Raw genomic sequence first — 72,089 nt, 5'->3', positions numbered from 1 at the left:
TGTTCGAAGATAGGACGGGCAAAACAAAAAGGCAAAAAAGAACACTGCAAGTGGGTGTGACATCTCCGGTTTCCAGCCCAAAACAATATAACTACAAACGCCTGTAATGGCTGAAATGTGACAGCGATATTTTAATAACATGCAAACCTCCACAGACATTCTTTGCTGTGACTGCGTGCCATCTTTTTTCTGCTTTTGAATAAATGTTTTACACTGGCAACAAGTTTTTCCTACATTTGCACCTCTTACCTTTCCACAGGAAAAGCAGAAGCACCGTCTTCCAGAGGCAACAAGCCACCGGCGCGCCTCCGCTTCTCCAGACCGTCTCCATCCCTCCTGCCGGTAAAAACCTCCGGGACTGTTCACAAAACGGACAAAAGGGGATCTTCTAATTTCTTTATTTCTCTCCTTTTCCCCAACAGACAGATTACTACCGCGTCGGTGCCATCAGTAATCTCAATTTGACCAAACTGCGCTCCCGCTGTACTTTACCTAAGACGTCGCGCCGATGAGGTTTGGAGTAAACTATAAATCCTTCTGGAGTCAGTAATAAAAAAAGAACAACCCGATGGGCAATTCCGGCGCAGACTGGCTTCTTTTTTTAATCCTCCCCTCAAAAAAAAAGTCTGCGTTGCGTCTCCTTCAAGCCAGAGCCGAGGAATGAACCAGTCTTCCCCCGTGGTGAGCTTTTCCACCGGTGCGCTCCTCCGCCTTATTTATCCAAACGGGACAGCTAGAGCTCACTGTCTCTCCCTCCTTTATCTCACTTCTCTGTCCTCAAAAGTTTAAAACAGACCAGCAGAGTTGACTGAGAACTCCTCCAGCGAATTAAAAAGTCCACTTCATAGGTGGTTTTGAAACGACAAAACCCAGGAAAACTGTCACTCAAAGCTCATATAGTAAATAAAATCCAAATTCCGCTCGCCCGGCAGCAGCTCCGTCCGCTCTCCTTCTTCCCCTTCCTCCCTGCGTCTATCCTTTGACTAACCTCCTCTTGCTGTGCGTGTTCTGTGTGTGTGTGTGTGTGTGTGCGTCTGGGCTCAACTTGAGAGGCTGTGTACACTCGTCCGCGGGATGGAAGGAGGAGAGGAGAGGAGAGGACTGAAGAGGAGGAGGTCTGACGCTTCCACCAGCCGGCAGAGGAGAGGGAGGGAGAGAGGAGGAAGAGGAGGAGGGCCAGCGGAGGCTGTGGGGTTGTGAGGATGGTGGGGGGTGGGGGGTGGCGGGGGGTGAGGGCGGGATTTAAGGACTTGAGTGACAGTTAAGCGGCCAATGGAGGGTGCAGGAATTTATTTAAGCTTTTGCCATTTCTTTTATGATTTATAGTTTCTTTGTATGGTTTATTTATGCATCTTAGAGAGGAGCGAGGGCATCCGTACCGCAGCCAGGGGGACTGCAAACATTTATTTCTGGATGAAAGTGAAAAAGTAAAATACGCAAAAATACAGACTTACATTGGCGTTAAAAGTCAATAACTGAAAACAGAAGAGCTGCAGATCAGTTTGTAGGAAACAGGTTACAGGATGTTAACGTTCACTGGAGCTTTTGGTGCTAAAAAAAAGACTTTAAAATATAAGGTGATGTCCCGTAAGGAGAGGCCGGTTTGTCTCTACCGTGTGTGTGTGAGTGTGTGTGTGTGTCATCTATGTGTGCGCGCGTCCACGTGCTGTTTATCCTTTCCAAGCCTCTCTCTGCATTATTCATACAAAGACACACGCTACACCTGTTCTCTCTGTAATCGATAGACGCCAACTTTGCGCGAGCGCTCACCTACACGCACGCACACACGCGCGCACACACACATACACACGCGCGCGCGCACACACACACACACACACACCACATCCGTTTCCAGTGGCGTGTGACAGCTTGTACAACTGCACAATGTGTTACACCAGGCACCTTGTAATAAAACTCATTCACTTTCTATTGATGGGACGGGGGAGTGTGTGTGTGTGTGTGTGTGTGTGTGTGTGTGTGTGTGTGTGTGTGTGTGTGTGTGTGTGTGTGTGTGTAAGGGGGGGGGGGGGGGGGGGGGGGGGGGGGGGGTGAACAAACCAGAAGAGAGGGAACATTAAGGTCTTCTGTGAGTCCGAGACGATATTTCATAAGGCAGCGTGCCTGGTTCCCTTTGTCAGCTAAATGTGTAAAAGCTAAAGAGATGACATTGTGACTTATTGAATTGCAAATCAGTCCGTCGGCGGAGGGATGGGAGGATTTCCGGAGATGGAGATACGTGAGCCTCGCTGGCTCTGTTGCCTGTCTGCCTGCGCGCCTGTCTGTCTGACTCCACAGCTTCAACATGAGGCTAAGAAGGAGCGACAGCCCCCCCTAGTGCCACATTTCAAGAAGAGACGCCAAGTGGAGGCACTCAGAGGGGAAGGCCCCCCTCTATACATGCTTCATCTGTCCTTAATTAGCAGTACATGAGATTAGCAATGCCCTGGCCTTGGTGCATTCATCTTTCATGCATTCCACATTATTCTTCTGTCACTTAACTCTTCCCTCTTCACTGTGATCCCATCGCGCGAACCCGACTGAGCCTGCATGCTCTTTTTCCACTTGTCCTGTTTCGTTGCTCCCTCACTTTTCTCCAAACACATTTTTCTGTCGAGCAGGCCACTGCTTCTATAACGCCTGGGCGGCCGCCGTCCCTCCACGTTATGGAGCAGAACCAAATCAGTGCATTTTTAAAATATTATTCTAATTTCCCCGAATGACTTTTCCGTCAGCCAGCCGCAGCGTTTCCTGTGACTTAAGCTTGAAAGATCTTTTTTTAACTGAACTATTCCTCTTGGGGCTGCAACCGAAGCAAGGCATTAGTTCAGCAAGCATGCGGTAAAAAGTAATATTTGTACAAATACTGTGTCTGTATACCAATGAGGCCCCACTGGCTGTTAGGAGGAAATTTGACACAGAATAAAAAGAATAGCGGATAATTCCCCATATATCCAGGGACAGAAGCACAAAGACTTGCATCTTTCAAAGTATGAGTAAAAAATTCTGCTGGTAAAAATATCGAAAGCTGGAGCTCATCTAGACATTTTTTCTTTCAGCTCAAGACCCCCCTCCCCTCCCCTCCGAAGAAACGATACCAGCGTCCAACCTTTTTACTCAAGACAAAAATGAATTGGGCAATTTGAAAGCAAACTATTCCTTTTCTTTCCCCCTTATAAGGTTATTTCACTTGTCACTGTTACAGGAAGCCTGCAGGCTGCAAATATTCATTATATCACAAAAAGGAAGGCATTCATCACAAAGATTGCATTGTCAGTAACTCTTCAAATGCAACCTGTAATAGATGTTATGTGATAAATGAAGAAAAATATGCTTGCTCTCGCTGTCACATGGCTGGTTACTGTGCTTATTCACTGCCAGGCTGACCACAGACACTGACCTGTTCTACTTTTTGCACTCCAGTCAGTATCAGTCCCATGCAGCTAAATTCCTTAATTATAGAAGTCCCACTTTTTAGTGCGTAGTTGCTGGACTTTTGCTGCACTTTGTATCCATTCCCAAGAGGAACTATTCAAAAGTGTTGCTCTCATTTCAAGGCCTGTGTAAAAGCTGGTTGACTGAGTTTCAGAAGAAGAAAACAAACATGGCATACAAGATGAAGGATGTCTTTTTTTTTTTTTTTTTTTTTTAAAGTAATAATAATTGGTGACTGGCTACTGCACTAGCGCACGTGAAGCAGACAGCAGCTCCAGAAAGGAGACTCAATTGCCACTGATTTTTCAATTTATCCATATAATGAGAAGAGTTGCTTGCAGACAAAGTCATGCTGAGTTGTTTCAGAGGAAGAGCTTCTACAGTCATGTTGCCATTATTAGTTCGAGCAAATAATCAGAGATATTGAAGAATTGAAGGAAAATGCAAACTTATATATTCTTATTTTTAGTTAATGCTAATCAATAAGAGCGGGTCAGGCAAGAGAAAGATAGACTGAGGAAGCGAAACAGCTTTTTACTCCTCATGTTGAACCATGCTGAGCTCTAGTCAGGTGCGCAGTAACACTTCAGACACGAGCAGAAAACACATCACAACAAGTGGAAGACGCCCTGTCTCCCATCACTGTCAGTCTGCTGCAGCGCTGCGCTCACCCTGAGGTCACCGTGGTCATCACTGCACCCGTCTCAGCTTCTCTCCCTATGGCCTCACAGTGGTGATATGACCTTTTGCACTGCAAGTCACTCCGCATCTTCTGTCGCAGGCTGAAAACTCATCTTTTATAGAAAACACTTCACATCACTCTTGTCCTGCTGAATCGCACGTCTCTCCGTCAACATGCACTGATGTATTTATTATTCCGTTTATTTCCCTAAACCTTCTAAATCCCAGGAAATAGGACTTTTTATAATTACTAACAATAAGAATCATGAATTTTTGTCTTTTTTTCTATTTAGAAAGACGGCCAGAACGACTGGGAACCACTTCTCTAATTCGACGGCTCTAAAAGTTTTTCAAACGCTCAAACTGTCTACGTTCTTCAAGAACAAATGTTAAAAACACAGACCTGATAGAAGTTCTTTGTCGCTGTCGTACTAAGAGACCCAGATCCAGTCAAGCTTATCCTTACTGATATCATATAAGGAGCCATCAGAAGCAGGCCTGCAAAGTGTAGTGTGAGGGGTCCAGACAGATAAGTAAGACATTTCCAATTTCACGGTCTTGTTTAACAAAACACACGAAGTTTCCCAGCTGTCAGCGTTAAACTTCCCTCTAATTGTAAAAACTAAATCCACTTTTGTTATTTTTTTTTTTTTTTACCTTTATTTAACCAGGAAGTCCCATTGAGATCAGAAATCTCTTTTACAATGGAGACCTAGCCAAGGTAGCAGCCATACAAAATCAAAAGCCAGATACATGATACACAAATACATGACACACAAATAGAAAATAAACAATAAAATGTTCTCTCAGCAATCACAGATTTGAATGATCTCAATGTTCATGGATTCTGCTGATTTAGAAAGCTTCTTATGAAAGCAGCTAAAATAATCGCACCCTTAATATGCACATGTGACACGAACAGAAGCCTATGTAATTTAGTCAAAGCCTAACTGTCCCTAGTTTCAGTACACAACTTCTGTTGTGTGCACAGGGCACCTCTTGTGTTTTTGAAGCAGGGCATTGCTGTAATAGTTGACACTCTTTCATTGTCCATTTGACCATCCAGACAGGAATGCTGCCGTCTCCTTTTATAAGACGGAAGCAGCATTAACACTAGGTGGTTCCTCAGCATGTGGACTATGTCCCTTAAACTCACTGAAAAACTAAATAAGAATTAAATGTGAAACTTTTCAGCTGAAATGCCATGCCTAAAATCACTGCACTGGATCTTTAAGATGCCTGACATTGCAGACTACTGCACTGTGCTGCCAAGTGGACAGTTCCATAGTGCTGAAAATGCTTACCAATGGAGATGAACAACTCAGCAGTTTTTCCCACATCATAAAAGCACATACACATTTTTTACAGACAGAAAAAACTGAAAGGTATTAATCTACACAGAGGTTCACCCGAGAGTGAAACTATAGCGCAGAAATGCCAAAGATATGTTGTTGACGCCACTGTATTTTTCTGTTCTCGACAGTAACACGTTTAACTGTCAAATGTAAAATATCCTGCTCAGTTTCTAATTCTTTAATAACCAAGTTTAAGGGAAAAGTTTATATGTTTTTGTAAAAAAAAAAAAAAAGAATAGAAGAACTGGTCCAACATTGATATCAGTTTCAATCTCAAAAATCCAATCTAGGGTTGAAAGCGTTTAACATTTAAATGTTTCTTATACATAAACATGCAAAACGTATTGTTGTGAGGGCATTTCTTACTCACCTCATTGTCTGAGTTCTGTTGAGGGCTGTTTATCAGTCCAGCATAGGTGGCTACAGCAGTGCAGTAACGCTACTCTACTCTACCTACAAGCTATTCAGTGTCCTTGTTGTAGGCATATAACATAAATGGATGGAAGCTAGGTAACTTTGGATAAAAGTATCTATAGTATAGTAGTATCTATTTCATAACTCTCTCAGTCCAAACCTTGTCAGCAGCGCATTAAGAGCATTAAATAAGTGATCACACAATGTAGGCTGTGTTATGATGAATATAAGCCAAGATTATAAATTGAATGTTTGCAGGATAACTTGTGTGCCTTTCTGTCCCGACAGTCCAAGCAAACATCATGATGTTGATGTTGCAGCTTGAATTATAGCTTCACCTAGGAAAGTATCTGTATTGCTTTATGATCAGTCATAGAAAGTCATAGTTGGCAGTACTCAGCCTTTTATGTACCACTCACCCAGAGTGTACATGCAGTACAGTCATTCAGAAGCACTCAGAAGAGCAAAGGGAAGTGGTGCGACAAGGAGAAGACACTCATATTGAGATCCTTAGATACTGATCTTAGGTCAGAACGGTTGTTTGTGTATGAGTGCATGAGAGAAAGAGGTTTTCACGCCGCAGCAGATACGACTTTCATCCTTAAATTCAAGTGCTGACAGAAAGACGATGAGACGAGAGAGGAGAGTGATACAGATAGTGCTCCTCTCAGTCAGGTCAAATGGCCCTGGTAGAAATCCTGTCGACAACTTCAGACAATACACTCCACTCACAGGCTGGAGGAAGATGACCGCCACTGACAAACCTGCCTATTTACTTCTAATTCACTCTCTCTCTCTTTCCCTTTTTATCTCTTTCTCTCCCATGCTCCCTCTGTCTCTCCCTCTCTTCTTCAGTTGGAAAACCATAGCCATCTCTTTGCTCAGTGGAGCAAACTGAATACATTAGAATCCAATTAAGGCTGGTGAAGAGAACTGCTCGGGCTTAGAGCGTGCAGCCGTGTGTGTGTGTGTGTGTTTGTAAGCTCATGCATGTTGATCATATGATAGCTTATGCCCAAGCAATGTTTGAGGAAGGGTGCCTGAGCGGGGCTGGGGGTGGTGGGAGGGTGGAGAGTGCAACTTGTGGTTCTATGTGCAGACTAAGTCAGTAACAGAGGACACCTTTCTGTCTTACTCCAACTGGTTTCTGTTACAATATTCACACACAGCAAGACCACTGCCAGGCTATGTCAGAGATATGTGTGTGTGTGTGTGTGTGGGAATCAATAACTCTGTGTTGCATTACACACTGCCCTTGTTCAGTTTGAAATTGGGGACCGACACAGAGCTGCACATGCACACGCGTACACTAATACACAAAAGTGCACACAAACGTACAAAAGTAAACATACTGAAACACACAAAGAAAGAAATGGACCATATCGGAAGACATCACCAATGAATACACAAAGCGAGAGGGATAAGACATTACTAAACATACACACAGACACACACTTTGCAAAGTCTGCATAGAAGATCATATTGTCATGCATCACCCATAAACACAAGCACATACTGTACACACACAGACTATAGGCTGTGGTTAGTCTCACTGTCAATTCAAACTGCTACACACACATATGCACATGCACTTGAACGCACTCAGGTGTACTTCACCATTTTCTTCTTGTATCCATTCTTCTACGTCCCTCTTCCTTTAATTCATTTTCCCCTTCACCTGCATCCTCTTCCCGTCTCCTCCCCCCCGTCTCCATCCTCTCATCTTTCTCTCAGCCAGTAATAGTCCCATAACTTGCCTCTTTGCTGGGCTTTATGGGGGGGGGTGTTTGGTAGGAAGGATTTTCACACAATGGACATAAAACCACATGCAGTTCCTTTGTAGTAAGTGTATCTTCAAAACAATCCATTCCTTGTGGAAATGTGAGAGTTTTAAGGGATTCACCACTGTTGATATGACATGTAGACGAAGTTGGCTGACTGCAGGACATTCCACAGCCATTACGTTTATATCTGTCCATATAACTGCTTGCTGCTTTTGTTTTGTGCAGAATGAAGGTCTTTTCCACACGTCTAGGTGGGAGTTGATTCTCTTTTGTGAATATTTAGAATACAAAAACAGTATGCGTGTGTGTGTTTGTCAGAAAGGCCCTGCTTTACATTCATAAGGTTAGGCATATTCACATGAAAGCCCAGTGCAATAGTCTTCTAGATGGCTACTGAGCACACTGCAGTGCACTGAAATAATTAGCACACCTCAGCAGTTATTGTTGAGAGAGAAAATGTAATTTCTTATTCATCTTACCTATCCCAATTTTGCAGACAACCTGAGAATTTGTACCCCTCCTCAAAAAAAAAAAAAACAGGCTGTAGAATTACTTCTAACCTCCTGGCTATCACGACCTCTTTGTGGACGCAGGGCTGCTGCCAGTTATAGTGTTTTTCTATCTAAAAGTATGAGGAAATGCTGTAAAAATGGTTCAACAGAACTGCGGTTTCCATCTGAATCTGTCCTGTCCACTGTGGGTCTTCATATTGTCCTGCAGCTCTTTCTAGACTGGTCACATTTTGAAACTTGAAAATTTTCTCTTTATCGAATTCAACTTCTTCTCTGATCATAATAATAATGATAATAATAGTAACTTCGATGGCTTCAGAGCTCCCCTGATCGCCCTTTGTCCAAGCACCTGCACCCAGCAGCCTTTTGAGCAAAAGGTTAGATTTAAGTGTTGCTGCCATGATGACAGCATGGTCCTCTTGTCTCTCCTGTACAGCTTCTGTCACCATGAACGCACACCAACGGCGGCCTGAGATCAATTACAGAGAAACCTCGAGCCCCTCCCCACTGCTCCTCTCCCTCTACAGATGCAATTTACTCACCCATCGTAAATCAATGGAGACAAGTGGGGCTAATTTAGACCATTTGATGTCAATTTGGCCTTGACCCCTCGCCGTCACACACACAAACTCACGCATGCACGCTCACGCACTAACTCGCACTCCATTTAATGACTAGCTGCCCTACAGTTTATTACACAGAGCACACAGAGAACCACCTCAGTCTCAATGGGGAACACGCAGACAAGCTCGCACTCATGAACATATCTGTGCCAAAGCCCTCCACTTCCTGTTTCATGCACGCACTAACGCACACACAAAACATAATCTCACACTCACACACACACACACACACACACACACACACACACACACACACACCATGATGCAAGCCATAACTCGTAGCGCCACTGCCTGAGATTTCCATATTGGTTCTGTCAGAGACAATTTTGTTTACAGGGCCCTTTGGATGAAATAACAGCACTGGGCGCTATCAATTACTGTGAGAGGGAGGGGAGGGCAGGAGAGGGAGACGGGACAGGAGGACTGGGGAAAGCGGGAGAGGGTGCAGAAGATTAAGAAATGATGAAGGGAGGCTAGGAAGGGAAGAGAAAGACAGAGTGGAAGAGGGGAAGTTGGGGGAGAAAAAGGAGGGAAAACAGAAGAAGAGAGCCAGAGAGAGAGATGGATTTATTTACTGTACACAAGTGGCCAAAACTGAGTCCAAGTTATCTCTGCACTGACCAAGGTCTGTGAACCAAGGTCGGGAAAGTGTTCAGGGAAACACAAAAGTTGCCAAAACAATCATTCTCACACTCACACATAAAAAAAAACTGTGCCTCATAAAAATAGACAATAAATTAGACAATAACTAAACCAAAGTAATCAATATTTGCTAATAGTCAAAATGACTGATATACGTAACCTTCCCCACGCTGCCCATCATGAGTTTAGCATCTAGGGTAACAATATACCAAAATATCTTAGACCCAAGTTTTTACAGTCCAGTTAGGTTACAGATTCACTTGGTTCTCAAACGTCATGCTTTTGTGTTGAACAAAATAAACCCCTGTATTTGCCCTTGACCAAGTAGTCACCCACACACTGCACAGGCAATCAAGATCAACCATCAGCGGAGTGGGACATAACAAAAGAGATCCTAATGACACACAATGGGAGTAATTTGGCGGCAGCATTAAAACACTTCTGCACTCGTTCCTAAACCCCTTCAATTTCAGTCAAAATCTACCTCTGAATCTTAATCTACTGCTAAATCTACCGTAGACTTATCTCACTTATATCTTGTGATATTTAGGCAACTAGATGTAGAATAAAACTAAAGTAGTTCATCTGACTAAAACCTCAAGTTTTAGTGTGTTTTTTTTTTTTTACAGTGAAAATTCACAGTAAAAATCAACACTAGCAGAAAAGCTGAAAGCATCTAAGAGCAGCAAAGACTATCACACAGCAGGAGAAGAAAAAGTGTGCAGACCACTTATTAGAGGTTTCATTGCCAATCACATTAGTATTCACATTTTAACCTGACCTTTATTATAAACATGTTTTTTTTTTTTTGTTATTTCAGTTTAAAACACACAGAGCCTGCTTTGCTTCACTGCAGCTCCACGTGCTGCACTTTACTTGGCTTCCACATCACAATTAGGCCGACAGAAGTTCATCAACCATTTTCAACAACCTTATTTACTTCACATCCCTCAAAACGTAAACAGTAGGTACACCCTGACTGGTTTGTTTTGCCAGATTTTTTTTAAGTGGAATGACACACAATTAATCATTGTTATTGCTAATCCGCTGACTGTAGAGTTAACTCACCGGGATAGTCCACGGAACTGGAAAGAAACTCCCCACGGAGTTCGTCCTGACGGTAACACTTTTTCGCGGGCAATTTTCTCTCCCTTGCCTGCTCCACCCAGTTTCTCTTCTTGGAAAGCTTACAGAAGTTTCATATGTCGTCCATTTTAAACCTACCGAGCGTCTGCAACATTGGCTACCTGCCTGAGCTGCACACCTGCAGCCTGCCTGCGAGGTGTTTAGGGAACATCGGTAAATTTGGCTACAGGAAATAACCCAGGGTCTGTTCAGGAGTGGAGTAATACGGGCCTGTGTTTTTGCTGTGCATTTGCAGACACCTTTGTCCAGTTTACAATAAGAGTACTGAAACTGTTCATGTCCTGCAAAAAAAAATCTCTCTCCCAAATAACTAACAGCGTTCCCAGTTTTGAAGTGTAAAAGAGGACCACATCCTTGCTGGGACCTCCTTCAGCTGTTGGTGCTGCAAGAAACAAACAGCGATCTCCTGTGTTACAGTCCAACATATTGTAAAGAAGAATCGATGTCATAATAACTACAGCCATAACAGGGCTTTGTTTGCTTGCAAATAAACTTCTTGTTTCGAGGAATTTTCCAGTTGTTTTTTTCGTAAGATGACAGTCTGGGAATTACATGAGATGAGCCAAACTGTATGTCATAATACAGCTATGGTCACAGTAGATTTTGCTCATCATTCATGTTAATGAGGAATGGGGCAAGACACATTCTGCTATAGACGCTGTGAGTGAATTGGTAACAAAAAAAAAAAACAACATAATATAAGGCTCCATCGAGTAATGTATATTTCAATCATACTTCGTCCGTGCACTCCCACTTAGAGCTGAGGAAAATCAATAAAAACACCTGTAAAGGTTCAACATGTGTGTAGGGCATTTTAAGTATCTAATGAGGGTTTATACTGATGTGATCATTCCCACTACTTGTCTGGACACCAAAGCTTTGACCTTTTTCATGGAGGTCTCAAACCTCCGGGCCGCCCCTCTGGCTTGAATGCCAGCACAGTTCACATGCACCGTGCTTTCTTTCTGTATTTTTGTTGTCAAGTTCTTACACCAGATTTTGACAGTACCGCAGAGAGGCAGAGCGGTGCACCGCTATGAAAAGCTTTTCTCCACTTCAATGAACAATCCCTCAAGATTCATGATATCGTTTTACAGATATTTTGTGCTTAAAGTCTTAGAAAATGCTCACAGGCCCTGCTGTCAGCAAATATTGATATTCACCATGAACCTTGTGGGTGTTTCATTTCAATCCACGTCTGTCTGCCTTTATACTACTCTGTCTGTCCAACTGTGTAACTATGGATGTGTGGGTGCATGTGAACCCCATGAAAGTGCCATTGTTGGACAGGAGATTGATTGCAGGTTGTGGGTAAAGTGATGATTAACATCTGTCATCCCACCTCTTCATATACTCACTTCTCCCTCTCTGTTTTTAGCATGTAATGTACGTGATCACAGACCACGCAGACATGCTGGCACTGACAGAGGGAGGGATATAAAGTAATATTCTCAATGTGTGTCCTCCTGAAGTTTGTTTATTGTTGGAATGGCAGACACACCACTCTCCACTACGGGATCTGTCATTGTAATGACGCCTTCCTCGTCTGCAAATATGCAAAACTTGTCATACTTGATAAAATATTCTTTTTTTCCAAATCACCAACATCTGCTTAACTTCTGCGTTGCTCTAATTCAACAAGTAGGACAAATTCATAGGTGTTTGCAGATGATTTTCAGACTGGTGACACAAGACGGGCGAGAGGAGGAGGAGGAGGAGGAGGAGGAAGACGAGACCTGAATGGAGGCGGCCTGGAGATGACAGTCCATTCGAATGCAGAGCAATCCACAGGAGGAGGACCAATCCACAGAAGAGCAACTGCAAGGCTCTATTAAAATACGAAGGAAGTGGACCACAAAGCTTATTTCATACCAACACAAAGCAAAGACCGTAACACCTGGTTAATGAGCTTCGGGAGTTTGGAGGTTGTGAGTCATGTGATCACCTAAATATTTGCTGGTTAATCACTATGTGTCTGAAAGACACATAGTGATATTCTAGTGATATTCTTGAGTGGGTATTTCTAGACCTACATTTTATAGTGAAAAGTCTGGCTATGCATGGATACGGAAGTCATAAGAATTATTAAGGCAAGTAACATGCACACTATAAAAATGCAGTTTGGCCTTGTTCTGTAGAACAGAAGACATGCAGCTATCGTAAAAATAATCGCAATAATGGTAGTTAATGATCAAAAACACACACAGTAAAAGAAAAACTACAAACAAATCGAATCACACATTTAAAAAGGGACTGCGGGACAGAGAGAATGAGTCTGAGAGAGCCATATCACACATTCAAACATATCACTGATACACACATTCAGCTGGATAGCTTTCACTTAAACACAAACACGCACACAAAGACACACACACGCATACACAAACACAGTGTCCTGAGCTGGATAGTGATTCAAACAAACATCCAATTTGCTGGACAGATTACCCAGGGGGCCTCGCTGTTTCCCACCTGAAAGGGGATGGGAGGTGACTCATCAGGAAGATGCTAATATCAATTTTTACACACACACACACGCACACGGCCAGCAAATATTAATTCTCCACAGAAGCCCGCCGCGACTGGCAACTTAATTACACTCATTTCACTGTGATTGTCCCCCGCAGGAGCACCAAAACACACTCTAACACACACACACGTACATGCACACACACACACATACTTGGCTAAGACAATTTGGCCCTAACACCCTGAATTAAGGATATTGTCATATTGGATCATTTCCCCTGTGTGCGCGCGCGTGTGTGTGTGTATGTATGTGTGTGTGTGTGTGTGTGTGTGTGACGGGCACCAAAAGCTGCAATTAGTAGCTGCAATAATAAAATGCTATTCTAACAGATATTTTTGCTTTCTGTTTGCAGTAATTCTTGTCACATTTTACACAAGTTATAATTTCCTCTACAGTGATGTACAGTGACACACTGCTACAGTGACAAGAGATGTATTAAACCTCTGCAGCAATCACAGAATGATAATATACTGTATGAGAAGGTGAAAAGAGAATGAAAAAGAGGTTGAGCAAACTCAGAAAGGTTTATTTGAAGTTGAAGTTTCACTTAAAGTTTTTCAACGCCCACATTAGGTATATTGGCAAAATGTACAAACTTTCAGCTATGAAATAGTTCAACACAACTATTATCACCAGTGGTTTCTCCAAATTCTACATAATATGCTACATGAATGCCCTGATAACACAAAACTGTTGAAATGGAGCAAAATGGTTATTGTTCAAATAAGCCTAGGCTGTTTGATGAAGAGGGCTCATAAGAAATAGTATCAGTGATGTTTCAGGTCAGTTTATGAATCTGTTTCTCACTTTACTTCTGAGATGCCACTCCTATTGGTTTGGCCAGTTATTCATAGTTTGTGGAGAGCACTGAGCCATCATAAGACAGAAAAGGATGGAGCTATAAAGTTTTGGTTCAGTGTTTTGGATGAAGTTGTTTTAGACTTTTTAGATCCAAGCAGAAAAAGATGGAAAACAAGGAAAGGGCAGATGGAGTTAGAAAGTGTGCAAACAATAAAAAGGTAAAGGGACAAGGAGAAAAAGTGAGATGGAGATATAGAGAGTGAGACAGAGACAGACAGGCAGATGGAGAGAAGAGCGAGCAAACAGGAGAGAGTCAGCAATGGATGGATGCTGTGATAGCTGTGAAAGCGAGCAGGACAGGAGTTGTTTTGAGCTGCTTGTTTGGACAGATGGCCGTCTGTGTGCTAATTAGAGACTGAGTGCTTGACACTGTGAACACAATCAAATAGGAAACTAGCTTTATTTGTTCAGCTTCACCCACACATAGGCACGCACACACAAAAAGAGACACTCACCAAACACCAATGAAAACAGTTTGCCAACGCTACAAAGAGGCACAAGCAAACAGACACAGAGACGCAGATTTATACACACTATGGGGCACAAAGAGGGACCTGCAAAAACACAACTCTCCATGTATGCACACTCTTATCAGAAATGCACAAAGCAAATGAATAGCCATGATTAGCACAAATGGTGGAGGACAACCAGATCACACAGACCTTGTCTTGTGTAATTTCTCCTGTGAAGACATCCTTCATGAACCTCTCAACTGTATTAAATCATCACAGTTCACTCATCTTATATCTACCTATCAATAAAGAGCCTACTATTAATACTATCTGACTAACTGGAAGTATTTGCTTTTATCTAACTTGTGTATTTCAGCACAGAGCTGAGTGAAAAGACAGGTTATATACACCACTCCACCTCCTGCACCTCCTGCACCTCCAACACAGAGAGTTCAAATCAAAACTCCATTGTCGATAATTGTTTGAGTCGTTTATGGAGCAACATCACAGCCATTTCCTCTCCTGCTCTTAAATGTGAGGACCTGCTTTCAATTGATCAATAATGGAGATATTCAATAGATTTGAACAACATTCAAAAAATGCCAATACCCATTAACATTCGAATACATAAACATGCATTGGCATTTATTCATTCAAATGGCTGCTGAGCTGGTCCCAGTTCTATTGGTGAGTTTTCTGGGGTTTCAGAAACAGGATGATATAGAGCCGGATGGAGATGATGCCCTTCTCTCCATACAGTCGTCCTTGCTGAAGCATGTGTAATGAGTGGATGGGTCCTGGAAGAGGACATCTGTTCAGTTTGGCCCGTTTAGATGTGCTGCTGGGTTTAATCACTGGTATAGTGTCTTGGTTTTGTAGTCTATGGAGCAAAACATGAATGTTTTTATTTTAATCTGCTGAACAAATGTCTCTATGATTTCATTTTCTATTGTGTTTTTGGTCAAAAAGTGAGTTCATAAATGCTGTAAGACATATCACTTGGGTGTGTATATGGTTAATGTTCCTTGCAGACCTCAAACATTTTTACTCTCCACTCAACCATATTACTGACTTCACCACAGCGAAAATCAAGGACACTTCTACCCCCTCATACCAAACCAAATGCCAAAAAGGGAATCCTGTGGGGCAGCGACCTTTCTAAGACACTTTGACTTATAGCAGAAAAAACACAGGTGTAACGAATAACATGAATGGCTCCTTTCCATAAAAACCTTCCAGCAGGTAAGTTAATTTCAGAAAAAAAAACAATGACAATAACCACAGCAATACAGTAATAATACAATAAAGGAGCACTTTATTCTCTTAAATTTGAAGCCCATTCCAAAGCACACTACTGATTGTATTATTTGTATATTCCCCTTTGGCCAATAAATAAAATGGATTACTTTAACACTGATATGAATTATGCATATATACATATTGTTGAGTAAAACCTCATCATCGCACTAAAATAATAAGTTGCACAAGCACCCATGGAACCATGAATGCTTGACCAACTGAGTCAGGCAAACGCACCCAAAGCAACCTCAGGGCCAATGTCCCTGAACCATGCCACTGAGCGCTGGAGTGCCATATTATGTATCTATTCAACAGCTGTGACCTTATAGGAAAGAAAAGGTAACAAGATCACACTCACTACCTTGAAGCTTACATCAGACAACGTATCCAACCACACATTCTGAGCTATAGCACGAAGACGAAGAACCATTGCCAACTGAACAGGCTGTGAAAATGACTGACAGCTCTTAGGGTCATATTTTTAATCTGGGAACTGTCTCCTCTCACTGAAAACTGGGTCCATCTTTGTTTATCTGAAGCTGTCACTCACACACGTGTTTTTCAGGTTAAAACTGAGTAGTTATAGGTTCAGTTATGCGTTAATGGAGAATTCGATATTCGTTCCACATAGCTAAACCTTGATAGTGTGTTGGAGGTTTAAAACAGGTCGAAAACAAATAGCAGTTTCGTCACCCTCTGTTTTTCGATCCGCCTACCTTTCTTCTCACTCTTCCCTCTACCTCTGTCTTGATCTCACTTCCTCCTGAACACTTGATCTCACTTCCTCCCCCTTTCTTATGCCTTCCTCTGTCCTCCTAAACCCGTGTGTAAGCTTGCAGCATTTGCAAACAACACGACACATCCCACACACCTCGATGGCTCAGTCAACTCCAAGCAGCCTTATTAGCACAAAACATAACGAGCAGGATGTTAACAAGCTTAATGACGGCCTAACGAGGTGTTGGTCTCTGTCGTTAACGTGGCGCCTGGTCACGCCACATCAGACAGTCATAGAAAACAAGGTGCCAGCCACCAGATGGTTTTGTTCACTGTGCTGTTTTTTAAGTTTGCTTTTTTTTTCCACCTGGAATTTAGATAATTGAAATTAAGGTTATTGAAAAAGTTGGTTAACTGTGAATTCATTTTTCATAAGTTGTTCTTTAAATTTTGTATGTGTTGATCAGACAATTAAGTATTGCTAAGTGGGTTACTCCACTCTCACAATACTGCTTGCGTAAGAGATTGAATTAACATGTCATCAGGAACTAGACAGCCATTGCCATTGCAGAATTGGATTGCAGAATTATGGCCATCAAGGATTCAAACCAGATTCAAGTGGTCAGATGTGACACAAATTTATAGTTTTGCAAGTAATTTCAATTCTTAGTAGGTAAAGGTTTGAATCAATTCAGCAAGTCCTGAATCCTAAATTTACTGTCCTAGGCAAATCATTTTGTACTTTTTAACATTTGTAGAGTATTTTCATATAAACCAAACACTGCTCAGTTTGAGAAGGATATCAGTCAAAAGTCAGAAGTCACTGGTGATTAGTCAAAGTTCTGCTAAGTTTATCTATGTGAATTATAAGGCGTTCTCTTTTTGCTAGCGCAGACAAGTGACAGAAATATATTTTGTGAGTGTCTGGAAAATGAGCGCCTCTGTCTCTTAGTTTTAAATAAGATTGTTTGGCTTGTGTGAGTGTGTGTGTGTGTGTGTGTGTTTAATGTATAGTGGTGTCTAGGCCCGTACCATCTGCCATCCTGTCCTTGGTGACACAACGGGGTCACATCAAATATATTCCTCTCTCTCTGGATCTCTCTGGGTCTGGATTTGGGGATCTAGGGCTAAAATTACTCAGCCATCATCAACATTATGGTGACCTGAGGACATTTGCTCTTTTCAGTGACCTGTATAAAACAGTCAGCTCACATAAGCACTTAAATGAATATGTATTATAGATCATGATGAATTATGTCATCAGGAGTGACATCATTAAGTCCATATGTTCAGTACTAACATATGCAGGCACCCACCCTTACATCATTGTGACCAGTTAATATGTTTTTTGTTCAAAATCATCCCTCTCTCAAGCCTCCTTCTTTTTCAGTTAGTGGTTGCTGCATTTGATGAATGGCTCAACATTAATAACTCGCATGTGGTTGTTTTTTTGCACTCAAAATTATTCAACCCCCATTGCAAATTAGGTCTGTTGGCAAAATTTACAAACTGTCAGCTGTGTTCAACAAGAACAATTGAAATAGCTCAAAACAACAACATTACAATTACAAATGGGTTCTCCAAATTCAACACAATATGCCACTTTAAATGACTACTGCAGACTCGAAATTATTCAACACCTCCTCAACAACTTTCTTTAGCACTCAGTAGAGCACCCTTTTGTTGTTATGATCTGCTGCAAAAGTGATGCATAGCCAGACACCAGGTTTTGACAGCGTTCATGAGGAATCTTGGCCCATTTCTCAAGGCCAATAGCCTCCAGCTCTCTAATATTCTTGGGTTTGCGTGCTGCAACTGCCCTCTTCATATCCCATCATAGACTTTCTACGGGATTGAATTCAGGTGACTGTGACGGCCACTGAAGCCAAGCCTTGGTGGAGTTTTAGGTATGCTTTGGATTGTTGTCCTGTTGGAAGGTCCAATGACACCGCAATGCTTCAGCGTCCTCACAGACGGCATAATGTTTTCTTCCAGGATTTCCTCATACTTGATTGAATCCATCTTGCCCTCCAAATGCTGCAGATTTCCAGTGCCAGAAGAAGCAAAGCAGCCTCAGAGCATCACTGAGCCACCGCCACCGCTTCACTGTAGGCAGAGTGTTCTTTTCAGCATACGCTCCATTCTTCCTCCTCCAGACATACCGCTGATCCATAGATCCGAAATGTTCCAGCTTTGTTTCGTCGCACAAACTGAATTGAACAGAATCCCAGAACTTCTGTAGCATGTTTATATGGTTTTGAGCATATTGGAGCCAACTTGTCTTGTGCTTTTGGGTCAATAGTGGTGTGTATCTTGGAGTTCGGGTATAAAGCCCTTTAGCATTTAGTATGTGTCTTATTGTAGAAACTGAAACCTCAGTGTCTGCTGCCACCAAGTCTTGCTGCAGGACTTTTCCAGTCACTCGAGGATTTTTGGCCACCTGCCTCCTCAGAGATCTGGTGACAGCCATTGATAGCTTCATCTTTCTGACACGTCCAGGTTGTGTAGCCAGTTTTCCTTTAGCTTTGAACTTATGAACTATCATTCCAACAAGATCTCTTTCCTTGTTTGTGCAAGGCAATTATCTTTTTACTTAACTTTCTTGGAATTTCTCTCGACTTACCCATATTTCTAACATGCAATCAAACTCTTATTAAGGATTTTATTCAGAGGGTTGAATAATTTTAAGACTGCAACAGTCATTAAAAGTAGCATTTTGTGTTTGTCAAAATAGTGAATGCGACTTTCGAGTGTTCCCTCTAAATGCAATACACGCTTTGTTAAAAGCAGCGATATTGGCTTCTTCATTTGCTTGTGTGTTGTCAATTTGCATATGTTTTATTAAGCTGTTGTTCAGCTTAAAACAACACTGCCAGTCTAGAAAGAAACCATTAATGTATTAAATGATTCATTCTTTCCAATCGTAGCCACATTGGAGATATCTGAGCATGAGGTCGGGAGTTCTGTGTTACACCAGTCAGTGTTTCTACAGTGGATATTCCTTTTGAGATACCATGAGTATCAATAAAGCAACAGATATTTACAAGTCCTCAATTTCTGCTTCCTTGATTTCTTTTATACAAGATGCCAAAGAAGCTGGTTAAGATATAACATTTCTGCAAACACATAAAGGAATGTATCTGTCTTTATTATTTGTTTTTGTCATTTCAGTGAATATCTACTTGAGTAAGACAGACCATCCTGTCATCTGCCTGCCGTCGCGACACACTCGCCACCGACAATGCCGCTAGCATGGCTCAGACTGAGCTGGTAATCCCCCAGTAAGAGCCACTAAACCACCACAGCTGCGGCAGGCAAGCTGCCACCTGAAGCCAACTGGACTGTCTCATGTCACACACATGGAAAGACACAAATATGCACACACACACTAAGATATATATCATATAGAAAGAAAAACAAATACACTGCACTTTGTCTCTCCCATTTTCCATCCCACCTCCTCTGCTTCTTACTGTAATGCATTTGCAGCTGTCATCTGTTGGCGCATACAGGATCAGCCACATATTTTGTTTGTGTGAGAGAGAGAGGCAGACAGAAAGAGAGAGAGAATGAAAAAAAAATAGAGCAGAACAGTTCATGGTTTGCTGTTTCACTTTTTTGTTGTGTTTTATGTGATGAAAACACCCATGATGGCACTCACTCTCTTTCCTAATTGTGTGTGAGTGTGTGCATATGTGTGTGTGTGTGTCTGAGTGAGTGTGCACATGCATGCGCGTGTGTTTAAAGAAAGAGAGAACAAAAGTAAAAAAATAAAATAAAGAGGTAGAGGGGTAGGATTAGAGGACTGAGCACTTACCTGTTCATTTATTCATTAATGTTTTACACACACACACACACACACACACACACACACACACACACACACACACACACACACACAAACACATGAACTCACATAGATTTGGACCCAGACCAGAAGTGCACCAGCTTGCTATGAATAATCAGTGGATGATATTGTGAGTGTGTGTGTGTGTGTGTGTGAGTGAGAGTGAGAGAGAGAGAGAGAGAGACAGAGAGAGAGAGAGAGAGAGAGATTCATATGGAGGAATGGTTACCGCCTTGTGTAATCCCACTCAACAGAAACACACACTCCTGGGACAGGACATTTTGTCTGCTGCATGTGTTGCTGTACATTAGTGTGTGTGCACTCCGTCCCGGTGAAGTGCCTTGGGGATGAAGAGGGTTCTGAGTTAGGAAAGAAATCAGCACAGCGAAACACAAAAGGTTAAGTTTAGCAGAGCACACACATACAAAACACAGAACCTCAGCTCTTGGCTCCTTTTATTTTCTATCTAAGCTGTTGTGCTGGCTCTGCATTGTTATAGTAATTACTGACTGCGTTGTATGTTTTGCTAAAAGCCACTTTTCACATAGGGAGCAATATTGGAAACAGTGAATCAAATTTAATATATTAAAAATAATTTGCCTACAAGGAACAAAAGCAGCTTACTGTGTTGACTGGCTTTACTGTAGTCACTTGTAAGGTCTATTTTCTATTTTCAAAATATCAACTGTAAATCATCTTGTTTGATCCCACTGTCAAAATGTCTTAGCATTGACAAGTGATGTGCCATGTGCCAACAAGCTGGTTGATGTCATCACCAGCATCTTCAACATATCCCTGTCACAGGAGTGTTCCCACCTGCTTCAAGACAGCCACCATTGTCCCTGTACATCAAAAGTCTCCAGTCTCTAGTCTGGACAACTACTGCCCTGTTGCACTTACCCCCATTCCAATGAAGTGTTTTGAGAAACAGGCTCTTCAGCTCCACAACAACATCCTCGCCAGTTTCCATTCAGAGCCAACAGATTCACAGAGGATGTCATCTCTACTGGCCTCCACTCAATTTTCACTCACCTTGAAGATAACAACAACTACAAAAGAATGCTGCTTGATAATTTCAACTCAATTTCAACATTTAACACAATCTCCCCCATGAAACTGGTTGGCAAACTAAGGAAACTAAACTCTGGTCTTAAGTGGTCTACTTCCTCACAAAACCACAACAGTGCGGATTGGCGGTCATACCTGCTTCATATTAATGCTCACCACTGGAGCCCCCCAGGGCCTTGTGCTCAGCCCCCCCCCCTGTTCACACTGTACACTCATGACTGCAACAATGCAACAATGAGACCTCAGAAATCAACAACCTTGCTGAGTAACAGAGAGAGCAGTGTACTGCTCAACCCCAGCAAAACCAAAGACCTGATCAATTAGAAAATAAGAAAAGGAGGTGAACACACCACTGTCTGCATAACTGGAGCTGACGTAGAGCAGGTGACCAGTTTTAAGTTCTTTGAAATCAGCACCAGAGAGAAACTGTCATGAACATTAAACATGTCTACCCTGGTAAAGAAAGTACAGAAATGGCTTAAGGAAACTTATGAAAGTATGAACTTATGAAATATCCACTCCAAGTTCTTGTCAACTTTTAAAGAGGATTAATGTAAAGCATCCTGACTGGAAACATCACAAATTGGTATGGGATGTGCACAGGACAAGAGGGCTCTGCAGGGGGTAATTAAAACAGCGAAATGCATCATGGCACCCATCTTCAGTGTCAGTGATAACAGTGAGGTGAGGTGGTTGCACAGAGCCCACAGGATACTAAAAGATAATACCCATCTCAGACAGGGTCGGGTCAACCTGCTGCCATCTAGAAAGAGATACAAAAGTATCCACTGTCATACAGCCAGCCTATAAATGTAATTATTTGCTAGTAGCAGAAATGGGAACTAGAAACTGAATCGTGTTGTGCAACCCTGTGTTGTAAATACACTTCTCTCACACATTATCTCGTATCTTGTAAAGTATTTCATTGGCCCTTAAATGCACCATGTTCTTGATTTTCAATTTAAATTGAAAAGAAAGACAATAAGTTACAACTAGTCTTTTGATGGGGATGCAATTAATTATTCCTAGAAATAATAGTAACAGGAAGTTCTACTCTTTTTTGAATGATATACATTTTGATTGATTGATTTTACCTGGTCCAAACAACAGAGAAATACAGACAGATATACTGAGACACTGTATGCATGTGTGTGGTTGTATGCATGCAAGCGTGCATCAGGAGATGAGGTGTTCATCAGTCTTTGTTAAGAAACTTCAGGTAGCATTTGTGTCTCTAATTAGATGTGCGTAGTTTCTGAGCTTGTTTGGAGCAGATAACAAATTAGTTGATTAATGAGCTGATGAGATGTAATTGGACAAACTGACGGCAAGACAACAAGTGATCATTTTATCAGCCTGCTAGTTAATCAGCTATATTATATGTTATTCAGTCAGTCATCCTGTCCAAGAACACAGACAGTTGATTAGTTAACTCTTTATTCAATCTTTTCTCGACAGAGGTTTACTGAGACAAACTGACATTAGTGGCTCAGATGTATGTTGATTTAAAGTGTACTTCAGGATGCTGTACTACTGTAGTTGCCTAAAGAATAAATACTTTTTTACTGGTGAGCATCTGTAGTTAACTTAATGATACAGTAAAGGCAGTAAAAACGGGCATGTTAAAGTTAAAATTTGTCATACTCAATTTTGACCTTGGCCTTTTAGTGAATTTGCATTTTGTAATTTCCTCTCTGTTTGGTAGGTTTAATTGTTATTGTTAGAGCCTACAGTTCACATGTGGTATTAAAATTGTGCATACATGCACAATGCATGTGCATGGAACATAAAAATAGAAGGCAATATTCAGTCATGGGTTCAATATTATCAATTTATCAAGTCAGCTTTCAACGTTGACTTTCTTCTTTAGTCCATTTCACTGATTTGATGAATCCTCACAGGACACAGTTTGTTTGGCTGCACTGATTCGCAAAGTGCTCTTCTAGTGTTACATTTCTGACAGAGTCGCTGCTCAAGGTGTGTTTTCTGTCTCTTGTTAATACTAAAAAGAAATAAAACTGCAAAATAAGAACTTCTGAATAAAAAATCTACAATTCATAAGATGAGTGTGCTTTAAATAAAAGTAAATATCACTTTTCAAATAGTAACGGAAATACTAATTGGTGACCTTGATAAATAATATATTAGTATATTAATAATGTGCATCTACATCCCTAATACTGCTAATGCACATAATTCATGACACCAGAGGCGCAAGAGAGACAGAGCCAACTGTTTCTCTCAGGCATGGAAACATCAGTGTTAAACATTAAAATCCTGGAAAACCCTTAAACCCTCCCTTCATGCTCCTCCTGCTTTCCTTGCTCCTCTAGATCCAGCCTAGTCTCCTTGGCTATTTCTGGGCCAATTAAAGCTGCTCCTCTGCCCAGTATTCGGATGGCCGAACGGAATGGATGGCCTTCAATATAATCCTTGAGAGAGGAGGGTAAGTATAAATTCACAGCAGGTCATCGAGGAAAAGAGGGGGAGATGTAGACTGTGAGAGATAGACAGTTTGAAAGCACTCAGACTGCATATACCTCTTTCACCAAGGCTGCACTCTTCAAAATGTGTTGTTTTGTAATAGAAACTATTTAGAGGTTTTGAATCTGCATCTTTGTGTGAGTTATTTCCATCAAGGTATGAATAACTTATTTAAAGACTTGAGTTTTTACAGATCTGAGGGCACTCTCTTGGAATCTGGTATGACTGGTTAAGTATGATAACAGCCGGCATATGCAGATGTTGCAGATGTGGTCCGTTGCAAAACTGTGGTCAGAGAAACTCTGCTCTGGTTCTCTGGAGTCCACCAACCTCTCCATTAAAAGGTGGATAAGACTTTTTTTTTGTCACATTGACGACATGATTTGAAACAGACTTGGGCATGGATAGTTTTTACTTTCCATGTTACTCCATGTTCGCCAAAATAGTAGCAGACAATGTGCCTGATGGCTGGTATGATATAAATCACACAGTTTGGAAATATTTTCACATGTGAAAAAAAGCAAAAAAATTTCCACTCACTGTCTACCATGGAGGTTTATGGCATCCAAAGGTTTTACCTGTTTCATGTAGAGGGAATATAGCCAAGATTGCTGTCTCATTCAGCATTTGCATGATATCAACATTGTGCCGGTTTTTGTTTTCATCTTGGTTTCAGAGAGAAAGTTTGTCCACTCTCAAGTTGCCCAAGTTGTTCAGAAGAACTGATTTCAACTTCAGATTTATTCAAATCAGGCTTGTCTGCGACACGGAAATCTTTGCTATAGAGTATAAAATTTAGTGGTGACAATGGTGCCATCACAGGGAAACAAAATCTGAATTGATACCAAAGCTGTCGTTAGCCAGCTGTTTGCCAAGTGTTTAATAAGTTTCTGTCAGCTGCACACTTATTAGCATGAGCAAGGATATTAGAGGTCTATAAAGATTTCCAGGTTCCCGGGAGCGACTGACTGAGACGGGAAAACACTCTCAGGTGATGATTCTTTAGCCCTCTTTAATATCTTAGATTGAGATGCAATCGATCCACATTCCCATTCGGAGTGCTGAGGTGAGGATCTTCCCACAGTGAGACCACAATGTGTTATATAAAGCGGATTAATATTGCAGCCATATTTAGACTTCCAATAATGATTTCTCAGCTTAATTTACAAAACCCTCAAGGCTGCACTAAATATGTTTGGTCGCAACAGGAAAATAAAGTTTATGGCTGTCTCTGTCTCAGGTGTTGTTTGATGTTTGATGACAGTTTGAGTCATGCCAAATATTTCTATACTTATACATATATATGTACGTATATAGTGAAAAAAAGTCAAACAATGATTGAAAAGCAGACTGACTGAAAAGGACAGATAACTAGTCAAACATATATTCACCACATGTACATTTTCATAAAAAAACACAAAGCACATGCTAATATGAATTCCATGCCTCACTGGGTAATATGTTGTTTTTTTTTTTGCCATATCTGCATTTTGCATGCTGGTTCAAGCAGAAGCAAGCCTGTGAAAAATCATGTTTCTCATTGGTGCTGATCCCTCCCCCTTCAATTTCATGCAAATATGCACATCCTGTTCAGCTCAGTATGTGACAAAACGGGGATGCAAACTCCCATGTGATGCAAACCTCACATACAGACAAAAGCATATGTAATGTATGGATATGCACATGAATTGTACGGCAGTAAATTTTGCTTTGAAGAAATGAGTAGTTTTGCTTTGCTGTCTGATATTGGTGCACACTAGCTATGTGACGTTAATTTGGCTCAAGCCAGCACTGTCTTATTGTGCATACCAAAGGAGCATCATTTTATTAAAGACAAAGTGAGCATGCTGAGGACGTATTATATTAGGTTATATTAAGCCATTCAGTGAAACATCTGCTGTAAATAACCCATAGTCACTTTGAGGTTGACAAGGTCAGAGCTAACCAGAACCAGGAAAGTAAAAGATACCAAAGAATAGAATAGAATAGAACTTGTGTACTTAAAGTATAAACTGGCCTGGGTCTATGGATAGTACACACTCTGTTCTATATGTGGGTATGTGTTTGTGTATGTATAAACAGTGTGAGCAAAAATTAAGTGTGTATGCGTGTGTGTTTAGTCAGTGGGTCAATATCAAGAGTCAAGCCTTATCCCTGTGTAATCCAGCTACCCTGATAAAGGTGTTTTCCTGTGTGTGTGTATGCATGTGAAAGTGTGTAGACACGTGTGTTGACGACACACACTTTATCCCTGTGTAATCCACTGACCCTGATGAACAGAAATGGAAAGTCATACCTCAAATAGGTTTGCGTGGGTTATGAATTCTTTTCTCTGTGTTTAATTTGCTTGCCCACTTACATCTCCTTGTGAATGTGATTACGCAATCAAGGACACAGATCGATGCCGATGTGAGCTAATTGACTAAACCATGGGAAAAATCAACGCGATTCTCTCCGTGCGCTTCACATTAATACATACATTTATGGATTTCTGTTGACTATTGAGCAGCACAATAAAACCCGTAGAAAGTGCAGGTCTTCAGGGCACATTTTTCCCCAGAACATTTATATTCAGAAATGATCTTGCATTTGTTTTCAGTTTAATTTTTTAAGTTAATACTTAGTACAGCATTACAAATTACACTCTACTATTGTTGGAAGTTGCATTACGTCAATCTAGAAAGTTAGTTACTGCATCTAAAGAGACATATACTACCAATATTGGCTGTTTTACCATTTACCTCAAATATTTAATTCATCACTATCACAAATTTGCTAAATTTGGCCTCTCTTTGTGGATTCAAATCATTGCTGCAGAAACCGATGTGTTAGTCACATTAAGTTAATGTTTTGATTGGCCTTAGTTACATTTGTGTTTTATGATTAAATCTTTATTGAGAAATGTTTCATCTCAGCAAGGCCTTCCTGGTTAAATAATAATATTTTATATTTTTTATTCCCTTTCTTTGTATGTGTGAACTGTATCTTGTATGTGTGAATCAGAACTGCTGCTGACTTGAAATTTCCCCATTGTGGGATAAATAAAGGAATATCTTATCTTATCTTATCTTATCTTAAAGGTTAAATGAAAATTTAAAACGGTTGGCATTTCTCACAAAGACAACTAAGCACAAAAGTATAGTATGAACATGTGAACGCAGCTCATCTTTATCCTCAGCCTACAATAGGAGGACACTGGTGTTTTAATCAGTAGTTGGTGGTTGTGGTTAAACTATACTGAAGTGTGCACAGTTGATATCATCCATTGGCAAACCACTAAATCTAGTTATGTAACTCGAAAAAAAAAAGATCTAATGTTCCAAATTTCAGTGATTTAAAAAAAAAAAAGGACAGTGAACTACTTTTTCAAGGTAACTCTTGTTAATAAAACTGTATTTCTCTCCAAGGAACTGTAGCTTTGCTGTAAGCAGCTCACAGCTTAGAAAGCTATAATTTTAAAGTTTCTTCTTCAACACTGCCTTCTCTCCTTCCTTCTTCTCCTGTGCCATTCATCCATTCATCCATTCATCCATCCATCCATCCATCCATCCATCCATCCATCCATCTGTCTGTCTGTCTGTTTCCATCTGTCTCCCTTGAATGGATCCAGCTGTCAATCAAATGTGAAATCTCAAAAGCCATTGATCTGATTTTGACAAAACTCGCAGGGCACCATTCGCTTGGGCTAAAATTCCAGGTGAAATTTATTCAAAACAGGTGGTGAGGTGGATACACACATCAGTGGATAAATAAACATACAGATTAATATTATATTTTATATAGTGATTGTACTGCAGTCTACATAAAACAGCTTTGTCAAATTAATCTGAGCACATGGATCAATGAAAATAATGGCTAATCACGGTAGTGGAAGGCAACTCAATGACTGAAAAGTATTTGTCTAAAGTACTCCGCAGATATTTTGATTTGACATTGTCTGACAGTGACTGGCTGACAGTTTTCTGTGGTGATCCAGGAGCGAAATCTACAGAATTTAACAGAGTGGATTTTGGCTTGTTACATGATATTAGTTTGAAATAATAATAATGTGTTTTGAGCAAATATGGGAACTTAAAAAAAGGGTGATATTTAACTTTCTCACTAACTATTCAGAACACTTACACAGCATATAATGTAAGGATACACTGCCACAGTGGCGTACTCAGGCTGTCTGAGCGTCAGAGGACAAAACGTGAAAAAGGGCAGCAGACCAGCTGCATGCAGGGGGCACCAGCGGTCAGGAAAAGTCGGAATTAATTTATGGTGAAACACTTCCAAACCCTGGTAAAGATAATAATTGTTCTTCTTTTTAATGCTTCATTATGTTACTCAGATTTAAATGTAACTATACACCTCAGGCACATAGAGGCCAAACTAGTCTACATATTCCTGTATGCAGAGCAGCCTGTATAGGACTGCATCATGTTTTCTCCACTGAAAGGGCACCATAGAGAGCAGTTTATCAGGTTCTAATCACCATTGGGGAACCCAAGAGTGTATTTTTGCTGTGTTTTTTGTCCAACTCTGAGTCCACTAGTTCACTGCCACTGAAATGCAAAGCTGAATGAGGAGCATATTGCTCAAAAATTGCTGTGAGTAACCAAGACACTACCAACAACAAGTGAGGGAGTCACAAATTATACATATGGGAGTACAAGTCCTTAAGAATACATCTGTCCTGCATCTATCCCGCATAATTGTACTGTACAAACACTGCACAGACACACAACTCACACATACTGATTTGAAGAGAATGAAGGTGTTATGCTTTCTTTGGCTAGTAAAACTGCCAAAACGTATTTTTGGCAAAACAATCATTGACTATTTTTCAAAGAACTAATCTCAATATGTGAGAAAAACCAGAAAAAAAACTGCATGACAACCTTTTCCAACACATTTGAACCAATCACTCTCCCACTTTAAACTAACACTCACATTCTGCTGTCACTTATGAGAGCCAGGATTTTTCAGGGAGTTAAACTGATGCACTGAGAAAGTCAATGATGTCTTCAGGAGCTGGAGAGGAGACCTGCTACATACACACACACACACACACACACAGTGCACTCATAGAGCACAAATCAAGCTGTGACAGAGAGAGAGAGTGAGCATCGGTTGTCTTGACAAAGCGGGGAGCCACCTACAGCTGAACAATCCCACAAAAAGCAAGGCAACAAGATTGACGGGTGGAATTGGAGAAAAATCTAAATGTTCATGGCGTTCAGCCGTCTGGCTTATATTTGTGACTTCAAATATGATTCATCTTTCTCTCTCATTTGCCTCCCTCTCCTTTACCTTCTCCCCATTTTAGTTCCCCTTATTGTTTCTCAACTGCGCCATCTTCCCTCACCTGTCTCCAACTGATTAGGCTTGCTTTCTTTCTTTCTCACATTGCTCCCCCCCACCCCCCATTTCTCCTGACTTTCTCTCTTTCCTTCCATGTCTCCTGCTCCTGTCGCCACTCTCTGTGGCAGTTTGATGAAAGCAGAAGGAGACATGGAGAAGGAGAATTAAGGATACATCAGATGGTGCTGTTTCCTTATGCTTGCTTGCTTTCAGCTGCAAAAGGATCATACTCTTTTGTCTAAAAGTGCAGAATTGTGACATCCAACCTCAACCAAAATATTCAAATCCAATCGCATGGGATTTATTTTAGAATCATTTCTAGACCTAAAACACCTAAATAGGAAATAAAGGTCTCCACAAAGACCTGAGCAGATGCGAGATTGTCAAGATTCTATTTTCCTTTAAGCTGTAAATCTGAACATTGTTTATTAGAATTTGGGTAAATCTACTGAACATTATTCCAACAGATGATGGTTAAGGTTGTTTCAATTTGGGAAGTAGGTCAGACTGACTCCAGTTTTTTCAGTTCTCACAGAGGTTTTCATACGGGCGAGCAAGTTGAAATGTGACTTATTTCATATCAGATCATCAAGCTGCAAAGAACTGCAAAGACACCAGAATCACAACAGTGTTCCACATGCAAAAAAGAAAGAGAAAAGAGAGGAGGGCTTTCTCTACTCATCGCATCTTACGAGAGCTGAACAGAAACTCTTGGTATCTGTGGTGAAACATCAGGAAGCCTGATTCCTCAGACAGTGTTCACTTGAGAGCTCTTATGGGGATACATTGATGTTTTGTTCTTAAATCGAGTACTTTTCTCTGTCTGGCACCTTGTCAGGTGACAGCGAGAAAAAGTTATTGCTCAGGTGCCCTAAAAATAGATGCTGAAGTTTCTATAATTGTCAAAAGGGCACTGCTGGACTCAAGTGAAGATGTATTTTCGTAATTCTCCAATTGCAGGACAATGAAGACGACAACGAAGCTGCATAAGATAAACAACTTGTAATGGCTCAGTAGAACAGGTTAAGCATGATTCAGAGGCAGACTGCAGAGTAAGCGCAAAATTTACTGGGGCGTCGATCAAAAGTGGGATTCTGTAAGAGGCAGGCAGCAGAACAGGTAACTTGAACAAAAAGGCAAGGGGCAAAGCAAGCAGGCAAAATGTTTTAAAGGTTTTTAAAGGTTCATAGACGGGTAGGCGGGAGTAAATAAGAGTCCTGCAATGCTGACACAAAAGACAACCTGGCAGGTTGACGAAAAGGGGGTAGGTCGTATGCCGATGGGCTCAGGAAGGAATTGATAACAGGTGGATGTGGAGGTCAAGTGGTGATGAGAGGCAGAAAGCACTGGTGACCGCAGGGCATAAGGGGAATAGAATTCAAAGTTGCCTGAATTTTGTATACAACTCTTCTTTTCTAAATTCCACAAAATACAAATCGAGTATTTAAACAATGACCGTGCACATGTTTAAACATGAAGATGTGTTTTAACCAAAATATGGCTGGGAGTTTGTGTTAGAATTTTTACATTAACTTAAAGACATATATCAAATTAACACATTATCAGAATCACAAGTGCTCCGTTGTATATTACAACACTTGATGTGTTACCATATTATTCATATTTACTCTTGATATGATCTTTCCTGGCAGTGGTGTGAGAAGTTGCACTCTGTCTGTTGCTCGCTGGTGTCCAGGGTTAGGGTCAGGCTTCTTCCTAACTTTTAACGCTAGCCCACACAGTAAACAAAAAAAACAATTCAGAAGGTTTTCACATGTTCAAGCAGCGCGCAGAGGTCCTTAACACATTCACAGATTAGTATTCTGTCTCAGCTATTTAAACTGTGTATTGGGAGGAAAAATCAACTACCCTTAAGGTTATCAGTTGTTGAGATTCTTGTTTGTAATTATTTATCAGTAAAATAATACTTCACACTTGTGGAATACTACTTTTCTTTCACCTTTACTGATATGGAAGGTTCAACTTTGACATTGGCAAAAAAACCAATCTAAAACTTACCTTGTTGTGGTGCAGATCTGATCTGATCTCCCATCTTGGTTGTCCAAACAGGGAGAAACATTTTCACGCTACGTTGTGCTACATACTAATGTATTGGTTGATGGAGATTGATGCATGGTGGTGACAGAGAGATGAAGTTACAGAATATTAGCAGCTTGAAATGACACACACAAACCTAGTGTATGCCACTTGAACTCTTTTCAATCAGCTGTTTCCCCATCCCCTCTGCTGTCATGTACAGAGGTTAAAGTTATTGATTTGTTGCATGTCTCAGGAATGTTCCACATGTGGCACTGATCCATCATGACGGCCGGACACAGCAGGTATCTCTCCATCAATATTTGGCATTTTCTGTCTGACATGCTTTTCATCTGCATCTTCCTCTTCTCTCGTCTTTTTAACCCGTTCTGTAATGTGCTGTAGGTTGAAGGAACAAGCCTCTGGCTGATGGGTCATGTCTGAAAACCTGCACCGGCTCAATTCTCCAATGCAGAAGACGGCATTTGCTCATTTATATGGCACAACTTTAATGTTTTATGAAGCCACAATTGCCATTCCAGAAGACACAAAAACGCTGTTTCCCTCTGAGGCGACAGACGAATCTGAAAATGTACGGGAGCAATTTGCACATCTGCTCGACTCAATTTGGGCCATACTACGCAGGCATGGGTCTCGGCGGAGACTCTTTCTCCATTTAGCTGCTTCTCGTGTCAAAACTCAATTGACTGACCACGTAAAACAAATTAAAATTCATTTGCTTGAAGGGAATATGAAAGAATTACTATTAGAGATACAAGAGTGGGGGAGGAAGAAAATAAAATAAAATAAATAATAAATAAAAGTCACGGTCAGTGTGTTCCCATGGGGATCAAACTGAATAGGAAACACAAAGTAGATTTGTAGTTGAAGACACATTATTTTGATCACTGATCTATTGAGCAGTTATATATGCATCCCCTCTCTCTCTCTTTCTGGTTATAATGACTCCCTCTGGCTTTTTTTTTTTTTTTTTCAATTACATATGACACCATACATAACATAATCAGCACATAGGCCCAAACATTATTCACATCACTGACTGTATAGTCCATTTAACACAATTTCTGAAGAGCAATGAACCTTTCAAAAAAAATTACAGTTTATTGTGAATTTTGTGAAAGTGAATTTCAAAGACATAAAAAAATGAACCTGGAGAGAAATTGTCTCCTGTCTGTCACTTACTGACTGCTGACCCCCTCCTGCACAGTCGATTCCTTCTGGATTACAGTTAAAGTATATAGAATAAATAGAGTTTTCCCTTTCTCCTCAACTCCCTAAGGTGATCCCGTTTCCTTTGACCAGACTAAAAAGGAAGCTTCTTTCCATTCGAGAGATTTAAATATTACAGCGAGTGGGTGACTTCCTTCATTTTCACATCAAGATTAAACAGTACTCTGCTACATTCCTGTCAGCAAGACGGCCGTACAGAAGAAGTAAAGCACATGGAGGCTCTTTACTGATGTTGTGATCAGCCTTTCAGGAGAGAGTCTCTGTGGGAACCAATTTAGATTGAACAAGTCTCCTATGGGGGTGAGGCGGGGGTATGGGCTTCAGTGACACCTGAGGATAATTGGGGACATGGAGGATAGCATACAGTAGGACAGTAAAATAACATATTCTGCAAATCTGGGAGGGAGGAAGATTTCCAACCTCAGAGATAGGAGGATAAATGAGAAACTGAATTCATCAGAGCTCCTATTGAGGAATTGTAATTTCCATTCACTCAGCACAAGGATGCTTTTTGGGATCTTTTGGTTGCATAGCCATTGAGGAACCAGATAAAATGTTTGTGATCCTAAAATTCAATGTGATCTCCCCAATACAAACTGAGTTTGTAAGGACATACCCAAGCATCATCAGCCATCAACCATGGGTTAAATGTTGAAGCCAACGCAGAGGTGTCTTCTGATGCAGTTCCTCTAATGGTTTTCAGAGGCTGTCTTAAATAAATAAATAAAGAAAGCAAGCGAGAAAGAAAGAAAGCAAGAAACAAACAAAACTTTGAGAGAGAAATAAGAGAGAGCCAGTATGAATTTAGGAATAATATTTAAAAAATAATAAAATCCCGCCATATGTAACATACAACTAAAATGCCACTATAACATGATGGGATAACAGCTGAATTATCACCATGACAAACGGACAACTCCACCTGCTGATGAAGGTTGCAAGAAGTGGCTGAAAACAGCGGCACATTTCCACAAATCCTATGTCAAACTCATTTGAAGGTTATTTGAAGATGTCACTTTGGGTTTTGGTGGATTGTGATTTACGTTTTCACTGCTGTCTAACATTTTATTAATTAACTGATCACGAAAAGAACATATATAACTCAATAATGACAATAACCATTAAATGCAGACCTGAAAGTAATGACTGGCTGCCTTCTACTTGTCCCCATTCAGCTGCATACAGTAACTCAAATTTTGATTTGATTTTCTTGCACTGTATTTTCAATTGCATAATAAAGGTGATATGTCACTTCCTAGTATTGCCTATACATACCTGTGGGGCATCAATCTCATTCCAATTCAGTCACTTTATATGTTTAATTTTTCTCAGTATAGAAGGAAAATATTACAACAGGTCTGTTTATAACAAAATAAGAATAAATCATTAGTGTGTGCAGCTTCAATTTACATTAAACTGATTAAACTGAGTGGATTAACCGGCAACCCTTGTAAGTACAGAGTGTACAATAAAGCCATTAACAAAGTAATTTTCTGGTTTGTGATGTGCTCTGTTATGAGACTACTGGGATAAATCACGGAACAACAGACAGCCTCTCTTGGGGACCGCATGGCGCTTACCATTCATGTTCATCAGATGGTTATTATTTGTGAATTTGGTAAACACTTCAGCTCTTCATTTGTCAACAGCTCTACATTCACCCCACACGGCTCATTTCTGCAGCCCTCCCTCCTCTCTTTTCACCCTTCTATCGCTTCTAAAAACTGACAGGATGCCAACAAAACAGTTTCTCATGTATGAATGACTGAAGGTAGGAATAAATAAAATGCTAGAACACTAGATTGGTGAGACTTTTTACACTCAGGAACTGGACTCTAACCAATTCGCACTTTTTCTATTTTTACATTTTCCTCTCCGTTATGTTTTGAAGTTTGTCTGACTGGCAGGTCTGAGCGCTCACACTAATAAAGGTTATGGGGAGTTTTTAAACTGCCAACTTTATTTCTAAAGTAGATGTCTGTCAAAATGACTGGCTCTTACACACTCTCCAAAATACACACAAAACAGAGAGACAATTACTCAGACACACACTCTTTTCTGTTATTCTACCAGTCTGACAGTTGTTTATTCTTCACCCTAAAGCAAAAGTTCACATGCTGAGGGGGTCAAGACATCACAAGCTGCTAGCTGTAGCACCAGTGCTGATTTAGTGATGTATGTTAATGGTGTTGAAACCCAAAAGGTCAAGCTATACACCACAGACAAAGAAGTAAGTAATGAATATTAGACAAAACAGTCTTGTTTTTAAGTAAATTGACTTTTGGCAACTTCTTTTGAGTTGCTGGCAGGTTTTGTTTCAGAACTCAGAAGTAAATATTTCAGAAAAGCTGGAAAACATCACTGTTGACTTAATATGTCCATAAAGGATGGGATAGAGGGTCTTCCAGTTTATCTTGGTAAAGCAATGTGGATGCACATACTGTAAATCTATAAAGGGTATAAAAGGCTGAAGTTTTGGAATACAAAATTGTTTGTTTGAGCTTTTACTCTCATACTGGCTTTACTTTATTGGGTAGCTGACAAGTTGTCAACCAGGAAATGCACTCGTGTTTGCAACAAAGTCTCCCTTGATACACGACTTTCAGTAAGCAGTTTCTAATACAAATATTCCCCTGAAAAACAAATGACAAGAGATCCCATCCAATCGTGGCTCTGTCAACTTCTAACATGAACTAAACCATGACCATCATCACCGTCATCATCATGTTGTCAGTAAGAGCAAACGTTCTATTGTAGAAAGGATTCAATAAGCTTTCTCAAAACACCAAAATAAGTAAAAATTACATCGTGGATTCACTGAAGGCGTACATGGAATAACCAAAAACACCCAACTTATTATTTACAAGTAACACACCCAGAATTATGATTGCACTCTCTTGGCCTCTTGTAAGAAACATTTGGTGCAGAATAAAAGCTGCATAACCTGCATGCACACTACAGAATGGAACTGTAAATCAGCCATGTATCACCAGATTTCACCATGAGCGATGCCACTTATACAGTACTAAAGTGCGAAGTGTACAGTTATCAAATCATGATCCCTGTCTCTATAACTGAGAACCTACGAGGCTTTAAAAGTTGCCCTGTGGAGTTTTCTTCTAAAAGAAAATGCATTTCTGTGTACATTTAATGTTTCTTATCAAAAAGCATTGTGTGTATCCTCCTTCATCCTTTGCTATTTTTTACATTTTACATTACTGCCACACTTTAATCAATGGAAAAATGTGACGCCATTACCAGGAATATGTATCCTGCACTATTAGTGATTTAAAAAAACACCACAGGGTACCTTTAATGAGGAAGTTTGTTTGAACTAAGCAATTAATATAACATTAAAGATGAACTGCAGAGTTTTACACTTGATTTGTTTACATTCATACCTTTAAACATGATTAAAACACCACAGAAAGTCCAATAAGGAAAGCGCTACCATTGGATTGGTATGAAATGCTTCCTCCAGCTTAATCTTTCTCCAAAGTTCGAATGCTTCTCTGACAATTCAATCTCATTTCTCCACAGTTCACATCCTGGTTAAATATCTATTTTTTTTCCCAACAAGAAATGAATAAAGTAATTGGTGATTTGTTGCTTAGTTGTTCTCCTTGTGAGCAAAACCACCGCAGTTCATCTTTACAAGTATTAATAAGCCTTCTGGCTTTGCCACACAGGATGAAAACATTTCCGATGTGCAAAGGAAAACCAGGCTGCACTGAAGACAACACATTTTTCTTAGAGTCATGGCAAACATGGAACATAGATATGGAACTAGACAGGGTTCAACATGGAACTAATAAATACAGGCTTTCTGCGGTGAAATGAACATTTGCTCACTTTAAGATCACACTCGGTGTTGATAAATGAGTGACTGTGACTAAGAAGCTTTTGCTTTAGGACAGCTTCATGTCACGCCTTCTTGTCTTGGGCGGAATGAAATGGAATTAAAGGTTACAAAGTCAAATGAAGGTTGGGATTTGAGCATGTAATAATCAATAACTCAATAACAGGTTGGGACAAAAGTTCAGTAAGTTTTGTTTATCTGGAATCTCTGGTTCATTTATTAAAACTACATCTCCTGACATGTTATGGACCTCTGAATCGGAGACTCGCTTTGGTTAACAGGAGTCACAATTTGTAATTATAATGTTAACGTAATTTCACAGTCCAAAAAATATATATTCATATATATATACATTTGACAAAGCAGTACACACCACATAACAATGATATGGTGATGTCAGGTGTTTGTGTGTGTTTATCTGCACACTTTTTCGGTCTGGGGCACACTCAGAACTAACATGAGGGTTAAAGCAGGTGACACAGAGAGATATGGTTCTTCACTTGCTGATGGCAATCAGACTGTGAAGCCCAAGCTAATTTTCACTCCTCATGCCATTGATGGTGGCTTCAGAGCGTGAGCTTATTCACAAGCGCTGCCGTGCACATTATATTACATCCAAAGCTGAATCCAGTTCAACATCTACATTTACTTGCACATCGTGGTAGACTGAGAGCAGCTGCTGGATCACGGGACTGAAAGCAAGCCAATGGAGTGGTACACCTCATGTTAAAGTCTCTCACATGCCTGATACCATAGAGTTATTATTATATACACATACTATTAGTACACCTTTTGTATTGTTTTGACAAACATATTTTTTCCTTTTTACGTACAAAGCTCGGGGTACCTTTGCACACTACCCCTGCAATGCACTTTGCATGTCTCCCTGCATCTGTAAATGTAAATAAAGTTAATTAAAAAAGTAAGCTGAACTCTTATCAGGTGGTTCTCTTTTGAAGGTCCTCTCTCCAGCCCTAATAGTTTTGCAGTTCGGGAATGTTCTTGTAGAGGTCCAGTGAATCGGGGTTGGAGAAAGCTCCTCTTTGCGTCACCTCGCGGCCGGCAATGACCTGTTTCACAGCCACCTCCACCTTCTTACCGCTGGTGGTATACTGCAGAGCAGAGAGATGAAGAAAAGAGCTGTCGGTCAATACAGAACTGATTTTTACAGTTGTAGCCATTATCACAGGAAAATCAGACAGTTTATTCCCATCTGATTCATATTCGTATGCGTCTTACAGGAATGTCGCTGGTCTCCAGCAGCACAGCAGGGACGTGTCGGGCAGACAGAGCTTTTCTGATGGCTCCTTTAATCTTTGCTACCAACTCCGGACAGAAGGGCTTACCGGGTGCCATCTTTAAGAACAAAATAACTCGCTCTTCTCCGTCTGCGTTGTACTGGGGAACGCAAAGACTGTCTGACACTTCCTCGAACGCCTCCACTACAAAGAGGAGAGGACGGATTAGAGGACAAGGAGACAACACGAAAAATGAGGAGAGCAGATGAGAGGCGAGGAGAGAAGAGGAGGTGAGAGGTGAAGAGAGTAAAGGAGCAAAGATTAGACGAACAGAGAAGAGAAGAGGAAAAGATAGATTGTTGGAAGAGTTTGAGGAAATGTGTGAGAACAGAGAAAAATGTTTCACCACTAACAACTGAACAGTGCATCCCTGTTGTCAATAATAAGAAGAAACTGTGTTTTTGCAGCATTCTGTTGTGACAAGTGAACAAGCCTAAAAAATGTATGATGGAATGGCAAAATATTTATTCCACCAACACCAAGAGGAACGTGACTCAATTTAAGCAGATAAATGCTTTTGTCTTTCCTCTCTTACACCCAAACCTTTCTCCACCTGTAACGTTCAAGACTCACCGATGTTGTAGATCTCTGAGCTGCCAAATCGTACTCCGTTGGGGTTCAATGTACCGTCACTGCAGAAATAACACAAGTTCAACATTTAAGCTCTAGTGTATGTAATTGGGAGGCTGTCTGTCCACATATCAAACAACACTTGGCGAAAAAGAGAAAAATCTACTGGCAAGTTCACGTTTGTCCAAGTTGCTGATTGTCACTTTATCCCTATATAATATGGAAATGACATTAGTATTTTCCATAGCAGTATTAGTCTGTGCTTTCAGTTCATCACAATTTACCCTGGAAGAGCTGAACCCTGCTTTAGTGTTTTTTGACACATGCCATAAAACAGCTGAAAAGCAAATACAGCCTGATGAGCATTCTGAACAATGTAATGTAGAACTAAGCCAAATCTCAGGCAAAAAAAGAGAGACATTTTAAGTTACTTTCACTCTTTTCAAACAGAAGACATTTGAAAACAATCTGCAACAATTATTTTGAAACCTGTCCACTTGCATAGCAATGCATACATAAATACATGAATCAGTTAAATTTGTATTGATAAAACTAATTTTCATTTCAGCATTAGTAGCCGTCCCCTGAGAAGAGTGCTTGATGGCTGACCTTCTGCCCAGCATGACAATGCCTCCTGTCTTTGGATTGATTTTACAGTAGTCTCCGTGGGCCCACACACCTGTTGAGAAAAAACACCATTAAGCTCAAGAAGAAGAATATAAAAAAAAGATATTTAGTGTTAAATGTTAGAATATTAAATGGAGTAGTAGAAAAAAGGGTTCGAGTTTAGCAATACTTAACAGGGTCCCTGTACGGCACTGCATTATATCACAGTGTTCTTTGTGTATATGTGTACTGTATGTTAGCTTGTATTAATACGCTCTTATGTACTGACCAGGAAATGAGGAAAAGTACGCTTTGTGGTATTTGCTTCCATTTTCGTCATTCCAGAAGTGTGTTGGCTGACAGGGGACTGGCTTCAAGCAGACAAGCTCCCCACTCTCTCTCCATACAGGCTTACCTGTACACACACACACACACACAAATAAAAAATGAAGTTAAAGGCCTTGGATATACTTTGCTACAACACACATATACCTTTGGGCACACGCTCATGAACACAAACACGCACTGGCACACATAGAAATCATTCTCAGATAATAATAAAAAATCACCTGCTAATGCATCCCACACTCTGAGAACCTGATAAACTTTAGTGTGTGGTTTCACACAGACCTCACCTTCTCCCTCAGGGCGGTGTTATAGGCTTAGAGACTGACTAAAATAATCCCAAACTCTTCCTACAAAACTGCTTTTAAATTATCCCTCAATCCACTCTTCTTTGAGGTGGTGGAGACACGCCAGTACTGCCTGCAGCAGGGATCGGGAGCTGGGGAACAAGGGACTAAAATCAATGAGAAAAACATACAGGGCTTTGAAGACTCCCAGCAAGTTAAGAATCACTCTCTTTTTTTGGATTGTTAATGAAAAAGCAGTGTTTCCCTGAAGATTTTTTTTTACCTGTATTTACCCAGGGAAAGTTCACTAATAACTCTCACAGATTTGTAATAATGGGTAGCTTCAAATGCATGCCAACGCTTATACGTATATCCACATATGGGAGCCACCAAGTATAACCACAGCCTCTGTTAGCTACCGAGTAGCTCCAGAAGCAGATGGGAAGTTGGCTGAAGGGCATCTCAGCAGTTTTTAAATGTGCTTGTGATTAATTTTACTAATTAATATTTTCCCGGTCCCTCCTAGGATTCAATCCAGTGGCTTCCTTACAACCTCAGCATGATCCCTAGACCATTTTGTCAATATACAGTAGATTGCTCAGTAAATCCCTTCACAGAGTTTTGGCTAAATAGAGAAAAAGCAAAAGTATTCCATTTCTAAGGAACTGGGCTGCTCTGTGCACTCACGCACGCTCTTACCGTCAGGGCTCCAGGCTTCGACAGCCATGCCGAGATTTCTTGTTTGGATCTCGCCGCGATACACTGGAACTGTTGGGTTCTGACCCATGAAACATGACACTATGTCTGTGCCGCCTGGGATGAGAGAGATGAGAGAAAAACGGACACAAAAGGAGAGATTTAGTTGGATGATGGTCTGAAATTAAACAAATAAGTTACCGTTTTGTTTCCACTTAATGCTCTCACTGACATATAAAACATATAATTCATCCTTCAAGCTCAAATTTTTTATAAAAGCATATAATGTGCAATAGAAATAAAAATGATGATGTATGATGTGCAAAACTCACAGTATCAACTTAAACTAATTCTGCAGCTTAACTGTCATTTATAGGCTGGATTTAAAGCATGTAAATTTAACGGTTGTGGTGATGATGGTTGAGTGTAACAGCTCACATGAACACTTTCACCAGCAGAAGCCGTTTTCAAAAAGGGTGTAGCTGCACTAAATTACAGGTAGACTAAGTTAACAACTGGCTGCTGGGAAGCAGTTAAAGAGTCAAGAGTCAGTGGAGACAAACCCATTAGACATAATGAGGCATATGGACTGTATTTATATAGCGCTTTTATCCAAAGTGCTTTACAATTTGTAGCTCATTCGCCCATTCACACTCATGGCAGTGACATAGTGACATCTGAGCAATTTGGGATTCAGAGCAGAAAATTGAACCATCAACCTTGCAATTGATAAATACGGTGTCCCTACAGGTGTAGGCAATTGATGGCTTTTGCTTCAAATTTGTTTTTTTTTTTTTCATGAATTATGTAAAATGTAAAAATATTAAAATCTGCCTGCCATAATTTCCCAAATCCCAAGATGTCTTCAAATTGCTTGATTTGTCCCACAATATACCAAAATATTCAATAATAATAATAAAGGCTGCAAAGCTTCACATTTTAAAGGCTATAACGGCCAAATGCTTGGCAAATTAGTTTGATAAATGACAACAATGATTAGTCTATCATCACGACTTGGGAATGCATAATTGTTTCAGCAGTAATGAGTTAATAAAATGTCATCATGTCTGTCTGGTTGCTGTTAAGCTTTCTGGCCTCTCGTGGCAAAAAAAAAAAAAAAAAAAATCATAAATGCAGCTTTAAGTTTAATAAAGCTGCATTTAAAGATCAATCAAGTTCCCAGATCAGTCCCAGATGAGAAACCTGTACTTTACAGTTTTCTAACTAAGCTATGGGATAAGGGATCTAAGCAAAACATATAATGACCACCAACATGAGACATGAATAAAGGTAGTACAGGTATCAATCTGGTATTTCAACAACTCAAACTGGCAGTGCCCTGCTCCACCTCCATTGACCTACATAGGAGTTCTATACTGTTGCAGCAAATTTCTAAAACTGTCATGCACACACACACGCACACACACACACACACACACAGCCGCACCAACCATTTGTCTCTTTCTACCTTCCAATCATCTACTATTTCTGACACGTTCTATTCATCTCCGTTCCCATTGTTCTATCTCTACCTCCCAGTTTCGTTCCCTCTCTGCATTATAGACTCTATCCATCCATCTTGTTCTGTTCCTCTCAACTGCTCTCTGCCCTTCTACCGTTCCTTCCTTCCATCTTGCTTTTCTTTCCATTCTTTACACTCGCTCCCTTTCTCTGTCTCTCTCTCTCTCTCTCTGCCAGGTTCTTTATTGAGCTTTAATTGGCTCCCAGGAGGAAGTGGAAACTTTGTCTTCTGATTAAACACACACACTTATAGTGGGAAGGCACGCAATTATTTTATTATTACCCTCACTTTAATGGGTGGATACACACACAAACACACATGCACACACACACACACACACCCACAGAAGTATATTTTAAGCAGAAAGCCACTGCTGCTTTCTTGGTATGCCTTCCATCATCAGCCATTTAGTGTGTGTACTGTGTGTACACAAGAGGGTAACTTGTCACACTGATCTGATCTTTTCTAACAGCACTGACTATTCTGAACAATGAAGAAAAATAGTTTTTGAACTCCCCAGTTTGTGTGTGTATATTTGTGTGCAAGTCTGCTTTCATTTGTGTAGGTGTGAGTGCTTTGAACATTGCCTTGCACAGTTTGAGACAAGAATGCATCCAGCTAACCTATGCATGCATTCACATGATAACAATGAATTATAACAACAGCGGGTCTCTGGTGCATGTGCCAAAAGTCACGTCATTGCGGCTCCTGCGGCGAGCACATTTGTCTGTTTGTTTTCTCTCACTTTATGGAATACAAACATTTAAACAGACATTTGCAGAACATGACTACCACAAATACTAACAAAAGCAAATGAATGAAATTAAATCATCAATTACATAATTTTTCACTAGTAATATATGTCAAAGATTTTAAAAAGCTGACTAAATCATTTTCAAAAGCTTCAACAACAGGAGATCTTAAAGATCATCTGAGTAAATAATATTTTGCCAGCAGAATCACTTGTACTGTGGGCCCTTCAAGCCCTACCCCTTGTAGCTCCATTCTTAAGTGCCACTACCCAGTTGAGGGCTCTCCAAACCTATGGCTACAGCCAATATGTGTGTGTGTGTGTGTGTGTGTGTGTGGGGGGGGGGGGGGGGGGGACATTGGGATTTAGCCGGAAAAAAAATTCAACCACACAGCAAAAAGGATAATGAAAACAAAAGATGAGAGGTTTTCATCTTTTTTTTCCTAACTGAGAAGAGAAGAGAAGAGAAGAGGAGAGAAGAGAAGGAGCAAAACATGGAGTAGAGGAGTGACATATGGGAAGTCAGACGGAGGTATATTAGGATGCAGGGAATCCAGCAGTGAAAGTGTTAAGATCCCCCTATGAGGAGCCACAGGGGTCTGACATCCCTGCTGACAGGATAACACACACACACACACACACTCACACGCGCCCTGAAATACACAAAATTGGAAAAATATCATTCATGCACTGTATAAAAAAAACTCAAGCACATACAGTATTTGTAGACATATTCACACTGAGACACACACAGAGTCACACAGGGTGAAATGGGCAAAGGGGCCCGTCACATATGCCACCATGACCACTAGTCAGTCACATATGCTGTGATAAATCTTGAGCACACACACACACATGCACCAAGTGTTGACCTCGGGGGTCAAGGTTAGGTCGGTTGGCAGCCAACAGGGTTGGAGCCTGCTGTTGCCCTTGGCGACAAAGAGGAAACTGGCTGGGGCAGGACCTGCTGTTGAAGCACACACACATACAGCGCATGAGCACACACACTCTCATATCCATGATCACACACACATACACACACAGATGTAATCCTTTCATTCAAAAAAAAAAACTAATCTTAAAAGATAATTTCTATTTATTACAACTTGGGTCTCAAATTTGTAGTTTTGCAGTTTAGCCTCATCACCTACACCACTTTATTTTGGGTAGGACCAAAAGTAAGCACCAGAAATTTGAGTAATAATCTATTTATCCTGTGTGCTTACAAATATAGTCAGTACAGTGGTACAATCAAATCTAAACCAGGAACTCAGTCTGTAAACTGTCATCAATGTTAACAACAGACAGTTTGTGTGATAATTTTATGGTTCATCTTTGGTTTTTTTCTTACAGTATCTCTTGTCCAATTTATACTGTATGAAAATCCTCTAGTTGAGTTCATAAAATCCCAGCAGCCATCTGAAGCAGAGACTGTATGTAAGAAGTTGACGTAGCCACCGTGAAGTCACCCACTGATTTATGGACTGCCCGCTTGAAGCCTGAAGTTTGGCTTTGTGGGCGTCGGCATGTTCGCGTTGATGTTCCTTATAATCTGACTTCATTTTGGAGCCAGAAAATTCGCTCTCTGCTGCAATGATACATCCACTTTATTTAAACAGACTACGGTCTGAGGGCAGCAGGAGAGATGTGTGGATAAATCTGCAGCCTCTGATTTGAGAGGTGTTGCGCCAGAGTGTAGTTCCATTATGTACACCCGCCCACTGTGTTTACCATGTGCAAATGGCTCAAGGCTGCTACAATATATCGACACACACATCAGACGGGTCAGTTATAACTCAGTATTCTACTGTTTATGAGGGAGACGTCAGACTGCCAGAGCAAATTAATACCATGTGTCGAGACCTCTTCTTCTTTGCAATTTTTCAGCAATTTATTTTGATGTATGTGTGGCTACATGCTATACCCATCAGGGTTGTCATTCACAGTGTGCACGTGGTGCTTGGATGCTGTTAGTCTGTGCATGTGTGACGTTCCAAGCTGCCACTCAATATGTGTGTGTGTGTGTGTGTGTGTGTGTGTGTGTGTGTGTGTGTGTGTGTGTGTGTGTGTGTGTGTGTGTGTGTGTGTGTGTGTGTGTGTGTGTGTGTGTGCGCGCGCGTGTGTCCGCAATACGTCAGTCACCCAGGCTGTGCTAAATGTTAAACGTTTCAGGATTCACAGAGAGAGACAGACAGCATTCTATTGCCCTGTCAATATAACAATGGGCTGAGAGGGCCTGCATTTGTGTGTGCGTGTGTGTGTGTGTTGTGGGTGGTTAGGAAAACATACAGTTCTATACAGTTTATTTTTACAAATTGTCCTCAAATGCGTCAGTACCAGATCCTTTGTTGATTTATTTTGCATTTTTTGTAGCTGTCTGTGTTAATGTGATAGACACCAAAGACATTTGGAATAACTGCCGCTACTTCGTTGTACCCTTCGTTGGAACCTAAAGTATTAGAAAAAAGAAAAAAAAAAAAAGCATCAGTGAGTCACCTGAGATGGAGCCCAGCAGCACGTTGCTCTTGATGCAGCGGTAGACGTAGTCGTAGCTCTGAGGTTTGAGAGGAGATCCAGTAGACAGGATGGTGTGGAGAGACTGGAGGTTGTGCGATTCCGCTAAGGGAGAAAGAGATAAAAGGAAAAGGGACAGAAGAGTAATTTTAAAAATGCAAACACATATGCTGTGCAGTATAACAAAATGGCCCTCAGCATCAAGTATGTCATCTATCAAAAACTGGCACTGAAAATGTTCAAATGTAACCTCATTACAATCAGCGACCATTTTCAAGTAAATTAAGAACCCACACAAACACACACACAAAAGCATGCACCTGTACACAGCTCCACCCCCCTTACATATTGTATTAATGCAGTTTGATGTGACACAGCATCCAGGTTTGCATGTTCTACCATAAACTCACACACAAACACACACACACACACCTTTAACATCAGTCACAGAGGTCCATGCATGCGTACGCTTTGTCATAAAAACACACACACAGACACACATCCAATCCACAAGCCAATAATATCCTGCAAACTAATAACCTTCAAGCAAACGACCCTCACCCATAAACACACACGTACACACACACACACACACACACACACACACACACACACACACACACAATGGGAACCCTTGCTACCTCCCACCGTGCCTCCAGGTGTCCAGTCCAAATGTCAGCCCAGAGAAAAGGGCCCCTCCGCTGGGGCAGCCAGTGAAGATGCTTCCCCTACCCTTCTCAGCCCACTGGAGGCATGCTTGCATGCTAACACACATACATATGCAAATACACAAGAACACACACATCTCCCTCTGCCGTGCTCTCTGTCTCTAATAAGCATCCAAACATATGCACACTCAGTGCTAAATGGATCAAGTGGCTGGCTGACTAAAGGCGATGGGGCAGGGGAAGAGACAGAAAGAGCAACAGTACATGGACATTTTGTTTTTCGTGTCTTCCTGTTTAGCCACAAAACTGTTTAGCTAAGTTACGCAGACACACACACACGCAGACAGACACACACACACACACACACAAAGCAGGTGCCATGAATAAAGATTTGTGGTGATTATAACAGTGCACTGGGAATTGAGACACACAGCAACTGTTTATGCAATAAACATTGGTTACAAGTGCTAATTTAACATGACGAGAGGAGAGGAGAGGAGAGGAGAGTGAAAGAGAATGGGGAGGGGAAGGAAGGAAGGAAGGAAACAGCTAAGCCCTTTGCATTAGTTAGAAGTGGTAACTGACATGATGATGGACAGTCGGAGAGTTTAGATGAGGGGATGAAGGGGAGGACATAAAGAAAATGACAAATAAATAGCAAAAGCTTTTATATATAGTTATGTAAACCAAACGCTATCTTACATAACTAATTTAGCAAGTACTCCTTTGTCATTTCCCCACCAAAAGAACTGCACTGCCATTAGTGTGACGCACATATGAAAGTTGAAATATCATCAAAATAATCACTGCTTGATGGATTGAATTTACACCAAATCGAGGATTGGAGCCAAGCAATTTGAAGAATTGCCTCGTGTTTTGTTCTCGTACAATCCGGTATGTACCTTTGCGAAAGAGCTCAGCGCAGCAGCAATCATTTTAGCATGCATTTCTAAACTGACGTTTTTTTTTTTGGTTTTTTTTTGTCGCACAAATAGCAGAGAGAGAGAAGAGCATCGATGAAGGTTAGCAGGAGGGCGCATAAACACTGGCACAGTTCTGATTATGTGTAGAGATCTGGTTCTGTCTCTAGAGAGCTGTGACACTAAAAGCAATTAGTTGGGCCTATCCATGACTCATGAATTATCATAACAGCAATTTTATCCATTCGATTTAGTGTCAAACACCAGAGCACAGGGCAAACTACTGATTCACACGGTAAATGGCATAAAGAAAACATTTAGAGTCAAACAGCATCATTATAATAATCATTATTGTTTTCATCTGCTCTTATCATTCTATTCTCAGAGAACAGCTGTGTGTGTGCGTGTGTGCGTGTGTGTGTGTGTGCGTGCATATGGGTGAATGCATTTCTCTGACTTTCTGCTCGTTATTTGTGTGCGTCCACGCATGTCTCTGGGTGTCCGTGTGCATGCTCATGTGGGTGTGCGCACGTTTGTGCCCGTGACCACAACTCACCGGGTTTCAGGTTCCTCTCCTGCAGCACAGACAGCCACTTGGCCCCGGTACCAAAGATAGTGATGCTGGAGAAGAGAAAAACATGGGAATTCATTTTTTAAGCATACCAATATAAAGGATCAGTGGGGCATTCTTTTTTTTTTTTTTTTACAAAAAAGAAAAAAAAAATTATTTAACTTCCCATAAGCGGAAGTTATTTTGGGAAACAACAGAATTTGCGTCAGTGTTGCCAACAATGACAGTCGCTGCAAAAGCCCTCCTACATATGTGTACTGTATTCTGCATTGTGACAGCAGAAACTTTAAACAACAGAACCAAATTAGCAGATGATATGAATCATCCGCTGGGGCGGTAGGAATATTGTCGCCAAATTTCATTGCAATCTGGTTGCTCATTTACAACACATTTTGCCTCAAGGCCAAAGTGTTGGACAGATAATTGGATGGACAGACAGCTGACAAACTGTGTGACACCATGATCATTTACTACCATTTGCACTAGGAATGCTAGACTGTGTCCTTCAAAATCAAACAAGTGGCATGACTCTTCTCACTATCATAATAAGAAAAATGCAAGCAAATACAGTGGAAGCATTTAAAAAGGGCCCCCACCCTGCTGTGAAATTCTATGCCACACTTTGCGACCATATAATGTGTTACAGTATCAGTATCAGTCATCAGGAGGCACTAAGCTTACACAGCTTTCCAGTCAGCTTTACGTCAATGAGATTTAAGTTAAGTTAAGTCGTGACGGTAAGGTCTGGCTCCTCTGTTATTATAGCAAGCGAGCCGCAATGTTTTAGAGCCTACTCCTAGCTGTGAAATCTTTGGAAAAATCCAAATGGTCAGTGGGCAGAAAAGTTAAATTAAGTTGGAGACAATTGTAGAAACTGACCATTTATAGCCGATGGTTACACTGTTAAATTTGGCAGAAAAATCTTATTTTCAGTAGTAATTAACATGATAATTTAACATCTAGTTATTTACAGCATGAAAATGTTCTGTATAAATAGTGATGAAATAATATGAAATTGAACGAAAACAAAACTGGAGCAGGAGAGAAATTCTGGTGCTGAAGGTCCAGGTATATCAGAGACATAATAAAATAAGGAGATTTAGAGCCATGCTGACAAGCGCAGACAATGAAGATGTATGGAAAGTGATTGCAAACCAAATCAGTGCCTGCTTTAATTTTGCTGCTTTGCATCCCTGACAAATACAAAAGAAAAAAGTTGGATAACATCCTATTAAATGTTCAAATCAAATGGGAATAACACAATCAAAACTAGCAGATTCTAAATGATGTATATTGCTCATTAGAATGTAGACCGTTACAAACGACTTATGCGTCTGTGGTGTTTGATTGGCTGTTACTGTTTAGATGGTAGTGATGCAGATGATGAGTGAGGCACGGATGGCGAAGCATGAACGAAGGAGCTAAAGCAAGAATGACTTCATCGCTCAGCCTGAACTGACCACGCTCCATTTGTTGCCCTGAATGTGTACGTGACAAGGCATGATTTCAATGTCTGTGTGCTGAATGTAAAAATATTTTTAAAAAGAAGTCGCAACAGTTACTGAACAGCCTTTGCCCTTAATCCCATACGCTCCAGTGGAGCCGCTCAGTAGCTTGGTTGTACTAGGAAGCTCCCAGGAGAGGAGAGCGTGTCATTGGGTAAATGTAAAGCAAGGAAATGCTGACTTTTGACTGAAACAAACAAATAAAAAGAATCGAACACAATAATGGTCTGCCTTCCATAAGAGGACAAAATGTCTCCTTTGTAAATGTTCCGCAAGGAAGTAGTTCAGAAAAGAGAATATTGACGGGATGTTTGCACACAGCGATCCTGAAATGAAATGACTTCGGAAGGTGGCTTTCCTCTGTGTGAATGGAAGCCACCCTGACAGCTGACAACAGCTGGATAACATGTGGAAGGCAAGAAGTGACAGAACGTCACTTCTATGTGTTCCCCTGCAGTGTTAGTTTTAAAACAAAGGGCCTTTTAAAGTCTGCCTCCGTGGATGCGTGCGTTCGCGTCTCAGTCTGTGTCTTCCCGTCTTTTCAAGTTATTTTTGTTGACATCAAATCAATCAAATGGCCTCCAATACATCGCTATGGTAACCGCATCTGTCAATCAAAAAAGATCAAAAAGAATCTGTCTCTTGGACGAGAAACAACTGTCCGATGCTTGATTGGTAAATAACCAGGAATTGGTTTGGGGTGAAAGATGTGATTTGCTCTCAGAGGTTAAAATCGATCGGTGGTAATAGAGGTTGTTGATAGGGCGAGGAAAGCAGTGAGGGGTCAGATGGGGGGAAAAGGGCAAAGGTCCCAAGAAGTAATATCTCAGATGGAATGAAGTGAATGATACGTGCAGGGCCTTATGCATGTGTACACCTACACACACCTCTGCCTAGCCCCCCCTTTGTGCCCACGATCTTGAAATCATATATGATAGAATGAGTCATTTTAAAACCATGATATAATCTTCACTGTAAATCTAAATCTCAATTCATTACTGTTTAAAAGACACTGATTCAACCAACCAGACTTGAATGTCTGCTTTTGGCAAATCATCAATTAGTTATATGCTCATATTGTCCACCCTTTGATCTATGAGGGTTAAACAGTTTGGAGAGATTACTAGAATACAGCACATTGTAATGCTGATTTACTTTACTTTTACTCCTTTCTTTTGTCTACATTAATCTGATTAAAATGCATTTTATATTTTCTGTGCTTTATTGCAAAAGTTTGCAAGTTAAAGTGGAGGCAGAGAACTTTTCCCTCCAGGAAGGTGGCTTGGGCAAGTTATTGATAGGTAGAAAGAATCCATTCTGCTAACACTACTGCTAAGTCAGAATCTCCATCCGAACTGGAAACCTTGAACTCAGTGCAACGACTCAGACAGAGTAAAACATCCAGTTGTATTAATAAGTAAACATGTTATTGACTGATTAAGTGCAAAAAATGCCATCTGAATGGTGATATTGTTGCACAATGGTGGATGCATTTCCTTTGTGCTGTAAATCGAGTTTTCATTTTTCCTGCTGGAATCCAGCCCAGTGGCTGCAGAATTGCATAGTGCAAGCAAAGCTTACAGGGAACCAATCTAAACACCAGCACTGTCACTATTCTATAGCCATTACACTGTATAATCAACATTTCCTTCATAATGATAAGTTAAAGCAAAGAGGTTGTCTGCTTCCACTTTAATTTACATTGGCTTGCACAGCACGGTTATTTGCTTTCCTGCAATATCAAATCTATTTTTGCTTTAGTAAAGGAGAAGAGAAAGGATGGAGAATATTGTTACATACGAAAAAGGGTACTCAGTATGCTTAAATAGTAACAAAAATTAAATTAATGGAATAATTAAGTTAATATAATGACCAAATTTTCAATTTGGTTGATCATCTATATTAATTCAAAATTTGTATCAGTAATTCCTACATCTGCCTCATTATATACCCTTCTATGCACTTTAACAGTGGGCATAATATGTACAGTTTTTACTCTATATTACAATTTAAGATTAAGGAATTTTATTCTTTGCATTTCTAAAATTCAATTTCCTGTTAGCTTGCAGTTTTCAAATCAAGATCTAATTTCCATATTCTTTAAAGGTGACACAGTACAAAACTTCATCTTAAAAATAAAAATTTGATTCTACTGTGCTTACAAACATTCATTTAAGTAACAGAATTGCGAGCATATGGTCTATAGTTAATGGCATATGGTCTACAGATAACACACATAAATTCAAACAGAAAAACATGCATGCACATAGTCACTTTATTCTATCCATCATCTCTGACCCCCCCATATGAATCTGGATTTGTCCCTTGCTGGCTACCGTGGCAATGATCACTATATTCTGATTGGAGGCAGGTGGCCAGGTGTGGCTGCTAACTGGGTGTTTAGGATGGAGGCAGGAAGAGAAGCTGCGAGTGTGTTTGTAAAGCTGTGTGCCAGCATGTGTAAATGTACCTGTGTGTCAGTTTCAAGGGAGGCATGTTATTGGAAGCTACTGAGTCAATAAAAGACACTTGAAGCCAATCAGACACAAGAGCACCTCTGAGCAGTTATTACATTAATGCGTCTCTATGCGTGTCATGATGTAGCAATTGAAGTCCCACTTGTCAGGGCATGTTTTCGAAACTACTCTGGCACTCATCGTCCACCCCAGGAAGAATTGCAATATAAAAATGGGCCATCTCTTCTCAGGTGTCTGGGGCTAAAAGAAGCAGTTTCAAACAATTGTTTGATGGTGTAATTGTTAACAGAATTGCAAATTTTAAAAGTATGAAGCGCTTCATCATTTTTTCAAGTCAAATTAGGGTACCTTAGTGTTATTGCCACATATATAAAAAAAAAAAATTCTAAAATGATAAACAGCATCCATGTAATTCCTGCACTATTTTAGTGCAACTATTACATTTTCTAAAAACATGGTTGCTTCCTCTCAATTCTGATCCTCAGCCCTGCTCCGTGGAAAGCAATTGTTATGTCTCATGCTTTACCGAGAAGACCGACATGTAAAAAAAATGATTTTTCCATCAGCACTTCACTCTTTCTGTCATTCAGTATTTCTCTATTTTGTGCTGTAAAGTGTTCTGCTTTTGTGCTACACTCTAACCCTGTGGCAGACAATCAAAGGCAGAGTGGAGGTTGACATGGATGAAAATTAATGTGGCGATGTTTTTGTTTTTTTCTTTTGCAATAAATCATTACGCTGCATTTAACACTTCAAACAAGTGCAGGTGTTGTTTCCAGTCACCTCTGGAGACGATTTGTTGAAGACGTGAGCCACCAGTTGACAACATTTATATGCAGCTTGAAGACAAGAGGATATTTTACATTGTTATGCCCACATGTCTAACACTGTAACTAAGCTGGCAAGATGCAATCTGTTAAAGCATATCTGTAATCTTTTCCTCCAAAAAGGATAACTGAGAATTGTGCTTGGTACTGGAAAAAAAGAAACATTCCCACAGTTGGCACAAATGTATAGCAGGGAGCTTTTGTGACATATCAGCTCAACACATAATGGACAAAAGATGGAAGAGACAAGGGGATCCTCAGAGAAAACAGAGGAGTCCAGAGTCCTGTGGAATACATGGCACCTGTCACAAGTCTAAATGTTGTAACCTTTTGCTTCCTTTACTCAGAATTGCTGCTGCTTTTGTTTTCCCTATGGCCTTGGTGGAGACTATGACATCCTTTTGTAATACATTTTGTGACTGATTTTCTTTCTGGAAGGGTTTTAGCTGCTTAGCAAGGCCAAATATTGTCTAATACAACATTGAATAGAGGTTTCTACTTTTTGAGGTCTCTAAGCTTATAACATGCTACAAAATTATATTTCACTATTACTATATCACATGCAAGAGGATTAAATGAATAAAGACACCCCAATCAAAGCCCCATTCTAACAGTTCTTGAATTTTAAATACGTACACATACAGTAGGCTATTTCATGCAATATTATGCTATAATTTAGTTATACTCAAAGATCTTCTACAGAGGCTCAAACTAGTTGACAGGCTCTCTCAAGCAGGTACTCAATATCTTGTGAAGCACAGAAAACTAGTGGTCATCTAAAAATAAATCAAAAATAAGTCTTCCGTCTTGTCTCCCCTCACCTTTCATTTTTCTCAAAGAAGCAACCCTGCTATAACCCATTTCAGCAAATAGAAAGTTTGTTCTATAAAACTGCCACCACTTTCCAGTGATTAAAAATGCCATCTTTAAAAAAAAAAAAAAATCTATAAAAGGCAGTAAACTGTAAATGTCAATTGTTAAACATGATGTGGCAGTTGGCAAATTCAACTGCAAAGTAGTTATGACAATTCCACAACTACCCGACAAAATTCAAGGCAATGGTGGAAGCCTCGATGTAAGTTTAAGACTCTCCAAGACTCTGACAGATTTAGCCCCAATTAAAACGTCCAACCTCAAATCAGGAAGAGGGTGTAAAAAAATTTGCTGTCAGCCTCTCCCAGAGGGTTCTTCCACACAGTGCTGGGATCTGGAAAATGTGTCTGAGGTGGCAACATCAGCACTTAATTGGTTCAAAAATCTTCTCATACTTTAAAAGCTTCTATCCATCTTTCTGTCATACTGGCAGCCCTCCATTGAATTACTTTATGTGGGTAATTTTGCAAACAGTTTTCTAACCTTTTTAAACTATATATCAATTTAATTCTTTTTTTAGTTAGCAGTGCGGATGAAAAAAATTATTTATGTCATCAAAAAGCTACTACAAACCAAACTAATACTGTCGATGTTAACACACAGCTGAAGACATTGATACAATTCCTAGCAGCTAATTTACCAGGGAACCAATCATCAGTTGACAGTCCTAATATATTTGGTAAAACTGGGAAAGGGGCTCATTAGCTTTGGGATCCACGATCACATCCTGTCCTGAGTACAGGCAGTAGAAGTACTGAGAATTCTTGGCACTTTGCTCTGTGGCTACCGCTTCTCCCCATCTGTGTCAAATCTTTCTCCCCATTACTCCCTTCCTTGCTGAGGGCAATATGCCATCTCTACTGCACTGAAGACTGTGGTAGCACTGTCTTTAAGGGATTTACTTCTGCTGACCACAGTGCATTTTTCATAATTTTTCATAACCATAGGTTGACTGGGTGCACTCACTTATGCACACTCACACCCAGTAGCTGCCTCATACTGTATGACTAGGCTGTCATATGGCTGAAGGGTGCATCAGGAGTGTTTTTGGTGGGGTTTAGGGTTTAGAGAATTCCTCACTGATTTCCTCCACCCATTTATTAAATAGTATTTGTAAAATGTCAAATTTGTTTGCAGATGACACAAATGTATTTTGTTACAGTTATGTTTTTGAAATATTGATGAACACTGTAAAGTAAAGGCTAAACTTATAAGCTGAACTAAATTTATGTTTTCGGTAACCAAAAAATAGGATGATTTAGCTTATATTGAGTATTTGAAAGAAATTTTGAACAAAGCACAGAACACACTATATTTCACTTGGTCTCCACCGTCTCTGATAACTGTTATTGATCCGTGTGTGTGCTTGTGTTCAGCTCAACCTCTGACTGATCTTGTCTCTGTATGTTTATCAGGTAGATTCATAGAGCAGAGGGATTTTTTTCTCTCAAGTTGAAACATTTTCAACTCATGGGGACGCTCCTTTGCATCGATTTGTTCTGTTACAAGCCACCTGTGTCTCGTAGTACTGTTGTCTTTCCACTGACTTCGTATGCAATCATGTCGCTTCAAAAATCCCCCTTGTGTTCTGTTTAAAGACAGCCAGACTTGTTTTCTCCCTGCTATTTTGGTAATGAAATATAAATAAGTTAGATGTATATTTTCTGTGAAATGTTGTTGTGGAATCATATGAAATGAACAACATTAATGACTGAGTGAGTGAATTGAAGGTTAAATAGAATATTCCATAGCGGCTTCATTTAAAATAAATACAAAAAGGGAAACTATTTGACTTAATTCTCTAAACTCTAAAAGCAGAGCTCCCGCACTCTCATAACTTTTTCAGAGATACAGATAAAGCAAACAATGGAACACATGGAAAATATATATGCTCACAATTTTCCCTCCTATTGTCTCCAAATTAACTGCCTGCCTGCACACATACACTCACACGCTATTATCCTTGACCATTTCCTCTTTTTTCTTGCTGTCTTCAAAAGACAATAGAAGATCAATACTGGCTTTAGTAGCTGCTTTTTATGGTGGTGATAGTGGTGGGGGTGGCGGGAGAAGGTATCAGGACATTTATCAAGTGTAACTGCTGTAAATATCCTCTGTGCTGCTTTGATTGTGAGCCTGCAGTGTTTCAAAAATACTTCAAATATAAATATTTCTTGAATGATAAAAAGGAAACAGGTCAAAAGGTATATAGAGTGCAGTAGGTAGGTGTGGCTTTACAGTGTAAACTTTACACACTGTCTAAAACTGGTGTCACAGGACCAAACGGTCCTCCAAATCTTTTCACGATATTGATCAAACCCATTGTTTGTCCCTGAAATTGTGTCACTTCAAAATCAGATGATACGTAATCCCCCCAGCTTTCTATGTGATGTTCATATTGCACCATCATATAGTGTAAACAGCCTCTGAAATAGGTGGTAAACTTTAGGTTTCAGCTTTGTTGTTTTGTAGTTTGAATTGGATTTGGTTGATCCAAATGTACATTACCATCACTCTCAATAACAACAGGCTTAGGGGTTGGCTGACTTAGAATAGCCTTTTCAGCTGAGTCCGACTCAGTGCACTTTCCAAATAACAGCAGGGCAGCTCATCTGTGGCAATCAATATGGAGGTTTGGAGTCTTTTGTATGCTTAAACATTAAGACTGATTTTATTTTAAATTCATCATTAATAAAGTTGTTAAACTTCATCTACAATTAAATTTTCTCCTAATCTCAATACATTTATTAGATACTGTAGAACTCGTATTTTGGCAATTTCAAAAAAGCCTGTTCCTATATTCCATTAGGTTTTTCCAACTATACACCAAATAATAGCTTTTCCTATCTATGGAATAAAGAAATGAAGCAAATTATTATCTCCATTACCCACTCTATACTCCAGTTCCCCAGTTTTTCCTTTTCGTCTCCTTTTCTGACAAAGTCATCCGTTTTAACTCCTCTTCCCTTCTCTCCTCCCGTTTAAATAAGGAGTAATAAATTAGTGGGTAAATAATAAATGCTTATCATATAATCAGTTGCTGAGAGTCACTGTTTTCGATGCACATTATAACTAGCAGAAATCTTTATTCATGGCTTTACTCTTGTGTGTGCAAGTTGTCAATTAGGTAAACACATTATCTATTCTGTGGGTACCAACAAAATCTCCAAGGAAAACCTTACCCTTTGCTAGTCCTTTCTTTCTTATTCTCTGTCTATATATCCAACGCCCTCTTTTTTCCTTTCACTCCCTGGTTTGTGTCTGTCTGTCTGTCTGTCTGTCTGTCAACTCTTCACCTCCCTAACATTACATTAAAAAAGAAAAATCCTCTCTTGCTCTTATTGCAGTCTGACGTCAGTTGCACCATTTGTTTTCAAATGCAACGTGGCTTGGTAGAAACTGCACTCAATTAGGCTTACAATAGGTATTGTAAATCTGTAGAGAAAAAGGTATTCTGCGCTCGTGGGGTGGATTTAATCTTTAAGCAATTGTGGCAATTACATTTCTGAAGCTTTAACACAAACATGATGATGACTGTTAATGATTTTTATCTTTTATTTTTTGTTAGTATAGCCAATTATTACTATGAAAGAGGTATGCTAATGTGGAGTCCCATTTGTATATTACTCCTTTATGTCTTTGTTGAGAAATTGCATAGATGATCGCTATGATCCAAATATTAATATAATGATAACAAAGGTATGTTTTCAATGGCCAATTTTAATTTTGGGTTTAAAATAAAAAACAATCTACTTCCAACAGAAAGCAATAAACACCCTGATTCAGTCATTGTCATTCATTTCTTTTGTCAGCCTCTCCCTTTTGTGTGTGTGCGTGTGTGTGTGTTTGTTTGTGCATTTGTGTGAGGCTAACTCACCCCAGCTGGTCTGTCAGGTTCCACAGTACATTGGGTGTGGGCATTAGTGGTGATCCGTCATATAAAACCACAGAGGCTCCCACTGCCAGAGCGGACACCAGCCAGTTCCACATCATCCAACCGGTCTAAGGACAGCACACACACACACACACACACACACACACACACACACACCACACACACCACACACACCACACACACCACACACACCACACACACCACACACACCACACAGTGGTCAGTTTATCTGGTATAAACACTCCTTTCTCATCTACATGGATAAATGGGTAGCTAAATGGACAACTCTTGCAGACTGTGAGTTTGTCTGAGAACTATGTTTCTCTTTTTACTGCATTCAGAGCTACTGCTTTGGCATCAGCCTCCATATACACGCAAACTGAAGTGACTGTATGCGTATATACTGTATAAGGTACTTCTAAAATTCCAATTAGCAGTAAAATCAAATATTCTGATAAATAATTTATCATTGAGGTCAAAAATCCATGTGGAAACACACAAGCACACACACACACCATGCCAGACAAACATTATAGCTTTAATCAACATGAAATGATGCTCCTCCGTGTTTATCATCAAAAGGAGCTTGAATCTTCTAGGAACAACTAAAAATTATGCTCATGACCTTCAGAGCTCAGTGTTGCTCATTAGACAAGATCTGTTTGTGTACACGTGTCTTTGTGACCAGACTTGTGATTAAAAATATCCCAGAATACTTAACATTCTACCCCTGCTGGTAACTGAGGGGAGACAACAAGAGCGCGGTGGAGAGTTCCCCAGGTCTTGAAAATAATGGTACAGTGAAGATGTCATTTGTACTGTGAACATACCGTGGTGTAGTAAATGATGACGTCACTGCTGTTCATATTGCCATGGAGAATGTGTTCTTTCAAGTGTTGGATCAGTGTCCCCTTCAGAGACAGAGAGACATAATGAACAGTTTAATTGGTTTAAGGTTTTTGTTAACACCTTCATGCATGACATTGACATTTGTTGATTGTAACCTCTGTCTGGGTTGTTGCCTTTGTTGATAAATGAACTATAATTTAAACGCCATCTTTATTATGATCTATTTTCAATAACATTTATAAACTCCATTTTCAGTTGTGCTAAAAAAAATGCCTCTGACTCAAACTACTACACACAGCACACACAAGCACTTCTTTTGACAAAAAGGGCAATTTGTGTTAAGTGTGAATTCTCCCACAGTCACCAACCCATCACAGCTGGCTAGGTTATTATCGCTGGTGGTGGGTATGAACCATACAAATGTGTGTGTCTATGTGTGCTTTAGTTTTGAGCCTATGTGTACGTTCCTGTTCGTATAAACAGGTGCTCCGTGTGTAATGTGCGTGCGTGTGTGCATTTGTGCATATAATCTTTGGCAGGACTCAGCTGCCATACCGGTCCTTTGGTGCGTGCCATCTTGCTACTGACAGCATGTTAACAGAGCCATAACAAAGCAGAAAGCACAACAGTGCTGGGGCTAATTGGTGGAGCCAGAGAGGACTGCCAGCATCGCAATACGAAATGTTTTCACCAACGCATTACTGTCCAATTATCGGCAGCATGGAGAGACAGGGTGGGGGGGGGAGTAGAGACAGAGAGGAAGAGAATAAGGGGAGTTAGAGGAAAGCCGACGTAAAGCAGGGGGAAAAAAATCTAAGAAGAGTCTGAAAATGGGGAGACAAAGTGGAAAAAGATTATGTGAAAGATAGTGGGAGGGAACAGGCGAGGCAAGAAACAGAGGAAAATTGAGAAAAGAAACAACAGGTGTGTGTCAGAGACGGGGAGGACAACTGTTTTATGAAAATGTGTGAATGCATTTGTGAGCGCGTGTCAACCCATTTTGAATGTTGGCTGTTTCAGCCTTCTAAGTGCACTGGTCTTTTTGAAATCATGCATTCATCTGACACTCTCCCTCACTCAGATGTGGTATACAGCAGGAAAAAAAAAAAAAAATCACTCTTACACTCTCTTGAGAGTGAATAACCTTTCAAAGATCTGCTGATGGAGGTTTGCTGCCATCTAGTGGTGGAAGATCCAATATAAACCCAAATGACTGGGATAACAGTTACTACTCCTGTCAAGACTGATTTAACATTTGGTATGATTTGATGAGATTAATTAGATAATCAGAGTCCTTTTTCTTAAGAAAAACAAATAACTAAAATAAAGTATGATAGAATCTGGATAAAGACATGAAAAAGGACTCCCACAATGGCTGTCCTTGAATCACTGACACATTTTCAAAACAGTGGTTTTGCTTTGAATGTGTCTTTAATGTGTCTAGTGTGTGTGTACCATAACTCGACCTCTTTAACAGCTGTAGTACTGAAATAATGGAAGCATTCATTACCTTAGAATTTAAGATCATATTCCCATGACCAAAAGCTCCAGAAAAGCTACAAAATTGACCTTATGTTTTTTTTTTAAACTGCTTTTTACAAATACAGAACTGTATATAGAACTGTACATGTGGGCCAACCCAGGAGAGCATTGCAAACAGATGTGACAAGCACAAGTGTGTGTGTGTGTGTGTGTGTGTGAGAGTGTGTGTGAGAGAGAGCGTGTTTGTGTGTGTGAGTGAATGAGTGAGTGAGTGAGTGAGTGAGTGAGTGTGTGTGAGTGAATGAGAGAGAGACAGCTGAGGTCTATCTAACTCATGTGGCAAAAGAAACAGTAACAAGAGCGTTGCTGTTTTGAACTGTAAATGTGTTCCTTATTGCATTTTTTAACAATAAAAAAATGAATATTCATCAGGGATTGATGATATTATATGTTGCTGTATAAGTGCAAACAAGAACAGCGGACAATCAGGACAAATGGGTCAGTCGTTGTGATGCAATATTCCTCCCATTATTTCGAAATCTATCAGCACTGTTTGTGGGACACTGTGTTTGTGCCAGCTCAGTTAACAAAGAGGAGAGTGATCAATGATTCTGTTTTTGGGCTATTGGGAGGCCACGATGTTTCTCACCCCGGCAGAATGGACCATACATTTAGGAGCTCCTGTGGTGCCGGAGGAGTACATGATGAACAGAGGATGACTGAATGGAAGCTGCTCAAACTCCAGCTGAGGGAACTGGTCGAGCTCACCGCGCCCTGATGCCAAGAAATCATCTATAAATACACTGCAGAGAAAAATTTAATTAAGAAAATTAGGTTAATACAATATATAGGGAGGATATCTCTGACCTGCTCTGTGCCATATGAGAAATATCTGTTTTAACACTTTAGTGTGGTTGTATCTACAGACACACACCTGTTGGGGATCTTGGAGAGGTCAGTCTCGTGTTTGGAGCGAGCGTACGGAATCACTACTACTTTCTTAAGGTCAGGCAGACCTATTGAGAGAAAGAGAGAGAGGGAGAGAGAGAGAGAGAAAGAAAGAGAGGAAGAAACTTATGATAAATGTCAGAGGGTTCCCCAGGAATCCCAGTTTTATTTCCATTAAAATGTAACATATTTTACTTTACATAGCTAAGAAATACTTGGTAACTCTTGGTAATAGCAGATGAATAGATCCTACTTCATGCTTTCCATCTATCCAGCGTCTGTTGTGCATTAATTGTTTTGACACTTTGAATTTGAACACTAGTAAGACCCAGTGGAGCGACTTCACTCCCCTCTACTGGTCTTACCCTTAATTTGTCTTTATACGTTCCTTCTAAGTTCTTGGCTAATTGCTGTAAAGGGACCAAAACATCTTTAACGATATCAAGAAATTGTTGGCACAGGATGAGTTCACACACTCCAGTCACTTCAGCAGGCTTTACCCTCCCCATTGGTTGAAGAAACCAACTGTATTTATTATTACTCTATAATGAATGGATTGTAATCTTAGAATTAGAGCAGAATCTTGAAACCGAAGAAAATGTATGGTCAGATAGATTATGCGGGTGCCAACCTTTGACAACACTGATGAGCTTTTCCATGTGGTCGTGTGTTTTGCCGTTGTAAACCACAGCAGAAACAGAGAAGATCAGCTTGGGCTGGATTTGAGAGAACCTGTCGAGGACACCCTGAGATAAAAAAAAAAGAGAGCGAGAGAGAAAGACAGGGTTAAAACAGATAATAAAAATGTTGTGTAAGAGCAAGTAATTAGAACCACAGAAAACCCTCCAGTCTGCACAAACTGCACAGGAAATGACAGGAAATGAATAAATCTGATGGTCATGTGGCATAGAAAGGAATCGTGTCCTCCTTTTTTAACCAAAACGGAGGACATTTAAGTTGACAGGAAAAGCACAGCAAAATAAAATCTATCATTTAATGCAGATCATGAAAGCAGCGCTGACTGAGCATAATATGTTTCAGAGGGAGAAGATGAGCTCAAAAGAGTCTGCACAATATACCTTTACCTCTGTAACCATGTGAACGTTACTACTTAAAGTGCAAACTAGGAAGACATTGTCAAATAACTTCCTGCAAAAACATTGTTTTTGCTCCAAGTGTAGTTCTCTGATCTGCCAGATGAGGCAGTAGCACATCAGAAAAAGGAAGCAGAGACCAGGATGACAAAAAGACCATTGAGGGAATAGTTGCTGGAGGAGGAAGATAATTACACTCACACATGATACTGACAGACCTCATTCCCCCTTTACTCTTTACTTTGTTTGATGCGTGAATCTGTTTTGTTCCAAATCATTAATCTCTTATAAGAATTGATAAAAGAGAATTGATTCAATATGACTCATCACTGAAGATGGGGGCTCTGCCAGGATGAACAGATAAATTGCTTTTCTGACACTAATACTGAAAATATAAATGCTATGACTAAACCAGATTAAGAAGTTTTGGTTTTGTTTATTTGTACTTGCAAAGTAAACTTGAGATTAAGGGTCTCAAAGCCCCCGTGCATGGGAAACTGTTTCTTTATAGGCTAGTTTGAATGACAATGAAGACACAATGAGACAAAGAAGTGTTTCACCTTCAACCAATGTGGAACAAAAAAAAAAACTAGAACTCAAACATAGGTTAATAAAGAAACACAAGCCACAAACAGCACTGTGCTGTCCTTACATTGACACCAAAGTCAACAGACGTGGAGCTCCAAATGGCTCCGATGCTGGCTGCTGCTAACATGGCCTCCACTGCATGGATACCATTGGGAAGGTAGCCTAAAGTGGGAGAGTAGAGAAACAGAGAAGGAGGACATTAAGTTCACGTGACAATCCACTTGATTCGTTTAATTGTAAATGATTAAAGATGTGTGTAGAGTTTAAAAATTAAGGACTATGACGGCTTTTGATAAACATATAGATCTAAGTACGAAATATAACAAATATGCATATGCATGAGCTTAGTTATACTCGTACTTTTGGGATAAAATACGGCGTGGAAAAATACAGTTTATTTAGTATGTACAAAAAATAAAGTATATTATGGCAGAAGAATTTATCAGAAATATCAGGAATTATTCTATTGTTTGTTAGATTCTCTGTCATCTAGGTTTACGTAATACCCAGCAGTCATAAAATGAGAGCAATTGGATTTGTCATGTAGTCTCTGTCTTGTAAATGCGGAATACCATGCAGTGGGTAGAGAGCAGAGGAAGAGGGAAGAAAGGAAGACAGAAAGATATTGACAAAAGTATCCGAATAAAAGGAGGAGAGGACAAAATGTAAAAAGAGAGAGGGAGAAAAGAGGTGAAGATCAACCAGGACAGTGAGAATATTGCATTCCTGACAACAAGCAGAGCTGAGATCTTAACTGCTGTCATGCTGTGATATATTCCTTGATCAATATGGGAAATGGTGCCCAAGGACACTATAACTTTTCACTGGATGGACTCAGAGACATATTGGCAACTGCACTATGGAAAATGAAGAATACTGAACTGGGATGCACAAATCGAAAATCTTACCATTATCTCATAACCATTCATTCCCATGTTAATTTCAGCCAGTACCATATAAAGACAGTCTTCATCTCACCGCAATACTATCATGTCTCTTCGCTGGATTTACAGCGCTGGATTGGACAGGCTCAGCACAGGAGCTCTGCTCCCTTTATCTGTATCTAATCTGACATGATAAAACAATAATACAGCCGGTAGTTCCAGCCAAGCAATCTGTCTGACCAAAGGCAGACGACAACCACACTGTCACTTCTTATGAATCATGACTAATCAGAGTTTATTGGTTTCTATTGCTGACTCGTTCTGAAACCAGGAAGCTGCCTGGGAGATATCTAACGCTGACAGATCACCATCCTGCTACAGCGGCTCTACAGGCACTCTCATAAATTATTATCCTCTTACTCTGGACTAGGACAAATAGCGTCATGGATCATAATCTTACTACAACACCTTGCTTGACTGCCTCTGTGGCCACTCTTATGAATCACTATCTTGCTATGCTGTTGCAACGCTGCTTGAAACTTTTCAGGTCTACGTGCATGTTGGTAACCCCCTGAATGAAAGCCACCTTCCCCATCAGGATGTTAACGGGTGCTTTGGTGTGACCAATCCGTCAACGCCACATATGCGATTGTTCAAACGTTTGACGACTGTTTTCATATCCTGCCAATTTCTGAAACAGATACACAGGATGCAGGGAAAAAAAAGACTTTGTTGGATTCTTCTTATTCAAATTCAGGTTTTAGCCCTTTGAGTAGGAGGAAGGAGGAAGTCTTTTAACCCCTGCGAAGGTGCTCTGTGGTAAAACTAATAAAACTTTGATTATACCAGGCAGCTTAAATGGTTAAGAAATAAATAAAGTCATCGTAGACGTGTTATTTAAGATTCCCTGTGGAGTTGTCCTGTAAACAAATCAATGTTTACATTTGGTATTTCTCACCAAAATACACTGTGTTTCTCCTTGAGCACCTTTTCTTTCTTTCTCATAAAATATTTGCTAAGCATTTTTTTTTAATCGTGCATTGTTTACTTGCTTGCGGTGTTCTTTTTGGCGGCCCTTGTGGGCACATTACTGCGTTTGTTGACACAACCTACTGTTGATCAGCAAAACAGGATGGTTGGTGGTACAGGTTTCTTAGTCTTCTGGAAAACTCTGGGAGGAGTCCTTTAAAAGGTTTTGTCTTTTAAATGTCGGTGTCGTACATCATGTCCTGCCACAGACAGACATGTGCTGAGTTCAAAGAGATTTGAAAAAAAAAAAAAAACGACTAGACTAGACTGCTGCTGGATTTTCAGTCACATCGAATTTGTCATTCTCAACTAATGATGATGAATTTCAGGCACCGCCACATTTTTATTCCTGCAAGCATGATCACATTTGGAATAGCAGGCCACATGTGTGAGAGCAGTTTGCTGTTCCACATCTACTAAGAGCAAGCAAGTGCAACAGTTGACCTTTTTCTTTTGTTCCAGCTCCACACTCATATTAGTCAACACTAAAATACTGTGCTGACCCCTGTGTGTTTTTGATGACACAAAATTAGAAGAACATGCATCCCCCAGTGGAAGAACGGTGGTTGTGAAGGCTGGATACAGGGTGGAGGGTGACAGTGAGGATGACAGGACCAAGGGGAAGAGCAATGGAAGTAAAAGGTGCATGAAAGGGATGTGTGTGTGTGTGTGTGTGTGTGTGTGTGTGTGTGTGTGTGTGTGTGTGTGTGTGTGTGTGTGTGTGTGTGTGTGTGTGTGTGTGTGTCTTCATCAGCTAAGTGCTAATATATCTCCTGGATTACAGACACTGGCAAGACATTTTAGTTACAACCTGGGGACAAGGACATCTTCCTCCAACACACAAGTGAGCACACACATTCAAAGACACACACAGATCTGTGCTTAGATATGTGGGGAAAGTAATGGGGAGAAGGAAGAAAAGAGCCAAGAAATCTCTCTCTTTTCCTCTGTGTTTCTCCCGCTCCCTCTACATTTTTGTCCTTCCCTCCGTCCCTCCCATCTTTGTAATGAGATTCCCACAGAGCTTAAGCCATTTAGCTAATGGATTTCCCTACCGCAATATCCATCTTTCCTATGAGCAAACATAAACTTTCACATACACCCTGGTCATTCCTAGACAGAGTAGCTCAATATGAGCTCATGAACAGCAGCCATGCTACCTTTTGAACATACCAGGGCCGGGGAATTTAGGTTTCTTGATATTTTATTTCAGGGCATCATCCTAGGCCTGGCTTCACTTACCCACAGTAAGTTCATTATCAAATAGACATACCAGGAAGCTCATGACTACAGTTGTTGACAGAAGCCAGATAGCTCTTTATATGCTTACGTTTGTGAATCTGATGACAAATTTTCATCCTCAGATTATCATCCTTTCCCAAGCTCGTGCTGTTAAGGACTGGTGGTACAACCCAGGCGTCCTTTTCCCTGTCAACTCTCTCTAGCTCGGCATTTGAACACTCGTTTAAAAAAATACTAAAGCACTGTCTGTGACCTCTTAACTGTTGTGCCCGCTCTCTGTCATCTTTACCCATCGGAAAACTGATTGTAATGCAGAGGCTTGTATTGGACGTGTTCATTCTTTGAAGCAACTTCTGTTTCTGCTCTGTTGGATTGAACGGTTCAGACATCTGAGATGCTACTATTTGGCAGCCACTTCGTAAACTGAGCCCCTGATACTGACACAATACAAACAGCTCAATATACAGTGCTGCGTCATGACTGGGCATGTGGCACAGGACGGAGACTGAAACGGAGACACAGATAGAGAAGATTCAGTGCAGTCAGATCTGTTTTAACAAACACAGGCTTGCTTTTTGCCACCAGACATCACTTTTTCTTCCTTCAAGGAGTCTCCTGAACAAAGGGCTCAATAAACAACAAGCTACATAATAAAAGATAAGCTCTGTGATTTGTTCTCCAGTTGCTGCAGTGGTGCTGTTCATTGTTTGCACTGTTTAGTTTGGTATAAATTTAGATATACAGTAAATGTGTAGATCTGGATGAATGTACTGTACAGTGGGGACCTGCAGAAAAACATGCACACTGAGCCATTCCTCCCTGTACAAATATGAACGTTGGAAGAAAATGAAAGGGGGCTTTCAGAGAGACCTGCGACTTGAGCCAAGACAGCCAGCCCTCCTTGCCAGTGAGCACAAACACACAAGCAGAGCTACGGCAAAAGAGCGCGTCCAACTCATGCTGCAACAGGTTTCAAATAAGGAAGAAGGGGGAAGTGAGAGTGAAGGAGAGGATGAAGAAGACTGGCAGCCAAAAGCCAAATATGTCAGGGGGAGAGCAATGAATCTATCTATCTTCTAATAAGGTTGGTAATCAGCCTTCAGTTGGCTGATAGAAAATACTGATTATATTTCTTCTATACTCTCTGTTTTCCCCTAGAGACAGAGAGCAATAACACTGAGACTCACCTACAACCCTGTCTCCAATCTGGATGCCCATCTTCCTCATGGCTGCAGCGAATAATGCCACGTCGCGCCTCAGCTCCCCAAATGTCACCTTCACAATCTCCTCATTTGCCTCCGCTGGTACAGAAAAAGAGAAAAGTCAGACATATTCACAGTAAGGGATAAATATGCACATTTCAAAATATATATATATGTTTTCTGACAACTAAGGACATCTGGACATATTCTGATCGGTTTGGACATTTTAGATTTTGTGCACCACTTTGTGAGTGTTGTTTTGATTTATCCATGAACATAAATTCAAACAAAACCCCTGAAATTCAGATTCACAGGGAGAAAAGCAGCGGGAGAGCGATGGAGATATAAATAGAGACAGATAGCGTGGCAGGACAGAGCCACAGACAGGAACAGTCCTCTTGTCTCACTAAGTAATAGTTTATTGACATTCACAGAGGCTCCGCAGCATTGTGACCAATGGGCCTTCTCATAATGACATTACAGCTCCTGAGGAAGGCAGTGCGTGCGTGTCAGTGTACGCGAGTGTGCACAAGCTTACTCTCCCTCATACACACACACACAGAGATAGGGTAATAAAGAAAGGCCTAGCCATTAGTATGCGACAGTCCTGAGAGATAGAGCAGGGAGCAGCAGTTAATCTAATAACAAAGTGACGTGTGCAGCCTTGTGCTCACCGCTGCATCGATTCTGTACTCAAATGCACTCTCAACCCTGTCCTCTCGTGTCTCTCTAAATCTATTTCTGCTTAGTTCATTTGCAAATACAACGTGTGAAGATTAAATATAGCAGAGAGTAAGTACAATCTATGTGAGGAGACAAAAATCTCTGACACACGCAGGTAAACTGGGAGGGAAGAGACCAGATCCTGTTAAAATTCATCATGGGGAGAGCTCCAAAAACATCAGAACACACAAACAGTAAGTAAGGCAAAAAAAAATACTATTGGAACTGAAGTGGTCCTGTATAAATCAAGTGTGTAATTGTGTCTTTTAAGAGGGAGACTGAAACTATAAAAAGAAAATGTGTGCGTGACTTTTAAATATCTGATTCCAACTGGAGATCAATAAAGCCATAATTCAAGGTGCAGCACTGTGCCACATATATTGCTAGATATCACATAGCTTTTAATCAGCATCATATTCTTACTTGCAGCATAGAGAGCCACTTTGTCCTGGTCTGCATGTTTGAGCAAGTTCTCAGCGTAGTTTAGCCGAGCTCCTTTAAACCACTCTGGAACATCTGAGATCCGTTTGGATACATCCACCGCCTGGTAAACACCCACAAAACACACACACACACACACACACACACACACACACACACACATACACACACACACACATACAGGAGAGACACGGCGCTGTCATTAACCAAGACCTTGCATTTTAAAACTTTAGTGCTTTTGTCTGCACTGAATTAAGTCTCATCCTGACTTTAATCTTTTTTTTTTTCTTTCTCATTAAATAGACTGAAACTAAATCTAGATTAATTGGACAGCGTACAATATAGTACAATGAAATGAACTAAAATGGAACACAAAAAGTAAATAAAGATGTGACTGATCAGAGAGAGAAGGTATCTGCTTTGCACTTGACAATAGCTATTATGGAGGACACAAATGAAAGCTAAGACACTAATCGAGCACAGGCGTCCACCACTGTAACAGCCCATTGTGTTAAATTAAAAACAGCCTACTGTACATCACTGTTACAAAACAGTGTGATTGACTTGTTAATTGTCTTCCTGTCTTCCATTTGATGTCTGTCAGGATTGTAAACCTAAGAGAGAATGAAGTGGGTAAAAAAAAAAAACGTGGCTAACGTGACGTGGAGTGTGTTATCCATGTGTACAGAAGGGGTGTGTCGACATCATGGCACACTGCCTGGTTCAGACATCGTGTATTACTGCACACACACACAGAAGTGGCTATATCCTGGAACTAAGCAACATTAAGAGAATAAGATAAATCAATGCCAGCACAAATTAATATAATTCAATGTAAACTAATTTTATCAACTGGCTTTTGATAAAGAAGGTGCAAATCTATTGTTAACAAATGAGCTAAATTCATCAGAAAGGCCTGTGTAAGCCTTAAAGCGAATTTCAAACAGGGCTGGAAACATAAAATCAACAAAAAGTCAAAGTTTTAGCTGCAGATTTGTCTTTTCAAGGAGCTCATGTAGGAAGAATCATATCAGATCACTGCCTTTGCATTGCAATTACTGGCGAAATGAGTTATGTAGTCATAGTTACACTAAAATATTCAGCAAACAATGGACCGTAGTAACTATTGTTAGAATATATATAATAATATTATGTTAAATCTCTTCATGTGAGAACATAAAGATTTCACATTAAAAACCCAAAACACTGTGGCTGTGGAGCAGGATGACAGGACATGACCAGATACGTGAACCATCCAGACATTGAGCTCTTTCGCGTGACTGGAAAGACTCAGCGCTCTTTAGAAAACCTGGTTCAACATAGCTTAAGGGTAAGTGTGTTGCAACACAAATTATATCTGTGCTGTAAGTCATTCAAATCAAGCAAGAAAAAGTGCCAGCATTTAATATGAGTCCCATCAGCACACAATTGTGTATTACATTTGAACAAACCATTTGAGGTACAACATAAAACGTGGTTAATGTACTACTTAAGGCTGCAGCAGAAAGTTGAAAGACGCTGAAGTTGAAAGTTGGCTCTTTAAAAGTCACCTTCTCTACTCTGCCAGGCAGCTAAAAAAGCAAAAAGGTCAGACTCACCTCTTCATATGGTTTGGAGCTGAGTACTCCACAGAAGCGCCACACCTCTGCCCAGAACTCTGAGTAGCTGTCCACTGACCACTGGTACAGATCATTGTAGTTGACTAGAGGACAGAGAATCAGTGAGAACTCAGCAATCAGGGATTTTCTAACAAATATATTAACTTAGTGGTGTGAGTACTAGGTCAACCATATTATGTAAAGCTACAGTTGGACAAATACAAGAGAAGATCAGACATTGTTAGAAGTCACACTAAAGCAAAAAGAGGCAACATCAGGGGGTTGATATAAGCCGCCGTGTCGCTGTCATGTTCCACTAATATCCATCAAAACTCTGGCTTTTTGTCTCTAAACCTGAGATTAAAATCACTGGTAATGGCGTTTTCTGGCTAATGCACCACCATCCAGTGACAAGCAGGAAGGAAGGCACAGATCAGGGTGACCTGGTAAATGCTGGCAGATCTCCAAGCATAATTTAAAGCGGTGATTCCCAATCTTTTTGGCTTATGACCCTTTATAGCCAAGTAATGCTGACTCACAATCAGTAATCAGCTTTCATGTGTCTGGGAGCTGTAAGCAGATCAACCAAAGACTGGTCTTCTCTTATCAGGTGGTTTGTTTTCAGGGGCGTAGATTCATTTAAAAAAAAATAAATGTGGGATTTCATAAAGGGTGAAAAAAAAAAAGTTTTTTTCCTAACTTGTTATTAATCATCTTGTGACCCCTGAGATTTAACCCTTGTGTGGCCCCAATTACCAGGTTAGTAACTACTGGTTTAAAGGTTTAAAGTTGTCCTCTCTATCAGCTGCTTTGGTCGGTAGCATAGCGAATCTTTAAGAATCGAAATGTCTGTTAAAATAGTCAAACTGGCTCTAGAGAAACTGAAAGAGAGGAGAGAAGAGAGGAGAACAGAAGAGGACTGTGGTTCAGTGAAGATGCAATGAATTTAAATCAAGTGTTCAGAGAGTTGAAAAATGAAAATGAGCATACACGTTCAACACAATTTCTGACATTCTTATTATCTTTTTTCATTTCACACACACACACACACACACACACACACACACACACACACACACACCTGCCATAGCTGTCACTCCCATCTCTCCCCTATTACATAACTCTCTCTCTCCCTCTCTAGTCATTCAGCACAAGGTGGATCAAGTTTTTCTGCATTACTCCAGGACCCTGTTGTCTCACATTGGACACACTGACACAAGAGACAAGTGAAACAGGCCGCTCTCTTTCGGCTGGAGGTGATCCAAACATGAGAGCAAAGCAAAGCTGCAGTGGTTACAAACAGCTAATTCTATTTTTTTTTTTTTTTTTTTTTAAAGCCGAGAGCAAGGAAGAGGCCATCTTCTATCTAAATGTCTTATTAGTCTACTGTTATTCCTGCATGTGACATGTGTTAATGCTGCCTCACCGTCTCTTTAACCCCCCCCCCCCCCTTTAAATTGCCAAATGGCTGCACCAAAGCCAGCTCGAAGCGCCGCGCTGCAAAGCATCTTTGGACAGTGGCAGTAAGCTGTCTGTAAGGTAATTATACAACGTGCATGCTCAGACAGCAGAGTAGGGCTGATGGGGGGGGGGGGGGCACTGTTTCTGTTTCTGTGTCTTTATTTAACATTAGCTCGGATATCCAGCTTCGTATGCTCAGTAACATCCGACTTGCACCGACACATTCTCTCTGTGTGGCTCCTTGTCTGCCCTCCTCGCTCCTCTCTACTCACCCAGATTAAGCCCGTAGTCCCCGTTGACCTGTATCCTAAACTTGTCCATCTGTGTGTTCCTCTTGGAGTCCGGGTACCACAGCACCTTGCTCTCCATGTCCATAATTTTCTCGCTCTTGCCTTCCGTGTCTTTAGACATCTTTAGCCCCTTTGTTCTCGGCTGCCAAACACCGGTTAGCGAGAGTCCCGAGCGCCCTGCTGAAGCTAGCTGTCCCTGCGGTGCGGGCGAGTGCTAAATGAGATCACGGGCTAGATGCTTAGGTTGAATAGCTGGGGAATTACGGGACGCGACAGCTAGCAGGGCGCTCTGTCAAAGACAAGCATGGGGCGGCCAGGGAAAACGGACAGACCACGCCCCGGCGTCATGACGTAGAGAGCGTGCTGCGTTCAGGAGCGTACAGTGTTCATCACCGTTGTTCATAATGTTATACAACGGGGGCGCATATTAATGACTCTAGTGCTCAATAATGACAGTCTCTGAGAGGCTGTCTCTCAGTCTTGAGTATAAAAAAGATATATATATATATGTGTGTATTAAGCATATGTAAAGTCAAATAAAAGTATTCTACCCATAATCTTAATCTTGTACAGTGTATGTATACAATATTTTGTGTGAATGCAAGTACATGTATTCAAGTTCAGCACTTAAACACAATTCTGAGGTATTTGAAGTGATTGTCTACATTTTATACGACATCATCGTGTCCTTGGGCAAGACACTGAACCCCAACTTGCTCCTGAAGCAAGTTTGATTCCTCCTCCTGAATGAATGAATGATGTGTGAATGAGGATGTGATGTAAAAGCACTTTGAGTCGTCAAAATTATTAGAAAGGCGCTAGACAAATACAGACCATTTACATTTCACAGTAAACAGATAGGGATATGAATACCTCTTGCACCACTTTATTTATTTATTTTTTTCATTTCACATTGTCACTGTTTTATTCAAACAACATATCAAATTAAATTACAACTATTGTGCCAAATGTGGGCCTATTACTGGAATAAATGTAATAAATGTTTTAGGTAAGTATGCAAATTACTCCAAGACCTCTTCATGCCTGTTCTTTGAAATATACCTCTTGAATAAATGGAAAAAGCATAGTAACCCAATATTGGTCATACTGACCAAAGGGATTGTTTGCCAAGATGAATGTCAGATTATCCATTTGCTTAGAAATGCAGCAAATACGTTTGGTGGGCTCTTTAACCCACCCACACAGACTGTAGTAGCACCACGTAGAAGTCTTGAACATCTCTCACACGTGGACGCGCAGTAGAACTGTATGGTCGAGTCTCTCGTGCACGCGGGAAACTTGCCTGTCAAAATGAAGATTTTTCATTGGTCCTCAGCTCACTGGTTCCACATCAGCCCACAGATCGGTCTATACGAGAGGCGTTTCTCTGCCGTTGGACTGGCAAGTCGTTTGATCAATGGTAGGATGCTCTTCTGCGGTTCACTGGTTTCCTATCAGCCAATCAGAGAGCGAGAACGCAGGAGCGTTTTAGGGGTGTGCCCAATCAGTGAGAAGGAAGAACGACCCTCCTTACTGTCTGGTGGTGTCATATTAAATTAGGTTTTAATGGTGAAACATTTCTCTACACTTTGGGCA

At 40.5% G+C, this 72,089-nt stretch overlaps 2 protein-coding genes across 2 annotated transcripts in view; both read right to left on the bottom strand.

Moving 5' to 3' along the window:
• LOC139203745 (transmembrane protein 132D) overlaps positions 1 to 331 on the bottom strand; it is a 239,635-nt gene extending 239,304 nt beyond the window's left edge. The window contains exon 1 of the mRNA XM_070833602.1: positions 250 to 331. Within this exon, the coding sequence (XP_070689703.1) occupies positions 250 to 331 (82 nt within the window). The remainder of the gene's footprint in view (positions 1 to 249) is intronic.
• Positions 332 to 35,735: 35,404 nt separating this feature from the next.
• aacs (acetoacetyl-CoA synthetase) lies at positions 35,736 to 70,770 on the bottom strand. Its single transcript, XM_070833485.1, has 18 exons — positions 70,476 to 70,770; positions 68,743 to 68,846; positions 67,127 to 67,247; positions 65,966 to 66,079; positions 61,688 to 61,785; positions 60,573 to 60,687; positions 59,928 to 60,009; positions 59,643 to 59,796; positions 57,493 to 57,573; positions 56,645 to 56,769; positions 47,071 to 47,135; positions 44,909 to 45,031; positions 40,143 to 40,256; positions 39,101 to 39,226; positions 38,815 to 38,884; positions 38,209 to 38,267; positions 37,577 to 37,779; positions 35,736 to 37,449 (listed from the first exon to the last, which is right to left on the bottom strand). Exons 1-18 carry the CDS (start codon positions 70,612 to 70,614, stop codon positions 37,312 to 37,314), a joined length of 2,031 nt encoding a protein of 676 aa, XP_070689586.1. The 5' UTR covers positions 70,615 to 70,770; the 3' UTR covers positions 35,736 to 37,311.
• Positions 70,771 to 72,089: the final 1,319 nt, after the last annotated feature.

This window comes from Pempheris klunzingeri, chromosome 7 (assembly GCF_042242105.1).
Source record: "Pempheris klunzingeri isolate RE-2024b chromosome 7, fPemKlu1.hap1, whole genome shotgun sequence".
Classification (NCBI taxonomy): Eukaryota; Metazoa; Chordata; class Actinopteri; order Acropomatiformes; family Pempheridae; genus Pempheris; species Pempheris klunzingeri.
The sequence above is the reverse complement of the archived record's forward strand: the minus strand, read 5'-3'. Positions and strand labels throughout refer to the sequence as shown.

Coding starts and splice junctions, on each gene's coding strand:
- aacs (XM_070833485.1), bottom strand. CDS start 70,614: ATGTCTAAAGACACGGAAGGCAAGAGCGAGAAAATTATGGACATGGAG. Junction 66,080..67,126: donor AGTGGCTCTCTATGCTGCAA/GTAAGAATATGA, acceptor TTTCTGTACCAG/CGGAGGCAAATGAGGAGATT. Junction 45,032..47,070: donor GGAGAGGAACCTGAAACCCG/GTGAGTTGTGGT, acceptor TTTCTCCCTTAG/CGGAATCGCACAACCTCCAG.